The 63,198-nt window shown below is 56.6% G+C and overlaps 4 protein-coding genes across 4 annotated transcripts; 3 read left to right on the top strand and 1 right to left on the bottom strand.

Moving 5' to 3' along the window:
- The first annotated feature begins 6,406 nt into the window (after positions 1 to 6,406).
- Positions 6,407 to 23,885, top strand: RNF19B (ring finger protein 19B). The gene is made up of 9 exons (XM_054395300.1): positions 6,407 to 6,987; positions 13,214 to 13,419; positions 16,793 to 16,937; positions 18,092 to 18,254; positions 19,415 to 19,529; positions 20,043 to 20,183; positions 20,894 to 21,101; positions 22,726 to 22,857; positions 23,344 to 23,885. The coding sequence occupies exons 1-9, from the start codon at positions 6,407 to 6,409 to the stop codon at positions 23,834 to 23,836; spliced, it is 2,184 nt and encodes a 727-aa protein (XP_054251275.1). The 3' UTR covers positions 23,837 to 23,885.
- A 2,210-nt stretch (positions 23,886 to 26,095) lies between these two features.
- TMEM54 (transmembrane protein 54) lies at positions 26,096 to 28,237 on the top strand. The gene is made up of 6 exons (XM_054395466.1): positions 26,096 to 26,108; positions 26,719 to 26,912; positions 27,392 to 27,451; positions 27,614 to 27,802; positions 27,874 to 28,008; positions 28,145 to 28,237. The coding sequence occupies exons 1-6, from the start codon at positions 26,096 to 26,098 to the stop codon at positions 28,235 to 28,237; spliced, it is 684 nt and encodes a 227-aa protein (XP_054251441.1).
- A 772-nt stretch (positions 28,238 to 29,009) lies between these two features.
- On the bottom strand, positions 29,010 to 32,136 carry HPCA (hippocalcin). Its single transcript, XM_054395152.1, has 3 exons — positions 31,759 to 32,136; positions 30,461 to 30,566; positions 29,010 to 29,107 (listed from the first exon to the last, which is right to left on the bottom strand). The coding sequence occupies exons 1-3, from the start codon at positions 32,134 to 32,136 to the stop codon at positions 29,010 to 29,012; spliced, it is 582 nt and encodes a 193-aa protein (XP_054251127.1).
- A 10,863-nt stretch (positions 32,137 to 42,999) lies between these two features.
- FNDC5 (fibronectin type III domain containing 5) lies at positions 43,000 to 60,807 on the top strand. The gene is made up of 6 exons (XM_054395436.1): positions 43,000 to 43,078; positions 52,674 to 52,789; positions 53,096 to 53,294; positions 55,430 to 55,522; positions 59,539 to 59,672; positions 60,766 to 60,807. Exons 1-6 carry the CDS (start codon positions 43,000 to 43,002, stop codon positions 60,805 to 60,807), a joined length of 663 nt encoding a protein of 220 aa, XP_054251411.1.
- The last annotated feature ends 2,391 nt before the right edge of the window (positions 60,808 to 63,198 follow it).

Genomic DNA, 63,198 nt, shown 5'->3' with positions numbered 1-63,198 from the left:
AAGCTGAGGCAGAAGCCTCAGGTCTTTTCAATGCCTTCTCTGTGACACACTGTTCTCCTTTCCTGGAAACCAGGCCAGTGCCTCACTCTGTTCTCCTTGCAGAAATCAAACCCTGTGCCAGTGCTCTTCTAGCTTCTCTGCGTCTGCTTTCTGGAGGGCAGAACAAATCTCCCTCAGTCTTCCACAAATAGATCTCTTGAAGATTTTGCCTCATTCCTTGATGGCCAGGTTTGCTCACACCCTGCAAGATGCTGAGCACCCCAGAATCCCATTGCCACCGAGGGAATGAGGAGAGAGGAGAGCCTCCAGAGCCAGTTCCTGCCCTGTCATGCCATCTCCATGCCTCTTGCTGATGGCACTTGGCTCTCCCTGGCCACCACCATCCTGGCACAGTGTGCCCTGGACAGGCAGCTGCCCACTGCTGTCAGAGGTGTTTGTCACCTCTACTTTCTTCTAGCCACAAGCAGCTGTCCCAGACACTGGGGTTTTCTCCAGTGACTAATTTGCCTGTGTCTATGCCAACACCAAACACACAATTGTCTGTTTAACAGCTCAGGTGAAGAGGGAGCCCTGGCTGCTTCCTCATGTTGTAAAGGCTCAGCCCAGCACTTTTCCTGATGGCAGCACCCTGCTGCTCTAAACCTTCTCAGTTACAAATCCCCTGGCATTAAGGATAGCAGGTCACCAGTAAAAGTGAATTGAGAGCGGGGATCATTGTTAACTTCTCTCCCCAAAGCTGTAGAGGACAGCAGGTGGAGAAAATTCAGAACAGCCTGTGCTTTTATTACAAAAGGAAATGCTGCTTTTGTGGAGGGGCAAAGACTGGCAGGTTGCTATTCTAAGTAGTTGCTTAACTCTCCCTACCTTTACGTCACTGCTGAAGTCCATGGCAGATCTCTCTGCATCTCCTTTCACCGCACGTGTGGCAGTAATCAGGCCAAGGCTGTGGCCCTCCTGGCTGGCCGAGCCCTGGAGGAGACAGGATGGTGAGCTCCATGGGCACACATGAGCCTCCAAGTTAGCTTCCCCCTCAAAATCTCCCCACCTCCCACCCCTTTTCTTCAGCTGCTGACAAGATTTGCCATGTGTGTAGGCGGCTCCCAGGCTTACAAGATGATTCCCTGCTTCCCCCACTTCCATCCACAAGCACGTTCAGGATCTCAAGGAGGGGGAGCAGAGCATTCCTCTGTTTTCAGAGGATGCTTTCAGAGAGCTCCATGTGGGAACTCTCTCCCAGGATTTCACATGGCAGCATCTTCCTTGGAAAGCCACAGCAGGGAGTGGAAGATGGCTGTGCTGTGCTTTGTGGGTGTTAGGAGGAGGCAGGGTGGGATGGGGAGATGGAGATGTAACCACAGAGTAAAGCAGAACAAGCCTTGAATTTCTGATCACAGGGCTCCCTTCTCCTGCCTTTTGCTCTTCATTTAAGAGAATGTCAATCCTTGTTAAGTCCAGCAGAGGAAAAGGGAGTCAAGCAGAGCCATCTCTTCCTTCCCTGAGCACATCTCAGGGGGAGCAGGGGAAGCAAACAGAACACGAACTAACTAGATCAGCCCAGAAAGCGTGTGCAGATCTGCACACTGGGGAGAGCCCTCCCCAGCCACTGCTGTCCTCCCTGGAGAGACACAACCAGCCCTTAATGACATCTGCATCTGAGAAGTGATCAGAGTGCATGTCATTACAAACCAGGGTTTCCCCAAGGCCCTGGCAGAAAATGACCCCAATGAGCTTCAGTTCTTGACTACACAGCTGCTGTCTCCTGAATGCAAAGCCTCCCTCACCCACAGAGCTCAAAGCTCTCAGGGCTAAGCTTCACTGAATCTCTCTGACAGACCAAAATGCCATCCCAGCTCTGCACAGGGGAGCTGGAGCTGCTAGAGGAGGAGTTAAGGGAGGTCTACATGCTCCTGGCCATGACTTTTCAAGGCAGGAAGCTGGGATGGGACCCCACACACTGCATCTCTGGGAAGTTTAAAACAACCTTTATGCTGCTTGTGTCTGTCTGTCCCTCTCACCTTCATCTGGATGCTGTGTCTACAGCAACCTCTCAGGTTTTCAGCCTGTACTTGGCTGTGCCCCTGTGGTGGGTCCTCAGGAGACAGACCCTTGAAGCTATCATCTGCATTTTGGCACTGGTGAATCCTGGTGCATCTGGATCCCTTTAACAGCCCTGACTGCCCCATCAGAGCAGGACCAAAGGTCTCAACCTGCCCAGCAAGACCAGAGCTGAGTCATTCCAGAGTGCCCCTGGCCTGCAGCAAGGAAAAATTCCTGGTGTAAAGCTGTTCCCCTGCTCCCCCCATTTCATGGTGGCTGTGGCTATTTCAGAAAGCAGCAGCATGAGCTGGATTTGCTCTAAACTCCATCTGCTCTGCAATGCCTCCTGTGACCCATGAATAACTACTGGCCCAGCCCTGCCTGGGTAAGGAGGGAGAAACCCCCAGGAAACCTGTGTACTTCTGGAGAAAACAGCCTGTTCCAGGGAGGGGTTCACACCTCAGTGCCAGAATAACCTGGAGCTTTCAGGCAAATCGAATCTGTGTGCGTCCTGTAATAGCTCTTTCAACACCCTCCTGCATCCTGGAGAGCAGTGGGCAGTTATTTACCATATTTGTGCTAGCTGGGTAACCAGGAAAGGGCAGGGAAGGTCAAAGAGGACATGGTAGGACCCAGAGTTTCTATTTTATCAGCTGCAAACCAAAGCCACCACGCCTGCCAGCACCCCACCACAGCAATATTCCTGGCCACAGCACGCCCCAGTCCCTCCATGCAAATGCTCCTAGTCTGAGAGCTGAGTTTCGCAATCCCTTTCCCGGCAGCCAGCCTCTGCTTTCACTCTCTGAATTACCAAGGGGAGTTTTTATTACATCACCAGAGGCTCTTCCTCCTTCAAGGCTGTCACTTTGCTGTGCAGGGGGATTTTGGGGTGTGGGTGGCCAAGGTGTTTCTCTGGAAAGTGACCTTGTGCCTCCCAGGCACAGTCTGACCTCCTCAGCCGCTCTGTCCAGGCTGGGGACAGCACTGGGCAGTGTGGGGTGGCTCCAGCTGGTGCCATGCCCCACACCACTGCTGGAAGCCTTGCTGGGAGGTACACAGCACTTTCAGGCAGCTTGCAAAGTTGCCTCTGCCAAATCCTGCTCTGATTTAAGCAGTGGGGTTGGAAGTCAGCAGCCTTCCAGCTTTCTGCCAGCGTAAGCAAAAGCAAATTTGCCTCTGGGAGCTGGGATTTGTGGAGCAGCTCACTGAAGCATTTGAATTCCCCCCCCCTTTCATATCTTTTTTCCCCCTGTTTTTCTTTATTGTTTATCTTTTCAAATATCCCCTCAAATAAACAGTCAGACTGGTGACAGTTTCCCTGCAGCCCTAGGGAGGGGCTGAGTAAATCTCATTCCCAAACCAATGACTTTTCAAGAAACCTCTTTCCTCCCCTTCCTGGCAGCTCACTTCCGTGCCCTCTCCTTCCCAGCTCCAGGTCCTGACTGGTTTGCTGGTTTGGGTTTTTTTTTTTTTTTTTCCAGTTTGAATCAAAACAAACTACTGGATTCAAACTGAACGTGCTGAGCAGGAGCCTGTGCTCCTGGCAAGGGCTATGGAAACTCACCACAGAGAAACACCTCGGCCATGGAGAACTTGTTTTCAAGTAGCTGGTATGTCTGGACCACAGTGGGGGCAGGACAGTTAGAAGTCTGTGTTTCCACACTCCATCAAAGCACTGAATTCCCTCAAACACAGAACCATAGAATCGCTCAGCCATTCTTCATGAGACTTCTTGTCTAGACCCTTTACCAGTCTTGTTGCCCTTCTGGCTTGTTCTCTAGACCCTTCACCACCTTTGTTGCCCTTCTGGCTTGTTCTCTAGACCCTTCACCACCTTTGTTGCCCTTCTGACTTTGTTTTCTAGACCCTTCACCAGCCTTGTTGCCCTTCTGGCTTGTTCTCTAGACCCTTCACCACCTTTGTTGCCCTACTGCCAAGACTGTGCAGATCAGGAGCAGGGCAGATAGCTCTGAAAAATGGCTCTGAAGTCATCGTGAGCCCCCTCAGATTTACTCTGGCCTCCTCCAACCCTGTTTGTATCATGATTCCTCATCTAAGGGAATGAAGAGTCATTTCTGCCCCATCAGCAGGTTGTGAGCTAATGCCTTTCCCAGGGACTCCAGATGGTTTTGCTCTCTGCCTCTCTGTTTGTGTCGGCACTACTGGTAATTCAGGCCTGTCTCACATTAGCTTTGGAGCTGAAACCTTCCCACAATTAGTTACAGTCTGTGCTCTTGTGCTGCAAAGGACACAGGGCTGAGCTGTCAGAGAGCTGTCTGGGGGAGCCATCCCACTCATGAGTCCTGTTCAGGTTGCTGTTTCAGTCAGGAGTGTGTTTTTTTTTGAGTGAAATCATCAGCCCAAGATGGTCCTCTGCTACAGATGGGGAGCGACAGCCATTTGAAGGTGCCACATACCTGGCTCATCACAGACAGGAACAGCTCATTTCAGTGCAATCTTGCTTTACACCAGTACAACATCTCTCCTTTCCTTCTCTGGGCTTCCTTTCCCTCCAGTGAAACAGGGAGAGGATCTTTTCACTCACACCACAAGTGGCAGAGGAATGCTAAGCATCTTCACACCTGCCCATGACCTGCTAGGGACCAGGGCTCAGCAACTCAAACTGTCCACAGACCCCCTGGTATCATCCCTGCCTCTCCTGGAGTAGAATTATTTGGCTTCCTTGCTAAATTAGCTTGCTAATGACAGGGTTCTTGATCCCAAGAGGGAACTTAACACTCTGAGGCCAATTCTAAGCATGATCCAAAACTTCCAGCTGGGCCAAAGCCATGTGTATTGTGGAGCACAGCAGAGGTGAGGGAGAGCTGACAAATATCTGAGGAAGATAAGCTCTAGGGAAGGACTTGAGTGCAGCAGGCAGCTTGGGACAAGCACTAAGTGATGGGGCAAGCAGGCACAGAATTAATGAAGGTAACAGGAGAGCTGAAGGGTGTTAGGAGAGGAGGAAGCTTCATTTGTGTGCTCTTATGCAGGTGATTTACTCCCTCTGTACCTTCATGCACCAGTCCATCAAACAGGGAAGTGTCATCATTATTTCAGCTGCACAGACAGGCACGGGGGCTTTGCCTACAGCAAGTCAGGCAGTGAAACCCAGGTGCTTCCGACTGTCAGCCTGGGTTTGCTTTGCTAAACCTTGTTCTCCATCCCAGAGGCACTGAACGGGGCCCTCAGCAGCCAGGAAGGAGCCTGCTAATAACTATGCTAATGGATTTTGCTGAGAGAAATGAGTTCAGGAATGGTGATAGCTGGGAGACAGTGATGAAGCCACACTTGTCACATGAATAACTACAGTCTGTCCAGTCAGGAGCTGACAGTCTTCAGGGAAAGCAGCCCCTTCTGTGCTGATTTAACATGCACTTCACAGACCCAGCAGATCTTTCTGCTTCGTCTCCCCTGCATAATAAGCAGCAGTGTCCTTCCCCTTAGCTTATCTGCCTCTGAAGGGGAGATGAGGCTGGCAGACTCCTGTGGGCATGGGGGAACCCGGGAAGGAAATGGAGGCTTTTAAATTTCTGCATGACTGCACCAAGAAATGTGGGTTATAGTTTCAGTGCCTGTGTGTGAAAGAGGCTAAAGCCTGCACCCGGGGTGAGTAAATCACACCACTCCTCACAGGTATTGCAAAGGAGAGCCAGGGACAAGATGGGGGTGAATGAATTTAGAGGGGCTTCCCATGCTTACAGATCCCCTTCTTCAACAAGAGACACATTAAAAACCAAACTGCCCCAGGCAACAGCCGTCCACCCTGCCCAGGAGAGCACCAGGGTCCTTCACAACTCACCATCAGTGCCAGGCATGGGTCTGGGTGAGGCCTCTGGCAGCGCTGAGGGTGGGAAGCTGAGGGTGGGAAGCTGAGGGTGGGAAGCTGAGGAGAACTGAGGCCCTGAGGGGGATCCGAGGCCCTGAGGGGGTTCCGAGGCACTGGGGGGATCCAGACTGTGGAGCGAGGCTGCAGCACGGCCGCGCTGCCTCACACCCCTGAGATGCTTCAGAGCCCCTTTTGGGCCCTGCTGCTGCGGGACGGGGTCGGCGCCAGCACGACCTCAGTGAACCCCTCCGGCTTCAGGCCTTGCCCTGGGGGCGCTGCCCGCAACCAAAATGGCGGCGCTGGCGACCACTGACGGGCGGGGCGGGGCGGGTGCGCAGTGGGCGGGCGGCGCGGGCGGGGCGGGCGCGGTGCTGCACTCACTCGGCTCCGGGGCCGCTGTCGTTGTAGCCTAGTGGAGATAGCGTCCAGAGCCCAGGAGCCCCTCGGAACGACCCTCGCACAGTACTGCTCTGCCGCCCGGCCCCTTGCCGCGGCTGGACATCTTTGAGTGGTAACCGTTGCCTCACCAGCCCGGTAGCCATGGGTTCGGAACGGGACTCCGAGTCGCCGCGTTCCTCCTCCATCCACTCGGCCACCGCCAAGTGCCCGAAGCCCGGTCGCCGCCGCCGCCTCTCCTTCCAGAGCGTCTTCTCCGCCGCTGCCGCCTCCGCCGCGGGCGGCCGCCGCCGTGCTAAGGCAGAGCCACCTCCCGCAGCTCCGCTGCTGCCTCCCGCCGCTCCACCGGCCCCGCCGCCTCCGCCGCCGCCTCCTCCTCCGCCTCCTCCTCCCGAAGAAGCGCCGGTGGTCCCGGAGGCTGGCGGCGAAGAGGAGCTGGAATGCCCTCTGTGCCTGGTGCGGCAGCCGGCCGAGAACGCCCCGCGGTTGCTGTCGTGCCCTCACCGGTCGTGCGGGGCCTGCCTGCGGCAGTACCTCCGCATCGAGATCACCGAGTCCCGCGTCAACATCTGCTGCCCCGAGTGCAGCGAGCGCCTCAACCCCGCCGACATCCGCCGCCTCCTCCGCGACTCCCCGCACCTCGTCGCCAAGTACGAGGAGTTCATGCTCCGCCGCTGCCTCGCCGCCGACCCCGACTGCCGCTGGTGCCCGGCCCCCGACTGTGGGTGAGTACCGGGGGGGACACGGGGTGCCGCTGGGGTGCTGCTCTGTGGACAGTGTTGGGGAGGGCTCTCTGTCGCCGTAGCGTTCTGCCCCCTCCACCCTCAGGAAGTTGGGACTCACTGTCCCTCTAAGGTGCTGCCCTCTCTATCCCGGGACAGCCTGAGGAAGGGGGGACTTGCTGTCCCCCTGCGGTGATGCCTCATCCATCCATCCTGGGATGGCTCAGGGAAGGAAGACGCCCAACCTAGTGGGGTGCTACTCATCCCCATCAAGTCCTGGGACCACTGGGTAAGGTGGGACCCACTGTGCCCGTAGAGTGTCACTCGTCCCCAGCAGGACAGCTGAGGATGGCATCCCAGGTGGGATGCCCTAGACCAACCATCCCAGTAGGATTCTCCTTATCCCCAACAGGTCCTGGGGATGGGATCCCATCCACTACCCTGCTGGGGTGCTGTCTGTCCCCACCTGGGTCCCAGGACAGTGCAGGGAAGGGTGGCTCACCTGCAGTGGAGTGCTGCTGAGAGACACTCCTGGTCCTGCTGAGCCCTATGAAAAGCCCTCACTGCAGGTGTTCCTTCACCTGCTTGTCAGCAGTCTCTTCAGGACAGCTGATGACCAAAATGACAGCCCACCTATGCCAACCAACTACCTCACTAGAGCACCAGGATTTGACCTTGGAGAATACAAATGACAGGACCTGAAGGGGGGTTTTAGCTGATCCATTGTTTCCCCAGTTTCGAAGAAAGCTTCATTTTCTGCACAAATGGGAAGCATGGAGTTTCCCACCCGTGTGTGTCACTGTGAGCCCTGGGGACAGTGCAAGGGGACACCCTACAGCTTCCATGGAGGGGAAGAAGGAACTGTAAAGGATCACTTTTTCCCAGTGAGGATGTGAATGCGTGGCACAGGGGAGTGATGTTGACTCACTCTCCATTCCTTAAGTGAGGAAATGTCTGTCTGGCCAAAGTCAGCCCAGCCAAGCTTGATGACTTTGTAGTTATCTGCGCTTTGCTTTCATTTTCTCTTCTCTTTTCCTTCAAACGACCTCTCTTGGGTTTCTGTTTGAGCATAAGCCAAAGCTGCCGGGAAAAGGGCTTTGTTCAGGGAACGGAGGGAAGTGCTGTGAAGTTTAAGCTTAGAGCTGGGCTTGGATGGCAGTTCTGGGGAGCGAGAACATGAAAGGAAAGTCTGACCTGGTAGTGAGAACAGAAAGCGTGGTGGGAGGGTTGTGAAGATTTAATCAGAGTGTGTAATAACCTTCCTATGCAAATGGGGGAACCTGGCTCAGGGTACCCACCTCTGAGCATTGCTGGGGAAGGGCTGGTCTCTTTAGATGGCAACCTTCATAATGAACAGCAGCTTTGTTCCTTTCTGAAGCAAAATTGCCTGCTGGATCTGGATATTTCAGTAGGGTAGGGAGGTAGAGCAGGTTGCACTGCCCGCAGGATACAATGCCAGAGGGAATGCCCCTGCTGTTAACCAGCTAGAGAAAATCCGGTTCCTGCTGACTGAATCTCAGCTCTTTGGCTGCTGTGATCCTTATCTGTGCCCAGGATAAGGTGTCAATGCAACCTACGTCACCCAGGCTTGTCTGGTTGGAAGGAGCCAGCCCTGGCACGGCCCGGAGGGCGTTGCCTCTTTGACAGCAACCCAGCCTGAGCCTGATGCGACCGTTGGTTTGGGCAGGCTGGTGTCACACGCAGCACTTTGTGCAAGCTAAAGCCTCCTCCCAGTTCAGCCAGTTTGTAGGGTGAGGTCAGGTGGGCATGGAAGGTTAGATCAACGGTTGGACTCCATGATCTTAGAGGTCTTTTTCCAACCAAACAATCATCTGATCCTCTGTCAGATGCAAGAAGTGAGAGTGGGGCTGTCAGAGACCAGGCAGCTCGGGTGGCCTGGTGCTGCTGGTGTGTCTGTAGCAGTGGAACAAAGGCTGTTGGAAGCAGCCCTCCGGCAGAGTGGGGAATTAATCACCCTGTTCATTCTTCCCAGCCAGCTCCCGCTTCTGTAAAGTCAGGCCATGAATTATTTACAATGGGCTTCCCCTCCGTAGTAGTGCTGGTGTACACAGCCTGAGCAGGGCTGGGGACATGGCTGTGCTCAGTGCTGGGTGCCACCCACCACCCAGGTGACAGCATGGAAACACAGAGTTGTTTTGCTTGGAAGAAACCTCTAAGGTCATCGAGTCTAGCCTTCAACTTAAGATCACCATTGCCATTAAACCATGGCCTGAAGTGCCATGGCCACATGTTTCTTGGCCACCTCCAGGGAGCCTGTCTGTGTGGCTGGGAAAGCCCTGGTCCCCCTGGATTAGGCTGTGGGTGGAGTTTAAGGAGGTGAGGTAGCTGCAAGCGATGGACATCCATGTCTTGAATGGTTCAGTCAGTTCGTAATGTGCAGTCACATGCTAATAAAGTCATAGAATGGTTTGGTTTGGAAGGGACCTTTAAAGCTCGTCTTGTTCAAATAGTCATAGAATGGCTCAGGTTGGAAGGGACCTCAGAGATCATCTACTCCAACCTCCCAGCCATGGGCAGGGACAGCTCTGAACTAGATTCAGCTGCTCAAGGCCCCATCCAACCTGGCCTTGAACACCCCCAGGGAGGAGACATCCACAACCTCTCTGGACAGCCTATTCCAGAGTCTCACCACCCTCATACTGAAGAACTTCTTCCTCATCTCCAGTCTAACCCTGCTCTCCCTCAGCTTCAGACCATTCCACCTTGTGCTGTCTTTAGACACCCTCATGAAAAGTCCCTCTGCAGCCTTCCTGTAGGATCCCTTCAGCTATTGGAAGGCAGCTCTAAGGTCTCTCCTGGATCCTTCTCCTCTCCAGGCTGAACATCCCCAGCTCCCTCAGTCTGTCCTCATAGCAGAGGTGCTCCAACCATCTGCCTGAGATGTGACACAACCGAGGAAGGAAAAGAAAAACCAAGCCACCCAATATTAACAGGAAGCAGCCTTTGGAGGTGCTACAACCTGAAAGCATTACTTTTTTTTTTTTAATTAATTTTTTCCAAAAAGCAGGAAATTTTAAGGCCTTTCATTTATTACTTCTGTCATCAGAACACAACATCAAGAGGCTGCTGGGCTGTGGTGGCTAAAACCCCTTGGGTGTGTGGCACGCAGCATCCTGCACCTTCCACGCTCCTACCGCAGTCTTTCGTAAATGAAAGAGCTGCTGGGGAGGAGGAGGAGGAGGATCAACACAAGCCCAGTGCGTGTTGCCATGGAAACATTGGTCAATTGATGCGCCATCAGGCACAACACAAATCGTTTCCTATGTTTGCAGCTTTTTTTTTTTTTTTCCCCTCCTTTCCTTTTCTGGATGTTTTTTTCTTTTTCCTTTCCTCCTCACTACAATCGGCGGCAGAGCTGCGGAGTGGTTTTGTCACACGCAAGCGTTGGGGAGAATAACAGAGCCTTTAAAGGAGCAGGAGCTGTGTAGGTTGAGCTTGGTGAATGAGGCTGGAGGCAACTGGTGAGGCTCTTGACACCCACAGAGCTGCAGGAGGAGGGATGGAGGAAGCTCACGGCCATCTAAAAGGGTGGGCTGGAAGTGGGGCTCTGTGATTCCTGGGGTGTTGGGGAGACCCTCGCTGTTGTTACTGAGTGGGGAAAGAGTGACATAGAATCACAGGATGGTTTGGGGTGGAAGGGAGATCATCTCCTCCAACCTCCCCACCATGGGCAGGGACATCTTTCCACTAGCCTCTGTTGCTCAAGGCCATCATCCAGCCTGGCCTTGAAGACCCCCCCAGGAAGAAGACATCCACAGCCTTCCTGGGCAGCCCATTGCAGAGTCTCACCACCCTTGTACTGAAGAACTTCTTCCTAAGTTTTGCTTTTTCTCTGCTGGGGTTGAGCCTGGAAGCAGCTGTTTAATGCAGCAGTGTGTCCAAGCTCAGGTGAAGAGGGGACGCATGTTGGTCATCCAGCTGGGCAGATGGAGCTGCTGCTTTTTTTTTTCCAGAGGTATGTCTTTGGTGGTGTGGTGGTGGCAGGGTGAGGATGCTTAGTGGGATCTTCCCTAGACAAGGTGTGCAGGAGCCAACGTGGGTCAATTTCTCCCTCCCAAATACCCAGTCTGGTGAAGGGTCTGGAGAAGAGGGCTGGTGAGGAGTAGCTGAGGGAGCTGGGGTTGCTCAGCCTGGAGAAGAGGAGGCTGAGCAATGAGACCTCATTGCTCTCTACAACTCCCTGAAAGGAGGTTGGAGTGAGGTGGGGGTTGGTCTCTTCTCTCTAGTCTCAGGTGATAGAACAAGAGGAACTGGCCTGAAATTGTATCAAAGAAGGGTTAGGTTGGAGATTAGGAAAAATCTCTTTCCTGCAAGAGTGATCAGGGGCTGGAACAGGCTGCCCAAGGAGGTGGTGGAGTCACCATCCCTTGAGGGGTTCAAGAAACCTATGGCCATGGCACTTGGGAACATGGTTTAATGTCCATGGTGGTGTTGGGTTGATGGTTGGACTTGGAGACCTTTTCCAAGCCAAACAACTCTATGATTCTATCCCATCTGTCCTCCAAAACTGACCTCCCAGGCAGGAGCTTGCAGCTGTTGGTGCAGAAGGAGCCCCTGTGGTTGTGGGTCCTGGGCTGGGTGCAGAGCTGTTGTTTCTTTGGCCATTCTGTTGTACCCTGGCAGGATGAAGTTGCTCAAACTCCCACGGGGTATGAATCACTCTGGTATGACACACTCAGTGGTTCTCACGCTGCTGCCTCTCAGAAGAAGCCATACAACCAGAGCTACTCAAACTCTAAATATAAAACCTTAACTGGGAGTTACTCTCCTCTGACCGCTAACAAAAATACTGAAGATGAGCCACAAAAATACCCTTGGCCGTGCTGGTGTTGCAGAACTGAAAGACATTGCTGGAATCACTCAGTTCAGCCCCTGCCAGTGGAAAGAACCTCATCTGAGGTGGCTGTAAGTCAGCTTTCAGGGACTGCATCAGGTTGGAAGGGACCCTCAAAGGGCATCTTGTCCAACCCCCTGCACTCAGCAGGGACCCCTCCAACTAGAGCTGCCCAGGGCCACATCCAGTCTGATCTTGAATGTCTCCAGGGGCAGGACCTCAACCACATCTCAGAACCACATCTCCACGGCTTTGAAACCCCTCCAGGGATGGGGACTCTACCATGGGCAGCCTATGCCAGGCCTTGACAACCCTTTTTGGGGAAGAGAATTTTCTTAATGTCCAACTTAAGCCTCCCCTGGTGCAACTTGAGGCTGTTTCCTCTCATCCTACCACTTATTCCTTGGGAGAAGAGACCAATCCCCACCTAGCCGTAGCCTCCTTTCAAGGAGGTGTAGAGAGTGAGAAGGTCTCCCCTGAGCCTCCTTTTCTCCAGGTTAAACAACCCCAGTTCCCTCAGAGCTGCCAGCTGTTAGGAGAACACCCTGGGTGAGACAAATCTGGTCTGTGTGAACTGAACTGCCAGCGGTTACTGGGGAGGGAACTCACTTCTGCCTTCTACAAGCTGTCCCTGCAGGAGGAATCTGCTTCAGCTAACCCAGTTAGCACTGCTAATGGCAGGCCACAGGACTGGAGCAAGCAGGAATTTGGCTGGCGTGCAAGTGGCTGCATGGAGTGTGAGCAGAAATGAGATGGCAGAGGTGTGGGCTTAAGCCACTTTTTAAGAGCCATCAGTGAGGCTGGTGAGACACTGGAACAGGTTGCCCAGAGAGGCTGTGGATGTCTCCTCCCTAGAGGTGTTCAAGGCCAGATTGGATGAGACCTTGTGCAATTTGGGCTGGTGGGAGGTGTCCCTGCCCATGGCAGGAGGGTTAGAAGTGGGCTGGTGAGACACTGGAACAGGTTGCCCAGAGAGGCTGTGGATGTCTCCTCCCTAGAGGTGTTCAAGGCCAGATTGGATGAGACCTTGTGCAATTTGGGCTGGTGGGAGGTGTCCCTGCCCATGGCAGGAGGGTTAGAAGTGGGTGATCTTGAAGGTCCCTTCCAACCCAACCCATTCCATCGTTCTGTGAGTCTCCAATTGGGTAATGAATAGAACAAAGCATTGCTGCAGGCTCCAGGGCTAAAGGCACAGGTTGCTCAGCACAGCCTGCGAGCTCCCTGCCAGCTCATGGCCATGACACTTCCACCAGCAGGTGGCCACAGCTCTTCCCCCAGCGGCAGCATCCTCCTGTGCCACCCTGTGCAGGCTGAGCTGAGAGGCCCCCTGTGCCCCTGGCTTGCTAACTTTGCCTCTGTGTCTTCCTTCCGCAGCTACGCGGTGATTGCCTACGGCTGTGCCAGCTGCCCCAAGCTGACCTGCGAGAGGGACGGCTGCCAGACCGAGTTCTGCTACCACTGCAAGCAGATCTGGCACCCCAACCAGACCTGTGACATGGCTCGGCAGCAGCGGGCACAGACCCTGCGCGTCCGCACCAAGCACACGTCAGGCCTCAGCTACGGGCAGGAGTCTGGGCCAGGTACGGAGCCGCTCCTTCCGTGGGATAGGACAAGGACCAGCAGCTACAAGCTGGGACACAGGAGGTTCCACCTCAACAAGGAGGAGAAACTTGCTTGGTGTGAAGGTGCTGGAGCCCTGGAGCAGGCTGCCCAGAGAGGTTGTGGAGTCGTCTTGTCTGCAGAGCTTCCAACCCCACCTGGCTGTTGTGATCCTGGGCAAGCTGCTGCAGGTGCCCCGGCTCCAGCAGGGGGATTCACAGAGTGCATTGGGTTGGAAGGGATCCTCAAAGGTCATCTTCTCCAGCCCCCCTGCAGTCAACAGGGACACCTCCAACTACATCAGGCTGCTCAGGTCCACGTTGAGTCTGGCTTGGACTGGGTTTTCAAAACCCATTGGATGCATTCTTGTGTGACCTGCCCTGGATGATTCTGGACTGGATGATCTCCAGAGGTCCCTTCCAACCCCTGACATTCTGTGATTGGCTTTGGTTACTCAGTGCTGCTGTTCTGCTTGTGAAGCAATTAGCCCAGGTTGTGTAGGGGACACCTCTTATTTTGGTCTTTGTCTAGATCTGTCTCTGCTTAATGTCAAGGAGTCAAAATGAGGTCTTGCCTGCAAAAGCTGTCTTCAGGCCTTTTAATTCCTGTGTCTTGTTTCTGGTTCTTTTCACCTTCGAGGTCATTCTGTCCTTTATTCTTGGAGCCCTTCCATTGTTTTTAGCCTGGTTTCAGACCAGTTCATTATCTGCTTATTCAGCTTAAATGTTTTTAACTCCATCCCTCCACTGCCACCATCAAAGCAGGGAGATGTTGGTGCCCTGGAAGAGGGCATCACTGCTGAAGAGGCTCCAGCAGCCAGGTCTTGCTTCTCGCTGATCTAAACAGCCTCTTTCTGCTTGACCTTGACTTTGGAGATGTTATTTCCTTCCCTAATAGCCATGCAGCTTTGTATCCCCACAGCTGGGGGCTTGTTCATGATGTTTGTCATTTCAGCTCTAGGAATGAAATATAAATAGTGAGGATTTAAATTTCTCATTAGATTTGCTCTCCAAAAAACCCTCCATCTCCAGTGAGGGGTTAATTTGGATGGGATGAGACTGGCCATGACACTCAGACTCATTTCCCCTCCTCCTGTGCTTCAGAACCAATTCTAATGGGCTCCTGCAGATCAGTAGGTGACCACCTGCTCTGGGTCCTTCAGCATCACAGCAGCTCATCTGCCCTGGCCAGGCTTGTGGTTCTTTTCATCTTGGGTGTTCTTGCTTCTTGCTGATCTAAACCTTGAACCTTTTACTCTTGCAGCTTCAAATTTGCCTGCTGTGGTAGGGGGGGACAAAAAAAAAAAAAAAAAAAAGTAGCATTCATGCTGCTGCTAGGTGTTAGTAGTGTCAGGTACAGAAAAATTGCCAAGCCAGAAGCTCCTACACTGCCCTGGTAGGAGCTTCTGGGGCTGCTGAGTTAAGGTTTATTAAAAATAACTGCACTGGCTCTGGAAGTGGACACTGAGGCCATTTCATGGCTCTAACCCACCCAAACAAAACACCCTGGTTTTGCTTCTCTGTCTGGAGCTGAAATGTTAATATGCTTGCTTAGAATCCCTGGGTGGTTCTGAGGTGGCTTAGTGGTGTGTGGAGGTTCAACATACCCTGGTTAAAGGACCCTGACCAAGGGCAGCAAACCAGCAAGCAAAAAAAGTAGTTTCTGAGGTTGGTTTCTTTCTTTCTTTTTTTTTTTTTTTTTTTTTTTTTTTTTTTTTTTTTTTAAATCCTTTTAAAGGAGATTCCTGCCAGGAAGAGCTTAGCATTTAGCCACTGAAAGGGAGGTTCTGGAACTGGTGGTTTTCCCCCACCCTGTTCTTGCTGGATTCAATGTAGTGATTAATAAGGTGCAAGCTTGGTCTCAGCAGCTGGATTTCATATTGTGGAAGGTCGCAGAGGCTGCCAGCAAAACCCTGAACCACCCTGCAGCCATTGCATAACTGTGATCAGATGACACTTGAGTTAAGGAAGAGATGAAGGACCCTTAGCCTGCTCTGCCAGCAGCACCCTGGGCTCTGGAAGCCCTTGCACTGGGTTCCCAGGTGTGGCTGAAGACCCCCTTCCCCTTCTGGCTGCTTTTGAAGGCCAGGATTGGAGTCTCTCCTGATTATTCTGTCATTCTTGGCTCATGAATCACCTCAGTGGAGCAATTTAGTAATGGTTGGTTCTTAGGCTGTTGCCTTGGCTAGCATGGGGCAGGTATGACTGGTTTCCAGTGTCTAAGCATGTTCTGGAGTCCATCCCTGTCATGCTTTATCCCCCAAACCAGCACATCCTGTTCAGAGCTAGGATAAACTGTTAAAAGTTGCTGTTCTCAGTCACTGCTGCCCAAGCAAATGGCTTTGGAGAAGGCTCCAGGGAGACCTTCTGGTGGCCTTTCAGTACTTAAAGAAAAATGGGAACAGACTTTTGAGCAGGGCCTGTTGTGACGGGACAAGGGGTGATGGTTTGAACTGACAAAGAGAGGAGGAGGAAATTCTTCACCATGGGGGTGTTGAGACCCTGTCCCATGTTGCCCAGATCAGTGGGAGATACCCCATCCCAGGAACCATTCCAGGTCAGGTCATTTGGGGCTCTGAGGAACCTGCTTGAGTTTCAGATCATAGAATCATAGAATTGTCAGGGTTGGAAGGGACCTCAAGGCTCATCCAGTTCCAACCCCTTGCCATGGGCAGGGACACCTCACACTAGATCAGGTTGCTCACAGCCACATCCAGCCTGGCCTTAAAAGCTTCCAGGGATGAGGCTTCCACCACCTCCCTGCTGACTGTAGCGGGGTTGGATTAGATGACCTTGAAAGGTCCCTTCCACAGGATCCCAGGATGTTAGGGGTTGGAAAGGACCTCCAGGGATCATTGAGTCCAACCCCCCTGCCAGAGCACAGGGCCATAGAATCCAGCACAGGTCACACAGGAACACATCCAGATGGGGCTTGAAGGTCTCCAGAAAAGGAGACTCCACAACCTCTCTGGGCAGCCTGCTCCAGTGCTCTGTGAGCCTCACAGCGAAGAAGTTCCTCCTCCTGTTGAGTTGGAATCTCCTGTGCTGGAGTTTATATCCATTGCCCCTTGTCCTATCAACCCAAACCATTCAAGGATCCTGTGATCCATCTCATCAATATGGCCCTGCTCTGGCAGGAGGGTTGGACTCCAAGATCTCCAGAGGTCCCTTCCAACCCCTAACATCCTGTGACCCTCTGTGATCTTCTCACTCTGTGTCCTTACACAACCAGCCCCACGCTGTGATTAGCCCTCATAGAAACTAAGGGTTTCAACCCATCACGAGCCTCCCCGGCCCTGATTCTTCACACCCAGAGCAGAAAGTCCAACTGAATGCCCTTCCTTCCCCCCTGCAGCTGATGACATCAAGCCTTGCCCACGCTGCAGTGCCTACATCATCAAGATGAACGATGGCAGCTGTAACCACATGACCTGCGCCGTCTGCGGCTGCGAGTTCTGCTGGCTCTGCATGAAGGAGATCTCAGACCTGCATTACCTCAGGTGAGGAGGGGACCAGCCTGGCTGGGGGTAGCACAGGCTCCTCTGAGCCTGCTTTGTGGATTCATGGAATGGGTTGGGTTGGAAGGGACCTTGAAGGTCATCTGGTTCCAGCCTCCCTGCCGTGAGCAGGGACACCCTCACTGCATCACAGAACCGAGGCTGGAGAAGAGCTTTAAGGTCACCACTGAGTCCAAGCAGAACCCAGCTCACACGACCACTCAGCTATATCCTCCTGGACCACCACATCTACAGCTTCCTGAACACCTCCAGGGATGGGGACTCTACCACCTCCCTGGGCAGCCTGTTCCAATCCCTGACCACTCTTGCAGCAAAGAAATGTTTCCTAATCTCCAACCTAAGCCTGCCCTGGCATAATTTCAGACCATTTCCTCTCATTCTATCACCTGAGACTAGGCAGAAGAGACCAAGAGACAGCAGCAGGCCCATGGATAGGGCTGGGAAGGGGGAAGCTCCTCCTGGGGCACTGCAAAAGTATTAGAAGAAGGCAGAGCATGACTGCATTTGGCACCCAGTTCTCCCCTGAACCCCCTCAGTGAGCACTGCTTGGACCATTCCCTCCCTCCAGACCATGTTGGCTGGATTCTGCCCCCAGGTATCACTCACCTTCCATTATCCAACCTGGCCCTGAACACCTGGGTTTGAGGAGCTGACTTCATGGGGTAGCCTTTCATCTTCCTGCATCTCCAATCAGTCAGATTTTCTTTCTTCCTGACCCAAAGGGCTGAACTCTCTCCCCATGCTGTAGTAGGAAGATGTTCTTCACACCAAGAAAAGCTTCTTCTGAGGGCATTGCATTTGGGAGCTCTTAGCACACTGGATGTTAAACACAATCCCTGTAATGGGATAATCACCCTGAGGAGCAGATTAATCCTGGTGAGGAAAATAGAAGGGGGAAACCTTTTTTGTGTTGTCTATCTGGACAAGGCCTTGAGCAACCTGATTGAGTGGAAGCTGGCCCCTGCCTATGGTGAGGGGGCTTGGAACCAGATGATCTTGAAAGTCCTTTCCAACCCAAACCATTCTGTGACCTCCTTCCTAATTTTGGAGTGGGTTCATATTGAGTTGGGGATTTTCAGGAACACTTAGGAGTTGATGTGATGTTCATATAGCTTCTGTTTTTTCTTTCCCTTAAGCCCCTCTGGCTGCACATTCTGGGGCAAAAAGCCATGGAGTCGTAAAAAGAAGATCCTCTGGCAGCTGGGCACATTGATTGGTGCTCCTGTAGGCATTTCCCTCATTGCTGGCATTGCCATCCCTGCTATGGTCATTGGCATCCCAGTGTATGTTGGGAGGAAGGTGAGTGTGGAGGGTTCAAGGCTGGAGCCAAGGGATCTGGGGCTTTGGGGGCTTTCTCTCCACTGAGGGCATCTGAGCAAAAAACTTGTGGCTGATAGGCAGGGTGGATCTCCTCACAGACCCAAGAGTCAGTTGTCTCTTCCAAACCTTGGCTGATTATCTTTTGAGCTTTGTGTGGGGAAAGGGAAGGTGGTGGCTGATAGCTCTTCTGCCTGAAGTCCTCTCAGATGCCTTTTGCATTGCTCTTGTGCCTTTCCCTTGAACCAAGAGCACCTAAGGAGGAGCCTGGTGCCTTCCTAACACACTCTGTGGTGATGAGCCCTGTGGCACTGTGGGCACTTTGGTTGGCATACATCACTTGTGTGTTTTGATGCTGACCTGCTGCCCCAAGCTGTGTGATGCTGTTGTGTGCCTGTGCTGATAAAGAGGTGCTGAGAGGGAAGAAATGAGACCTCAGCACTGTGGTGTAGGTGCTGCTGCTTCTTAAACACAGACCCACCTGCTAGGTCTTATCTGTGAGGAGATCTCTGGTCAAGCTGAGGCTCTTCAAGGGCTTGTGCAGCTGACATAGAATCACAGAATTGTTAGGGTTGGAAGGGACCTCAAGGCTCATCCAGTTCCAACCCCCCTGCCATGGGCAGGGACACCTCACACCACATCAGGTTGCTCACAGCCACATCCAGCCTAACCTTAAAAACCTCCAGGGATGAGGCTTCCACCACTTCCCTGAGCAACCTGTTCCAGTGTCTCACCACCCTCATGGTGTAAAACTTCCTAACATCCAATCTGAATCTCCCCACTTCTAGTTTTACTCCACTCCCCCCAGTCCTATCACTCCCTGACATCCTAAAAAGTCCCTCCTCAGCTTTCTTGTAGCCCCTTCAGATACTGGAAGGCCACAAGAAGGTCTCCTGGGAGCCTTCTCCTCTCCAGACTGAACAGCCCCAACTCTCTCAGTCTGTCTCCATAGCAGAGCAGCTCCAGCCCTCTGCTCATCCTGGTGGCCCTTCTCTGGACACCTTCCAGCACCTCCAGGTCCTTCTTGTAATAGGGGCACGAGAAGTGGACATGGCTGTGAAATCACAAGCTTGTGAATGTCTTCTGCTGGTGCTTGCTCAGGGCCAAGCTCTCTTCTCACCTGGTGCTTCTCCTTCCATCAGATCCACAGCAGGTATGAGGGCAAGAAAACCTCGAAGCACAAGAGGAACTTGGCCATCACTGGTGGGGTCACCTTGTCAGTTATTGCCTCTCCAGTCATCGCTGCTGTCAGTGTTGGTAAGTGTCCCTTCCCCTTCTGGTGGGCCAATAGTCACTGAGACAGGTGGGTGGCTCAGCCCTGTGAGATGAGGGTGGGCACAGGGCACTTTGCAGGCTGCTGCTGTGAGCTCTCCTGGGCACACCCCTGGGTTTCACCACCCCAGCTGCACGTCCTCCTGTGCTTGAGCTGGCCTGGAGCCAGCACAGGGCTTGTCTGGAGCAGCAGCTGCCTGTGCCACAGCCCATAGTGGAGTCCCTGGACACACAGAGCTGTCTCTTACCCACAGAGTGGGTTGGTGGCTGGTATCCTGGGGGTTCAGCTGGGGCTCTCTGTGCTCTTGGAGTTCCCTCATCCTGCACAGCAGCAGTGCAGACAAAGGGTCCTCCTCTGTCTGTCTGCAAAGCTGTGAACTAGGACTTTTACAAGCAGCATAAACACCACTGAAAGAGTCACTGCCTATCAAAAGAGTCCTCTCTGCCCACCACAGCTCAGCCTTAAGCTCCTCTTAACTCAGCACATCCTGCTCCCAGGTATTGGAGTCCCCATCATGCTGGCTTACGTCTACGGCGTGGTGCCCATCTCGCTGTGCCGGGGAGGGGGCTGTGGAGTCAGCACTGCCAATGGAAAGGGAGTGAAAATCGAGTTTGATGAAGATGATGGACCAATCACAGGTAATGGGGTACCTGGTGAAGCAAGAGCCTGGCAGTGCCTCTTGTAATGAAGTGGTGGAGGGCCTTAAAATCTCCCAAGTCTGGATAAGGATCTGTTGATTGATGCCTAAAGGGTAGGGACAACTACTGGAGAGAGCCCAGGGGGGGTTCCAAAGGGGCTGAGGGGCCTGGAACAACTCTGTGAGGAAAGGCTGAGAGCCCTGAGGTTGTTTAGCCTGGAGAAGAACAGCCCCAGAGGGGATCTGATCAATGCTCAGCAAGAGCTAAAGGGTGGATTGGTGCCCAGTGACAGGACAAGGGACAATGGGCACAAACTGGAAGCTGGGAGGTTCCATCTGACCAGCAGGAGACAGTTCTTTGGTGTGAGGGTGCTGGAGCCCTGGAGCAGGCTGCCCAGAGAGGTTGTGGAGTCTCCTTCTCTGAAGAGTTTCCAAACCCCAGCTGGCCACTGCGATCCTGGGCAAGCTGCTGTGGGTGCCCCTGCCCCTTCCAACCCCCACCATGTGGAATTCTGGGATTCTGTGAACATCTCTCCCTGGGTTTGGCTAGAAGCAGTTATTTCCTTCAGTCTTTTGCTTGTGACCAGCTCTCAAAGCAGCATCTCAGCTCCTCCTTGCCCTGCATGAGCCACATTCTGCCAGCTGCCTCACCCCCAGCCCTGCCAACGCTTCCCTTGCTGATTCCCATTCCTGTGCTCTTCTTCCCTGTAGTGGCTGATGCCTGGCGAGCCCTGAAGAACCCCAGCATTGGTGAGAGCAGCATTGAGGGCCTGACCAGTGTGCTGAGCACCAGTGGCAGCCCCACTGATGGGCTCAGTGTCATGCAGGGCAACTACAGCGAGACTGCCAGCTTTGCTGCCCTCTCGGGGGGCACCCTGAGTGGGGGAGTCCTCTCAGGAGGCAAGGGGAAGTACAGCAGGTAGGTGAACTGCTGGGCACAGCAAGCAAAAGGGTTGTGTTGGGTGAGCAGGTTTCTTTTCAAGGAGCTCTCCAGGACAGCTCTTCTTTCCCCAGAGAGGTTGTGGAGTCTCCTTCTCTGGAGACTTTCAAGGCCTGTCTGGATGTGTTCCTCTGTGACCTTGAGCTAGATTGTATGGTCCTGCTCTGGCAGGGGGGTTGGACTCAATGATCTCTTTGGGTCCCTTCCCAACCCCTGACTCTCCCTGATTCTCCCTATTAACCAGCAATAGGACAATGGGAAATGGCCTCAGGTTGCACCAGGAGAGGTTTGGGTTGGATAGCAGAAGAAACTTCTTCACTGGAAAGGTTCTCAAAGACTGGTACAGGCTGCCCAGGGAGGTGGTTGAGTGCTCATCCCTGGAGAGGTTTAAAAGACACAGAGATGAGGTGCTGAGGGGTTTAGCACCAGCCTTGGTAGAGCTAGAAGATGGTTGGACTCGATGATCTTAAAAGTCTTTTCCAGCCAAATCCATTCCCTGATTCTGCAGTTCTATGACTGTGAGTGATCCTTCTTTGACTTGGGAGTTGTGGCCTAGTAGGTTTGCACCTCGGTGTATTGTAGCATAACCACTCCCAGCAGATCAGGTTGCTTCTGGAGCCAGTGCTAGGCTGGCTTTGCAAGGAGGACAAAAGATAAGACTGTGTCCCTGCTGAGCTCCTTGAAGCTGCAGAGCTGATGCTTCAAGTTAATTTGGAGCAGCACAGAGATGCCTGCATGGCCTCCTTAAAGACCTCTGCTATGAGGACAGGCTGAGGGAGTTGGGATTGTTCAGCCTGGAGAAGAGAAGGCTCCAGGGAGACCTTAGAGCTGTCTTCCAGTACCTGAAGGGGCTACAAGCAGGCTGCAGAGGGACTGTTTGCAAAGGCCTGCAGTGACAGGACCAGGGGCAATGGTTTGAAATGAGATTTAGATTGGATGTTAGGAACAAGTTCTGCGTCATGATGGTGCTGGAACACTGCAACAGGTTGCCCAGGGAGGTAGCAGAGGCTCCATCCCTGGAGATCTTCAAGGTGAGGCTTGACAAGGCTGTGAGCACCCTGCTCTAGTGGAGGATGTCTGTGCTGACTGCAGGGGGGTTGGACTGGATGACCTTTGGAGGTCCCTTCCAACCCAAACCATTTGATGATCTTCCAGTCCTCTTACCCCATCCTAGAGGCTTTGCTGCCTCCTCTCCTGTGGTGTGTGGCCAGCAGGGGCACTGCTTTCCAAGCCAGGAGGGTTGCATCACAGTTTTCCTCTAAACTTGCCCATGAGTCAGGGTGGTGGATAATTAGAGCCACGTGCTGATGCAGCAGCCAGGACACAAGGATGGCTGTGTGCTGGATCTGTGGAGATCAGTTCTTTGTAGGAATAAGAGTGAGTCATAGACAGCAACACAACTTCACCTTCGTCATGGAAAACAGAATGGGTAAATGGAGCCCAAAATGAGACTACATCAGAGGAGCCCTTGGGATTAAACCCTGTCACCCTGAGCTGCACCAGCACAGGGGCCTGCTGCCTTTCCCCTAACAAACCAGGACTAGTTGATGGCCCTTAGGGACCGTTCTAAAACGTTTCTGAGGAATCCTTTTCTTTCCTGCAGGCTGGAAGTGCAGGCAGATGTCCAGAAGGAGATTTTCCCTAAGGACTCTGTCAGCCTGGGGGCTATCAGTGACAACGCCAGCACTCGAGCCATGGCTGGTTCCATCATCAGCTCCTACAACCCCCAGGACAGGTAGGAGGGCATGTGGTGGTGCAAAGAGTGGTGGTGGTGAGTGTCCTGGAAAAAAATCTCTTGCTCTGTGAGGTGCTGCTGTGGGTGGTGGGATGACTGCAGTCACAGCAGCCCTGCTCTTCTGTAGCTGGCAAGTGGATTGATCCTTTTACTTGCACAGAAGGACAACTGGGAGCAGTTTCCATGTATCATTTAGAGGCTGAGAAGGGGATCTGCAGCCCAGGACCCTCGAGGTCTGATCCAGGCTGCTCACAGGGATTCTGGTGCTTTCCCAGTTCAATTCCTCCTCAGCTTGGGGCTGATCCTGGCTGCAGTTGGGAGGACTCACGGAGTCCAGCAGCGAGTGCTGGCCATTCCCAGGTGCTCCGCAGCATCTCCCTCATGTTTAGGAAAGATGATCCTCCTGCCACAGTGATGCAGCACCCAGTGCTGACCCAGCCCAACCCAGGAAGTCCCCCAGTAACCCAGGGGTGCTTGTTTCTGCAGGGAGTGCAATAACATGGAGATCCAGGTGGACATCGAAGCCAAACCGAGTCACTACCAGCTGGCCAGCGGCAGCAGCACAGAGGACTCCCTGCACGTCCACACCCAGATGGCAGAGAACGAGGAGGAGGAAGAGGATGAGGACGAGGAGGAGGAAGAAGAGGAAGAGGAGGATGGTGAGCAGGAGCAGACGTGCCAACACCAAAGCTGTGAGCAACAGGACTGCCTTGCCAGCAAAACCTGGGACATCACCTTGGCCCAGCCCGAGAGCATCCGGAGCGACCTGGAGAGCTCGGACAGCCAGTCAGACGATGTGCCGGACATTACCTCGGACGAGTGCGACTCCCCCCACCCTCAGACTGCAGCAGCCTGCCCGCACACCCCCACAGCTAGAGGTGCTGAGAGCCCAAGTGCCCCCCTGAGCCACTGTGCCCAAGCTGAGGGCTGCAGGTTGGATGAAATGGTCAAACTGGAGTGCATCGAAGCCAGAGTATGAAGCGACCTCCTGCTGAAGAGCACACTCGCTGTCACTGCATTTTTTTTTGGGGGAGGGGGGCAGGCTTGTGTCCCTCTTGGCTTCTGTTTGCCCTCCTCCAGCTGGCTCCCCCCCCTACCAAGCCTTGCCTTGGGGAGTTGCTGTTTCTTACGTGACAAAAACAAAAAAAAAAAAGAAGGAAAAAAAAAAGGGAAAAAAAAAAAAAAGGGAAAGACAAAAAAGAAAGAAAGGAAAAATAAAGGGCAAGAAAAAAAAGAAAAAGGGGAAAAAAAGAAAGGAAAAATAAAGGGCAAGAAAAAAAAGAAAAAGGGGAAAAAAAGAAAGGAAAAATAAAGGGCAAGAAAAAGGGGGAAAAAAGAAAGGGAAAAAAAGGGAAAAAATGAAAGGGAAAGAAGGGAAAGACAAAAAAGAAAAAGGAAAAAAAAAAGAAAAAAAGGGAAAGACAGAAAGAGAAAATAAAAAAGAAAACCAAACCACACAAAATCTCCTTCTTCCCCCCCACCCCGTCTCTTTTTGTTTTTAATTTATTGGTCCCAGCTCTGTGAGGTGTGTAAGAGTGTAAATATGTATGTGTGTCTGTCTGTCTGCCACCATCCTAAGGGACTCTTTGAATAAAGACTCTGGTTGTCATTCCACTTGCATCCAGCACCTCCTTTCCACAGGTGAAAGCCAGAGAGCTGTTGAGGTTGGAAGAGACCTTTGGAGATCCTCAAGGCCAACCACTCGCCTGCAGCTCGCAGCCCAGGTCCCTCAGCACCACCTCCATGCATCTTGTAAATACCTCCAGGGATGGGAACTCCACCACCTCCCTGGGCAGCCTGGGACAGTGCCTGACAACCTTTTCTGTGAAGAAATTTTTCCTAGTTTCCAACCTGAACCTTCCCCTAGCACAACAGAGAGCATTTCCTCTTCTCCTTTCACTTGGCTGCGTGTGAGAAGAGACCAAACCCCACCTGGCTGCAGCCTCCTCTGAGGCTGTAGAGGGCAATGAGGTCTCCCCTTCAGCCTCCTCTTCTGCAGATTGAACCACCAGGGGTCCCTCAGCTGTTCCTCGCAAGGCTTGTGTGCTGCTTTTGCCCAATCCTTTGTGAGCTCTGCCCTAGCCCAAGGCATGAGGGAAATGGAGACATCTCTTCTGCCTCTAGCAAAGGGGGTGTGACAGCCTTCTTTTGTCTGCAGAGACCACGGGGACAGTGCATGCTGGCTGCAGGGGCCAGACCTCTCTGTCCTGGAGCTGTGGCAGGGAGAGCCTGCAGCAGGGCTGTGTGCTGGTTAGAAGGAGGGAAGCTCAGTCCAGTTCCCAGCACTGCTGCATGTGAAGAACCTGAGGAAGATGAGGGCTGGGCTGGTGGCTCAGGCAGGATCTTACCATTATGGTGAGAAGCCAGGAGCCAGTCCTGGAAGCCAGGGCTGCCTCGGTGTCCCTGGAGTTAAATTGTGGTTGCCTCGTGCCTGCAATGAGCTCTGCAGAGAGTGTTGCTGGGTGAGGATCCCCTGTGAGCAAGGGAGGGCTCACCAAAGCACCCCTGGGGTGAGAAAAACTGGGCTGCTCTTCCCACAGCCACCTCAGCAAGCTCTTGTCCTCAACCTCTCTCACTCAGTCTCTTGCCCATCAGTAACCTTCCAGGGTGATTGCCACCGAAGTGGCTCCTCTGAGTCACCCCCTGTGCAGTCAGCACCAGCCCTGACCCCTCTGCTTTCCTCTCTCCCTGCAGGTTGATCCCCAGTGCTTGATGGTTCTCATCTGTGGTCCAGCAGCATCCCACCCCGAGGGGCTGCCCCTTCCCAACCCCTCAGCCTGTGGCTGTGGACCTGTCTGGCCAGCCTTCAGCCTTCTGCTGTGGCTTAAGGGTGGACTGAGCTGAGTGTGGTGGGGAGATGAGGATGGATGGGGAAGGGGCTGAGGCTGCAGGGTGGCGTGTATTGGCACGGGATGGTGTGGTGGCATGGCCCAGCATGCCAGAGCATGGCCGCAGGATCAGCAGCAAGAGGAGCACAGGGGTGGGGACAGGGTTGTGCTTCCCCTTGGTGGAGGCAGGTGAAGGTGGAGCTATCCTTTGTTCATCCTGGGGAGCTGGTCCGACAGGAACTGGAGTGGCACTGGGGTGCAGCAGGCAAGAGGCTGCAGTGGCCTGGTCCTTGCCCTGCTCCTGCCTGGCCATGTGGGGGCCCTGATGGATCCTGGGGCTGAGGGCAGGGCAGGCTCTGGGGTCAGGGGACATCGAGGGGCTCTGATGGCCTGATCCTGCCCTAGTGAAGATGTGCCAAGTGGGTGAGTCCAGGTCTGGTGTGGTGATCGAGATGGGGGGCGAGGGAGGAGGGGTGCCCCAGCCCTGCCTGTGCCTCCAGCACTGCCCTCCTGCCGGGAAACTGAGGCAGGCAGGGAGGAGAACCGAGGGGCTGGGCTGGGGTCAGGGCTGAGCACGTGGATGCATGAGGAGGGAAGTCCTGGTGTGGGTTCCCCTGGGGAAGTGTCCCCACGGCTGCTGCAGCCACCCCTCACAGTGCCTGTGCCGAGAGCCAGCACTGGAGCCCTGCTCATGGGCAGCTCTCTCCCCAGAACCTCCTCAGTGTTCGGGGGAGCCCTGGCCCTTCCCAGCCCCCTCAGGGCTGCCAGGTCCCATGGCCACCGGCCCCACGCCACCACCCCGGTGCCAGGAGAGCCAGCTGGAGCGGAGGTTTGCATACCGGGGCTGCCGGTGGCTGCCACCACATCAGCTCCTGCCTCATCCCCCTGCCGGCATGGGGCACGTCCTCTGGGGCTGTCCCCCGATGCTCACGCCTGTGCTGAGCGAGATGCAAAGGCAGGAGGGGCAGCTTGGGGGCAGCCACCCCACACCAGCCAGCCTCCTTGCCCGGTTCTCCTCACCCTTCCTTTTCAGGCCACCTCGATCCCAGCAGCCACCAAAGGGTCCTGATGAAAACTGGCCTCATCCTCCTCATTATTGGGCACCTCAACTTCATTACTGGTGCCCTGGTCCATGGCATTGTCCTCCGCTTCGTGGTCAACCCCCAGGATGCCACCTCCCTGCTGTATGCCGTCGCCAACACCGCCTCTGTCATCTCTGCACTGCTGGTACCATGGGGTAGGGGTACTGGGGGGCATGGGGACCATCTGGGGTGGGTGCAGGGGGATGCAGGGTGGGCAGGACAGGGGATGCAGGATGGATGTGGTGTGGATGAAGAGGAGGATGCAGGATGGATGTGGGGTGGATGCAGGAGGATGCAGGATGGATGTGGTGTGGATGCAGGACGATGCAGGACGATGCAGGATGGATGTGGAGTGGGTTTAGAGTGGGTTGCAGGAGGACACGGGGTGAACACTGCTCTGTCTCCCCTTCCCTGCTCCAAATTAGCCTTTCCAGCACAAAGCCAGGTGGTGTTAAATGCTCAAGGACCTGTAGGTGGGGGGATGCTGGGGGTGAAGCACTGACCCCTATGATGCCAAACTGGCTTGGAGAGCGTTCAGGGACAATGCCAGCAGGGAGAGGGCACCTGATGTCCCTGGGGTGGGCAAGCACCACGTGTCACTGACCTGCCCACTCTTCCTCACAGACCATCTCCTGTGGCATAGCTGTTCTCATGCTGTCTCGCTACCTCGCCCCCACTGCCCTGGTAAGCACCTCCTGCCCAGCACCCAGCAGGATGTGGCCATCCCATGGAGCATGCAGAGCCACCACAGCTCCTCTCTTGGGGACCGTCCCCTGGGAGGGAGCCTGGCTGGGTGGCTGTGCATGGTCCTGTCTCTCACGCTGCCTCTTCTCTCCCTTCCTGCAGAAGTGGTTGGTTTTCACCCTGAGCACCAGCAGCTGCCTGGGCTGCCTGTCCTGCCTGCTGGGCATGGCCATCTCCATCGGGCTGACGCTGGGCAGCCAGGGCCGGGCACTGCTGGCCCCCTGCTCCCTCACCAACGCCGCCCTCACCCCGGTCTCCCGCGAGTGCCCCTTCGATCCCACCCGAGTCTATGTGAGTGCCCAGTGGGCTGTGGGCTGGGGAGGGGTGAAGCATCGAGGACCTGATGCCCCATGTCCCCGCAGAGCTCCACGCTGTCCCTCTGGGCTGTCTCCCTCCTGCTTGACTCCGTGGAGATCATCTTCAGCATCCGCTGCCTCCTGCTCACCAGCGACCTCCTCCAGCTTGGCTGCTGCTGCCGCGGGGCACACCGCAGGAAGGTGACTCCTGGTCCCTGGGCTCAGCAGGGCTGGGATGGACTGGTTGGGCTTGGGGGCTCTGGGGTGGCCTCAGGTTTATTAACCCAAATCCCTCACCCCTCCTTGTCTCATTCTCATCATCCTCTCTGGCTTGCAGGTCTCCTTGCAGGCAGCCCCTGCGGACAGTCCTGACCTCGGGCAGTGCCTGGGCTTGCTGAGGCTGAACAGTGTGGAAAGTGCCCAGCTCTGAGCAGGACCTGAGGGATGACCCTGTGGGTGTCCCCCAGCCGGTCCTGCCCCATGACAGCCCTGTGACAGGACCCAGCTGTCCCCCAGCCCAGCTCTGAGGCAGACACATCCCCTGGATGCCACCAGCCAGAAGATGTGAACCCATCCCCATGGTCTTGGGTCACCTGGGGCTGCAGAGGGGAAGGTGACAAGGCTGAGTCTGGACACTGTGGGGAGCAACCTTCCCCTTGGCGTTGATGGTCCTTTTCCCACCACTGGCTGCACAGACACAAACTTTATTCTGCAGGTATTAAAAGACCAGAAGCATGTCCCCTCCCTGTGGCCCCTGGCCGTGGGGAAGGGGCTGGCCTGGCCCCATGACCCTGGCAGTGTGTTCATGCATGGAGGGTGCTGGGAGGCCCCAGAGCCACTGGGGCTTTGTCCCCTGGGCCGTGTCCCTGCACCCATGGGACCCATGGGAGCACCCATGGTTTCACCCTTTCCCACTGGGCTGGGTTGTCCCCTCGCTCCCAGTCCCACCAGGGACTGTCCTTGCTCGGGGCAGACTCTGCCTCCATCCTTCCCCCATCTGAACCAGTGCAGGAGCCCCCCTGGTGCTGGGGACCATCCCCTTCCCCCCCAACCTCAGCCAAGCTCTGGCTCTCTCCCCAGAGGGGCCATGGGGGCACGGTGGTGGGGACCACAGGGGCTGGGCAAGGGACAGTGGTAGTGGTCAGGGGGTGGCACAGGACTGTGGGGGGCTGCAGCAGGGGGGCTGTGGGGGTCGGCAGGGCTCAGAGCTGTGCGGCACCGCTGGGGTCACACTGCAGCAGGCGCACGATGGAAGGGTCACTCTTGGCACCTATGATGAACTCCTCCAGAGAGAGCTTCCCTGCAAGGGGGGAACACAGCTCAGTGTGGGGGAACACAGCTCAGTCTGGGGGACACAGCTCAGTCTAGGGGAACACAGCTCAGTCTGGGGGACACAGCTCAGTCTAGGGGAACACAGCTCAGCCTGGGGAACACAGCTCAGTGTAGGGGACACAGCTCAGTCTGAGGGACACAGCTCAGTCTGAGGGACACAGCTCAGCCTGGGGGACACAGCTCAGTCTGGGGGACACAGCTCAGCCTGGGGGACACAGCTCAGTGTAGGGGACACAGCTCAGTCTAGGGGAACACAGCTCAGTCTAGGGGACACAGCTCAGTCTAGGGGACACAGCTCAGTGTAGGGGAACACAGCTCAGTCTGGGGGACACAGCTCAGTGTGGGGGACACAGCTCAGTGTAGGGGAACACAGCTCAGTCTGGGGGAACACAGCTCAGTCTAGGGGAACACAGCTCAGTCTGGGGGACACAGCTCAGTCTGGGGGACACAGCTCAGCATGGGGGACACAGCTCAGTCTAGGGGACACAGCTCAGTCTGGGGGACACAGCTCAGCCTGGGGGAACACAGCTCAGTCTGGGGGACACAGCTCAGTCTGGGGGACACAGCTCAGCCTGGGGGAACACAGCTCAGTCTAGGGGACACAGCTCAGCATGGGGGACACAGCTCAGTCTAGGGGACACAGCTCAGTCTGGGGGACACAGCTCAGCATGGGGGAACACAGCTCAGTGTAGGGGACACAGCTCAGCATGGGGGACACAGCTCAGTCTGGGGGACACAGCTCAGTCTGGGGAACACAGCTCAGCCTGGGGGACACAGCTCAGTCTAGGGGACACAGCTCAGTCTGGGGGAACACAGCTCAGTCTAGGGGACACAGCTCAGTCTGGGGGACACAGCTCAGTCTGGGGGAACACAGCTCAGTCTGGGGGACACAGCTCAGCATGGGGGACACAGCTCAGTCTGGGGGACACAGCTCAGTCTAGGGGAACACAGCTCAGCATGGGGGAACACAGCTCAGTCTGGGGGACACAGCTCAGTCTAGGGGACACAACTCAATCTAGGGTACCCAGCTCAGTCTAGGGGACACAACTCAGCCTGGGGACCACCTCCCCGTCCTGGCTGCACACACAGCACCAGAGACCTCCCAGTACCCACCCTGGACACCCACCCAGCAGGGATGAGCACCTTTGGGGGCTGATCCCTGGGCTATGGGAACACCCTGAGACCCTCCAGCTGCTGGGACCCCCCCTGGTCACCCTGGGAGCTGTGAGCCATTTAATCATGGTGCATGCAGCTCCTTCTAAGACCCCCGGATTTAGCCATGAGACCTTTCCCTTAATCCCCTCCAGCTCCTCTCATTTACCATCGTTATTGGTATCCATCTGTCGGAAGATTTTCTCCGTCCTTTTCTCCGGAGTCGATTCATCTTCAGGCATGTTCATCACAGAGGAGACCATTTTGTAGATGGCCTGAGGCAGAGAGCTGGAGATGAGGCTGGGAGCCTGCCCATCACCCGTCCGAGGGGAGGGACAGAGCTCACTGCCCTGGGAATGGGGCTGGTGTTTAACACCCTCCCTGTGTGATCCGTCCCGGCACAGCCCTGGGGGCAAGCAGGAGCCCCGAGGAAATCTGGCCACAGGAGGCAGTCGGAACTGCTCCTGCACAGAGGAGGTGCCCACCGAGATGCCACCACAACGGCCTTGAGAGTCACCTTCCAATGGTGTTGCTGCTGGGCTGGGGTTTGGGCAAGGAGAACATCTCCTCGTTGGTCTGTTGATTTCACATCCCACTGCCTCCTGGTGCTCAGGGATGGCTGTGTGCACCCAGCCCTCCTCAGGAGCACTGGCACCTGGGATGGGGTGACACAGGGGTGTCCCCAGGACCAGGGGATGCCCTGGGGCAGACTGATGCCTGCAGCTGCAGATCTCAGCCAGTGGATCTCTGCAGGCTCCATCCCAGGCACCATCAAACCTTGTGCCAGGGCTAGCACAGGGTGCATGTCCCCAGGCTGGTGCATCCCAGGAGGGGACAGCCACTGTTACACCAGTGTGACACCACAGAATCACAGAATGTTAGGGGTTGGAAGGGACCTCGAAAGATCATCCACAGAATCAACCAGGGTGGGAGAGGCCTCCAAGATCACCAAGTCCAACCTATCACCCAACCCTATCTAATCAACTAGACCATGGCACTGAGTGCCTCATCCAGTCTCTTCTTAAACACCTCCAGGGACATCAGCCCCACCACCTCCCTGGGCTGCCCACTCCAATGGGCAATCTCTCTTTCTGTGAAGAACTTCTTTCTAAGATCAAGCCTAAACTTCTGCCTGTGTCCTCTTGTTCTGCTGCTGGTTGCCTGGGAGAAGAGACCAACCTCCACCTGGCTACAACCTCCCTTCAGGTAGTTGTAGAGAGCAATAAGGTCTGAGCCTCCTAACCTAATCCTGAGCCTCCTAACCTAACCCTGAACCTCCTCTTCTCCAGGCTGAACACCCCCAAGCTCCCTCAGCTGCTCCTCATAGGGCTTGTCCTCCAGATCCCTCGCCCCTTCTGCCAGAGCAGGATCACCTGGAGCAGACCTCACCGGAACCCATCCAGGCGGGCTCAGAATGTCTCCAGAGGGGGGCGAGAAGGTGCAGGAAGGAGGAGGGACCCCTAATACCTGCACGATCTCCAGCATCTCCTCCCGGCTGATGTAGCCGTTGCCGTCCAGGTCGTACATGCTGAACGCCCACATGAGCTTCTGCTCCAGCTTGCCGCGGGAGGTGACGCTGAGGGCGATGATGAACTCCCTGAAGTCGATGGTGCCGTCGCCGTTGGTGTCGAAGGTACGGAAGACGTGCTCGGCGAACTTGGAGGCGTCCCCGTAGGGGAAGAAGTTGGCGTAGATCTTCTTGAACTCCTCCACGTTGAGGATGCCGGAGGGGCAGTCCTTCAGGAAGCCCTTGTACCAACCCTGCAGCTCCAGGTCGGAGAATTCGGTGTTTTCCCGCAGGTCCTGGAGCATCTCCGGCCGCAGTTTGCTGTTCTGCTTCCCCATGCCGCTGGGATTGCGCCGGCTGCCCCCCGGGGGGGATGAGCGCTGCTGTGGGACAGGTTCTGGTTCCCTCTGTGCTACAGGAGGGGAGAGGGATGGGACAGAGCTCCCTGGCAACCCCCGGACAGACGGGTGGGTGCCGATGTTGTCCCCTCCATCCCCAGTGTCCCCTCTGAGCTTTGGTGACCACTCAGCCTTGGGCAGTGCCAGCCCCGGGCAGTGCCAGCCCCTTCGTGTTTGCGTAATAAGCCCTTAGAGCTCATCTGTATAATGTCTGGGTGGCATAGAGCTGGCATCGGGAGGGCAGAGCAGCCTGGAGGAGGGGAACGGGCTGGATTGGGTCCCCCAGCAGCCTGCTGGGGGGGGGGGGGCTCTAGGTCCAGCCCAGCTTTGGGGCTGGCAGGATCTGGGTCAGCTCCCTTGGAGGGAGGGTTATTTTCAGCTCCTCCGCTGCCACCGTTAATATTTGATGCCTCTGGCTGGCACTGGAAGCCCCAGGAAGGGCCGGGGGCTGCAGATCTCTCCTCAGGGCCCTCACCTCGCTTCAAGGTGCCCACGCTCCCAGGTGAACCCTCCTGCCAGGGTCACCCCTGAGGAGTGCAAAGCACCTAGGAGGGGGTCAGGTTGGGTCCCCAGCATCTGGCCACACACCCCAACTCCCCACAGCCAGGGGCTCTGGGAGGATCACGACCCACTGCCCCCACCCCAGGCTGTGTTGTGACTCCTGTGTGGGGAGGTGAAGGGCTCAGGGGGCTTCATTCTGTGTCTGGAGCACCCATCGTCTTGCCCAAAGTGGGGAGGGGTCCCAGCACCCCCGAGCCCCGGTCCTGTGGGATCACAGGGCAAATGGGATGCCCCAGGAGCAGCAGTCCAGGAGTGCTAGACCCCCCAGCTATGGGGGGCTGGGACCCCACAGTGTCTCTTCATCACCCCCCCCCCCCCCCGCCAGCTCTGCTCCCACTCCAGCAGCCAGGATGAGGATCTGCCTGTCCCCACCCCACGCAGGGGTCCCAGCCAAGCCCCCCCGAGCTGACACAACCCCCCAAGTCCCGCTGTCCGGGGGGGCTGTGCCCCCTCCTCACTCCCCGAGGCAGGTCGCAGTTCTGGAATGGGAGCTTCTGTGTGGGGCTCAGCACCCCGAAAGGGGTTTACAAGTGTCCTCCCCCAAGCGGGCATATCCAGAAGGGTCGTTGGGCACCCCCACGGTGCTCAGGGTAGGGGGGAGCTACAGGGGATTCCCCCCAAACCGGACACCCCCCGGAGAGAGGGGGCTGCTGGGGACACACCCAAGGAAAGGCTCCCCCGGGGGAGATCGGATTACCCCGAGCGGGGGTGGTGGAACGGGAGGGGGGCACCGGGCACCCCTGGCAAGATGCGGCGGGGCTGGGGGGGGCTCTGCAGCCGCCGGCGGAAAAGGACGTGCCCGGGGGCTGACTCCGTGCCCGTGCCCTGCTCTCTCCGGTCCCTCCGTGCCCCCCGCTCCCCGTGCCCCCCACCCGGGGTCCTCCTGTCCCCTTCCACCTCCTACCTGCCCGAGGACGAGCTGTCGCCGCCGCCGTTCACCAGCGCAGCCCGGGAGCGCCCGCCGGTAGTGCCCGCCGCAGCGCCGGCTGGCGGGGGGGCACCTGCACCGGGGGGCACCGGGTGGGGCACCGCGGGCACCGGCAGTAGCTGCCCCCAATCTCCCCGCGATTCCCCACCCACCACGGGGTCCCACACAGTGCCCCCCGGGACGCTGCCCCACGCAGCTTCTGTTCCGCTCCCCGGAGGAGAGCCCAAGTGCACTGGAAAGGGCTGGGGTGGCACGGGGAGCACTGGGAGGTCTTGGGGCACTGGAAGCACTGGCATTACTGGGAGGTCTTGAGGCACCAGGGGCACTGGGAAGTCTGGGGGCACCTGGAGGACTGGGAGGTCTTGGGACACTGGGAATGCTGGGGGCACCGGGCACACGCTGACATTGCTGCCTGAGCACACAGACATGGAAGCTGGGGGTCTCTAGCTGCCCACAGCCCCAAGCAGACCCCCAGTGCTGCAGTGTGCCCCTGGTCAGGTCTTTGAGGACTCCATTATCATTGCCACTTCTCCCTCCTGTGGGGTGACCCTGCCCCAGGCTGCCATGAGAGGGGTGAGACTGGGAAGCACAAGGGGGGTGTGAACACACATACCCCAGCCTGTGCACACACCAAACTGGGGACCACTCCCTCCATGTGGCCACCCCTGCCACCACACCTCCCTGTCCCCACTCTGTCCCTTTGGGAAGAGGGCATGGGCCAGGGTGGTCCCTGCAGGGACAGAGTGGGCCAGGGGCTCACCTATCCTTTGGACATCCCTGGCTTCTGGGCACAGGCTCAGCCATCACCTTTCTGTTGGCCCAAGAAGGTGCCAAGGAGGTGTTTTGGGTGAGAAGGGGACATTTGGTTTTGGGGCTAGAAGGGGACATTTTTGGGTTGAGTGTCCTCAGCATGCAGCCAGAGCCTGGCCTGTGGCATCACAGCATCCTTGGTCCTTTCAGGGGCTGGAGCAAAGCAGCTTTCAGCAGCTGCTCTGAGCACCAGGAAAAGGCTCTGGTGGAGACAGATGCTCCTTGGAAGGAGGTTTCTTTCCCAGCAGGTTTCCCAGAGTTCCTGCAGCAGCTCCATCCATTTGCCAAGCCCAGGATTGTTGAGCAACACCATGGGGAGCAGATGGCAGGGGCAGATGGGAGGAAGAGGCACTCTCCTCCAAATTACACAAATAAACGTGCATAAAGTGATTAAACTCATCACAGGCTGGGGGGAGGGGGGGCAGGGGGGGCAGGGAAAGGGCTGGGATGGCTGCTGCAGAACGAGGAGCTGTGGGGAAGAACCACATGAGAGAGACAGGATGGGGCTAATGCACCCCAAAAAGCTGAGACCAGTGAGGCTGAGGGGTTGCAGGTGCCCACCGAGGCTCACCTGGCACCTCCAGGCCTAAAATGCCAACCTGAAGCTGGGCAGGGCGCAGGGACCGGCCCTGGTCAAGCCATCAAGGCTCATGGGCATGTTGTGAGACACCTGTGGGATGGGTGACACTTGGCCCAAAGGCTGCCAGAGCAGGGAGGGGACCCAGCCCATGATGCTGTGCTGTGAGGCCCTCCTTGGTCCATGAGAGGCAGCAGCTGCTGACACCAAAGGCTTTGCTGCTCTCCTGCTGGGATTTCCTCCCCCACTTTTTAACAGCCTCATGGTGTTGCCATCTCCCTGCCTGTGGCTGGAGGACCCTGGAGGACCAGAAACCCTCAGAGGTTCCTTCCTGCCCTTCACCAGCACCTTTTGGTGCTGAACCTCCCCCCCCACCTTGGTGCTGTCATCTCCTCATCAATTCCTTCTCATCCTCCACACTGCAGCAGCCATCTCCATGCCCCAGCCCTGCTGAGGGACCAATGGCTCCATGGGGTTGGGATCCCTTCATGGGGCTGGAACCCCTCCATGGAGCTGGGATCCCTTTGTGGGGTTGGGAACCCTCCATGGAGCTGGGATCCCTCCATGGGGTTGGGAACCCTCCATGGAGCTGGGATCCCTCCATGGGGCGAGGAACCCTCCATGGAGCTGGGATCCCTCCATGGGGCTGGGAACCCTCCATGGAGCTGGGAACCCTCCACAAGGTCCGGACAGGGGTCTCATGCAGGAGCAGTCTCAAGCTCCAGGGGTTCTTTGGGAATGGGACTGGCCTGGAAGCAAGGGAAGTGGTGGTGAGAGTTGCTGCCATGGTGTCTCCCCCCTCTGCCCCCCATCCCACATGGGAGAGGGATGTGGGATGGGGACTGGAAGTGGGATGTGCAGAAAGGGGAGGAAGAAGCAGAATTTGGTGCCATGGGGAGGGCTGGAGCTGGGCACCCCCTGTGCTTGGGTGACTGCTGCATGTGGGGGCTGGGGAGAAGAGTTGGGCCCCCTAAGGTTCGTGGGGGAGGGAGGGGGCTGCCAGTTCCACTCTGATAATCTTCATATCTATTTTAATCCCCCTGGGCAGGGGTGGCAATGGGCACCACTGACGCAGGCTGATTTGAAAGCATCCGTCTCTGCCTCAACCCTGGCCCTTAACCCACCTAATCCCTGTGCTGGAGTGGATTGCAGGAGGGGGAGAGAGGATAATGCAGGGCACAGGGGGCACTGGCAGGGTCCTACTCTGCCATCAAACACTAACTGATTACCAGGGTCCCTGGGCTTGGGGACAAATGACCCCCAGAACATCTCTCACCTCCCCCACCCCAAAGCTCTGTGGTTTTCTGGCTCTCAGCCCCCTCCATCATCTCTTCTCCTTGCAGCAGGGTCAAGCACCACAGCTCATGCTCCCACCCACCAGTCTGGGGGCTCAAGCATGTCATGGGGATCAGGACAATCTCCTGGGGGTGCCAGGACCCCAGAACAGCCAGGAAAAGGAGCAGGGTGGGCTCAAGGATGGCTTCCACTGTCTCCAGCCTTGAGGCCAAGGTGAGGATTGTGCCAGGAAGAGGCTGAGGTGGGAACCTTCACAATGCCTTCCCCACCAGCGAGGAGAGATGTAGGGTGTTTGGCATACCCTGGCTAGCAGATTCCTCCTCCTTCTCCTCCTCTTCCTTCTCCTTCTTCTCCTCCTCTTCATCCTCCTTCCGCACCTTCTCCTCCTCCTTCTCCTCCCTCTTCTGCTTCTCCTCCTCCCTCTTCTCCTTCTCCTCCTCCTCCTTCTCCTCCTCCTCCTTCTCCTCCTCCTCCTTCTCCTCCTCCTCCTCCTCTCTCTCCTTCTTCTTCTCCTCCTTCCCCTTCTTCTTCTTCTCCTCCTTCCCCTCCTCCTTCTTCTCCTCCTTCCCCTCCTCCTCGCAGGAATTTCTGCAGGAATTTCCTGCGTTGTCATAGCAGCCGTGAGGCTTTGCTGAAGCAGGGCAGGGTGGGAAGGGGCTGAAGGGGAGACCCCTTCCCAGGGCGGGGACGGACATCGCCGTGTCCCTGCGGGTAGTGTGTGTTGGTGTCAGCTCTGGCACGGCCCTGGCTGCCGTCCCCAAGCTGGTGATGCTCAGGGCTTGGTGGGGCTAGGCAGTGCTCAGGGTGCCAGGGCTCAGCACACCACGATGGGACATTCAGTGACTTTAGTAGTGTGGGCACTGGCATCACCCCCTCAAAGCTTTGCCAGTCCCAAACCCTTGTCCGGGTAGCACAGGAGGAGCCCAGGAATGGTCAGGATGCCATAGGAGGAACCCAGGCATGGCCAGAGTGACACAGGAGGAGCCCAGGCACGGCTGGGGTGGCTGTGGGTACCTAGGGACTGTGCCCAAAGGAGGGTTAGTGCCTGGCAGACAAATGGGCACTGTCCCACAGCCTGCTGGGGTACTGGGAGGAGCTGGGAGGGTGAAGCACAAGAGGCTGTACCAGCAAATCCAACCAGGGTCTCCACAGTACCCTGCAGCCTCCTGCCAAGGGGCCCACACTGAGCCCAGAGCTTGTCCCCGGTGGGGAGGACACAGGGGGGGGAAGTGAGCAGGGCCACAGTGGGGCCCAGGGCAGGGCAGGGGCTTCAGGAGTAGCTGAGGATTAAAATCAAATGCCCAGATAATGAGGATCTCTGGGAAAAAGCCCGTTTGGATCATTTAAACCTCTAATAGGCTTCCTGGAATACAAAGCCCTTTGTGATGCCCCGGCTCATCTGGATCAGGAGCTGCTCGCTGGCTAACCCTTCCCTCCGCAGCGCAGGGGTGCAGGGATGTTTCGTAACAGGGTGGCTCCAGCCCCTGTCCCCATGTCCCCATCTTGCCATGACCCCGTGTGGCCATATCCCCACATCCTCACATCCCCACTTCCTTAAGTCCCTATACCCCCATGGCCCCACATCTCCATATTTCCGTGTCCTCGAGTTCCTATGTCCCCATATTCTCATGTCTCCACATCCCCAGGTCCCCATGTCCTTATGTCTCCACATCCCTATGTCCCTATATCCCCACATCCCCATGTCCCCATGTCCCTATGTCTCCACATCCCTATGTCCCTATATCCCCACATCCCCATGTCCCCATGTCCCTATGTCTCCACATCCCTATGTCCCTATATCCCCACATCCCCATGTCTCCATGTCCCTATGTCTCCACATCCCTATGTCCCTATATCCCCACATCCCCATGTCCCTATGTCTCCACATCCCTATGTCCCTATATCCCCACATCCCCATGTCCCCATGTCCCTATGTCTCCACATCCCTATGTCCCTATATCCCCACATCCCCATGTCCCTATGTCTCCACATCCCTATGTCCCTATATCCCCACATCCCCATGTCCCCATGTCCCTATGTCTCCACATCCCTATGCCCCCACATCCCCATATCCCCACATCCCCATGACCCCATATCCCTATGTCCCTATATCCCCACATTCCCATGTCATCATTTCTCCACATCCCCATGTCCCCATATCCCTATATCCCCATGTCCATATATCCCCATGTGCCTATATCCCCATGTCCCCACATCCCTATATCCCCACATCCCCATATCCCCACATTCCCATATCCCCACATTCCCATATCCCCATGTCCCCACATCCCCATGTCCCCACATCCCCATATCTCTACATCCCTTTGTCCCCACATCCCCATGTCCCTATGTCCCCATATCCCTATATCCCCACATCCCCACGTGCCCGTGGTGCCCACACTGCTACCCTGAGCACATGCAGCTCGGCTTTGCCCAACAGGCAGCCAAGGCTGGGGGCTCCTGGGGCACATGTGCTGGTCCCCAGGGCACACACAGGTGTTGGCACCTGGGCCCTGTGTGTTCAGCAGGCCCCTGGGTCATGTCTGGGGGCGGTTTGGGCACAAGAGGATCCTCAGCTATAAGCAGGGGTGGCTGTGGAAGAGTTGAGGGCATCTTGGTGCCCACTTCTCTCTGCCACCTTCCTGGCAGGTAAGTGCAGAACCCCGAGGGTCTTCCCTGACATGGATGCAGTTTGTCACCATCCCAGGTCACCACCACCGTCTGTCCAGAGGGTCACAGGGTTCCCCAGACCGTGACAGGGATGCCCCATGGCCGGGGGCTGCCCCAGCCTGTCCTGCCCGGGGGGCTGGGCCTTCACATGCCCAGGGCTGGCTAGGGAGCTGCTCCTTGTCCCTGCTGTGTCGCACGGCGGTGACACTGCTGCCCCAGGCAGGTCACAGCTCCACTGAGGTGGGCACGGGTGAGGCTGGCACTGGAGAGAGCTTCCCAGAGGGGTCCGGACCCGGCTTTGTCCCTTGTCCTCTCTGCATTCCCCAAGGACTGGAGGGATTCATCTCCGACGCCACTGCCATCAGTGCCGCCAGTGCCACCTGTGCCACCACACATGAGCCCCGGGCTCCCTCTCGTGGCATCTCTCCCGTCTCATGGGGTAACCGAGGAGCCACCGGGACCGAGGAGCCACCGGAGGAGTGGCACCGACTAGGGGGCTCGGAGCCCTGGGGACTGGAGAGATGGGGCGGGAGGGAAGGGGAAGGGGAGAGTGTCCCGGCGCTGTGCGGGGAGTCGGCAGGTGGCAGCAGCGACCTTCGGCAGCGCCGGTCCGCGAGTGGCACCGGGCACGGACCTGCATCGCTGCACCTTGCCAGCCCACCCCTGCGTTCACACAGCACCCACTGCACCCCCTGCACACTGCCAGCTTGGTACCCAGCACCCCTGCTCCCAGACAGCACCCACTGCACCCCCTGCACACTGCCAGCTTGGTACCCAGCACCCCCGCTCCCAGACAGCACCCACTGCACCCCCTGCACACTGCCAGCTTGGTGCCCAGCATCCCTGCACCTCCTGTACCCAGGCAGCCTGACACCCAGCACTGCAGATCTGGGGGCAGTGATCTCTTGGGGAGCAGCAGTATCAGGGTCCCTCAGATCTGCCAGCATCCCTCTGTCCCACCCCAGGGCTGGGCACACCTCACCTTGGGGACCACAGAAGAATCCTCACACCACATCCATCTCCCTCACAAGCTGCACAAGAGGCATCCCAGGTCAAAAAGGGTCCCTTGCAATGGCCTTGCCCCCATGGCATTGATTTGGAGATGGTTTTCCATGTCATGGGGACATGGTCCTGGTCTTCATCTCCTCCCAGAGCCCAACACAGAATGTTTAGGGTGAGGTGGAAGGGACCAGGGGCTGGGTGCAAGGAGAGGGACAGCTGGTGGCCTCCCAGGTGTCCATCTGGTGATGCAGAGGGAAGCAGAGCAAGCCTGGGTGTGTAATTAGAGCTGGGACTTAATTGGCAAACTGGGGATGCTCAGTGGGAGTTGTGTGACTTGAATAGTCATGTGCTGGTGTGGACTGGGGGGTGGAGGAGGCTCCACACCACACAGGGAGCCCAGAGGGGAACTGGGGGGGCAGGACACCCAGAAGGAGTTTGTCTGGTGGAAGGAAAGCAGAGGGGACAGGGAAGGAGCAAGCACAGTGTGGCCCACCCTGTGCACCTGGGACAGGTGGGATCCCCCAGAAGGGACCTCAGTGCAGTGTCACTGTCCCTAGGAATCAGACATCCTGGGGTTGGAAAAGAGCAAAATTTTGGCCTTTGTGTGGGAAGGAGAGAAAGAAACCCCAGAGAATTAGTGTTAGATGTGTTCAGCCTCTGGAAAAACACCAGAGCACAACAAAAACCCTCTTGTGGGGTGCCTGGGAAGGCAGTGGGGTGACAGGGATCAGTCCTCTCACATCTGCCACAAAAAACCTGGGGCACAGCACTGGCCACCACACATCCTGGGGCCCAGTCTTGGCTCTCTGATGGGATCCAGCCCAGGCAGCACCTTCGTGGGTCTGGTTGAGCTGCAGGGAGTTATGATTTGATTTGTGACAACCACTCCACTTCATAGCTGCTGGGGGATTTGGGGCTCCCATTACAGAGGCAGCACATCCCCAGCTTTGTATTTCTGCTGGCAGCTGCTGCTGCTTCCTCTGTGCCTGCCTCAGAGCCAGGGGCTCTGGTCCTGCTCTGGGTGTGCAGCCCATGGAGGGAACCCCAGCAGGAGCCCAGAGCCTGGCAGGTTCCACTGCTCAGCCTCATCCTCCGGTGAAGGAAGGTCCAGAGAAAGCAGAAGCCCAACCTGTGGCCACCCCTGCATGGCTGTGCCCAAATCCCAGCTCCACCAGCTGGGATGACCCAGCCCAGCCATGTTGCAGATGAACTTGGAGTGGGCACCAAGCTCATCACTGGCTGCTCAGGAGAGGGGCTGAGCCCTCCACCCCCAGCACCATCCTGGGGCTCCTGCTCCTCCCCTGAACCTTCTCCAGAGCTGGAGTGATGAAATTTTAATCTGCTGCCAGGCAGGAGATGAAGAGGAGGCACCGCAGGAGCTCCCCTGGGAAGCAGCTGGCTGCAACCGGGCACCCTGGCACTGCCATGGGCTGGGCACGGGCATGGCCCTGGCACCACCACAGTGCTGATGCCACACAGGGAATTGTCCTTGTCTCAGGCTGAGGAAAGGGAGGGGTGGAATGGTGCAGGGCTGGGGTTTGGCAGTACAGGGCTGTCTGCTGGCTCTGGTGGAGGGGTTTGGAGTCTCTCTTGGATGATTCTCTTCCCTGGGAAGGGTCTTTGGTTCCTGGGAAGACACTGAGAGCTCCGGGGGGGATCTTCTGTCTGTGAGGGAACCACTCAGCTGTGACCCACAAGCACAGCCATGGTCTGTGCATGGCCAGGGTGTCCCAAGAACCACTGCAGGGGGCCTGGAAAGGGAAGGTGGCAGAGGCTGCCAGTGCTGAGCCCCTCACACCAATTCCCTCCCCACTTTGTCCAGCACGGCTCTGATGGTGCAGGGCAAAGAGAAGCTCCCAGTCCATAATCCAAACCACAGGGATCAGGCTGGGTGTAAGCAAGAGGACCCCAGTGGTGCTGCTGGGAGCCCACAGGCCTCTCCACTCCCCCTGGCAGGAGAAGCAAACAAATATCCAGGTCAGACAGACAGCAAGGGATTCTGACCAGACCCACAGCCTGGCTGGGTGCTCCTAGCCAGACCCCTCCATGCACACTGGGACCTGCAGTCCCTGCCCATTGGCACCCCGGGGCCACCACAACGGGACCCTGGCAGGGGCAGGACCCCCATTTCTGGTGGGGTTGGCAGAGGTTTCAGTGGTCAGAGCAAGGTCCTCTCATCTAGCACCACACGGGTTGGCAGCTGGTCGCTGAACCGGGGAAACAGCTTCTGCCCCCTCCAGCCGGGCACCACAGCCCGGAGTGCTGCCAGCTCCACTACTGGGGGCACGGCCAGTGCCAGCAGCTCAGCAGCTCCTCTCATCCCCATCACCTCCCGGTTTAGAGCTCGGGGGCTCTCGGGGGCTGAGCGAAACCCCGCGGTAAAATGTCACGGGGGATTGGTCACGGGTGGGAGTTCATCTCTTTCCCCTGCTGTCCCGGGGGGGCGGAAGGGGGGGATCGGTGGGGAGCAGCATTCCCCCGCCCACCCGGGAGGGCTGGACCGGCGATGTGCCGGGAGGGGCGGGACGGGAAAACCGAGGTAGGTAACGGAGCCGGGCTGGGCTGGGGGGCCCGAGCCACCCCCGTCCTGCCGCCCCCGGGACCGGGGGAGGGACCGGAGCGGGGCTGCCCGGCTCTGCAGCGGGCGGAGCCGGGGCTCGGCGGGGCTGCGCCTGCCCCCGCCTCCCGCTCGAACCCAGCCGTACCGTACCGAACCGAGCCGTACCGGGCGCTCCCGGTCTGTGCTGAGCCCAGTTGAGCCGTGCGGAGCCGTGTCGAGGCCAGCCACACCGGGCGGCTCCGGGCGGTACCGGGCGGTACCGGGGCCAGTACCGGGCCCCGGCGCTCTCCGCGGTGCTGAACGGAGCCGCCGCGCCCGCAGGACGCGCCGCCGGCGGGGGCCCGGCTCGGCCCGGCCCGGCCCGGCCCGGAGCGGCTCGGCCCGGCGCGGCGGCGGGGGATGGAGCCCTTCCTCGGTTGTACCGGTGCCGCGCTCCTGCTCTGCTTCAGCTACGCCGGTCTGCGCCCGGTGGAGGCAGGTAAGGGCCGCCGGGCCCCGGGGAGAGGCTGCCCCGGGGTGCTGGAGGGGGGGATTCTGCGTGGGGAGTCCCCTGGTCATCACGGGTGGGAGTAAAGGGGGAAGCGAGGACCGGGCAGGGGATGGGGTCTGGGGGCATCGCCGGTCGGGACTTGGGTTGGGAACTTCGGACACGCAGCCCGGGGGCACCAGTTTGGGGAAGCATTGAGGTCTGGTCCCAGAGGCAGTCCCTCGGGAAGGAGGCTCGTAGCGACCTGCGGGGGGGGGAACGGGGGTCTGGGGACAGCACACTGAGACCCTCGCCCAGCACCGGGCACGAGGAAGGCAAAGGCTCTGCTGCCCCTGTGCCGCAGCCTCTGCTCATGTCAGACTGGAACAGAGGTGGCAAAACCACTTTGGCTCTGCCAACGCCATGGCACATGAGCTTTGGCTATCCCCCTCCCTGACTCGTGCTCACCCCCTGGCTGACCAGAGCCCAGCCAGGCACTGCCAGAATTGGGGAGCTCCACTGTCCCGAGGAACCCCAAGCCCTGGGGCACAGAGCAGCCCCTGCCCCTTCGAGCTGAGCAGCATCTCTGAAGCAGGGCGGGGGGGATCCTTTGGCAGGGTGAGCCAGCTCCCCATGAGCCAGCTCACGTTTTGGAGGGACCAGGACATGCTCAGGTCCACTCAGCTGAGCCAAACCTTCACCTGAGCGCCCTGCGCATGGGTGCCACATCTTGGTGCGGGTGGCTGCCCTCCAGGAGCCATCCCAGCAGGCAGCACCAGCCTGAGCCAGACGCTCGGTGCAGTCGGCCCAGGGCTTGTCTCCAGCCCTGACTGGCTGCAAGACGTCGGTGGAACAGCTGCTTTGATCTGCAAAACGCTGATTGCCAGGATATCTCACATTCCAGGAGGCTGGGGGGTGACTTTTAAGGATGTAGAGATCCAGGGAGTGGGAAATTCCTGAGCCCGAGGAGTTACTGGAGTTACATTTGCCCTGGTCCTGCCTGCGCCGGGGCTGCAGCCACCCCCCGAATGCTTTCAGCTCCATCACGTGTCCGCGGCCGGCCGTCGGCACCTCTGAAGTTGCTGTTTCCACAACTGCCAGACCCTGGGGAGATTAATGAAACATTCCCAAGAGGAGGGAGCCGAGGGGGGAACACCACAGCACAGCGGAGGCAGCTGCAGTTCCAGCAGCCCTCCTGATTTTTGGTAAACTAGGCCACTTCCCTGCTCCTCCTTATCCTTGAATCACCTCAGCCAGCCAGGAGAGTAAACATGGAGTTGTGTCCCTGCCCAGCACTGCTCCTGTCTTACCAGGCAGTCTTTGTGTGCTGGAAGGTGCCTGTGCCACGTTAAGAGCCTGGCATCTTGGTAAACACAGAGAGCAGCCCTGCCCTGTGGTCACAGCGTGTGGTGGGGAGGCAGGAGGCTTGGTCCTGGGCTCTGAGGAAGCTTCATGACCTTGGTGCTGTGCCACACAGCCCTCTGCCTCCTCTGGCCCTGCTCCCTTTTGCCAAGGGCTGTGCTGAGCTCCCCCTGCACCCTGGTGAGGCAGCAAAGTTGTGATGCTCTGGTGTTTCAGAGAGGAAAAAGGGGAATGAGGGCACAGAATGATCTTCCCAAGGTCAAACTGAAGGAGCAGCAGATTCACCACCAGCTCTGTGGCCCCAGCTCTACCTGACCATGTGGCCAGGAGGCCACCAAGGTGTGCAAGCCAGGAGTCACTGGAAAAGAGCATGAAGAGAAAATCATCCCCAGCAGGGTCAGGCAGGGATGGAGGCTCAGTGGTTCCTCCTCTCTGGACCCTGAGCTCATGGGAGGGGGTTTAAAGTAATGCTTAAAGTCAAAGCTGCTGTCCCCAGGCTGGTGCCAGCTCCCCCTGTGCTGCTGCAGTGGCTGAGGGTGGTGACTGAGCAGCACCCAGGGCAGGCCCTGCTCTGGCAGGAGGGTTTGGTCAGTCAGGACCATTTTTTTTTTTTTTTGGCAAGGTGATGCCAAGGTGAGCAGGAAGGGGAAGCAGGACTGGGAGGCTGAGGCAGCTGAGAAATAACCTCTACATCCACACTCTGGTAGCCCCCAGCATCCCACCAGTGCCATGTGGGCAAAGCCATTGACTCACCTACTGCTGCCTGCTCAAGAGGGTCCCTGGGACAGCATTGGAGGTGGCTGGCAGCTCAGAAAGGCAATTTCATTTTGCTCCAACCCCTGCTCTGGCACTGGGCTGCTCCATCCTGCCCAGCCTGCGTGGCCTGAGCTGCCAGCAGCCCCCTCCTCATTAGGCAGAGCTAATGAAGCAGGAGGTGAGCAGTGCTGGGCTCGTTGTCTGCTGTTAAGGGCTGTAGGAGCAGCAGGATGGTGCTGAGTAACTGTGATGAAAGACCCCAAAATAGGCCACGGTCCCTGCACCTTGTTAGGGCAAACAGCATCCCTGTGAGGTGTCTGCTTGTAGAGCAACTCAAGTCAGGTTTATTTCTGTGAGATGAAGGGGGAAGGGGACACAGTGTGCAGGAGGAGGTAGAACTTCACCCTCCAGCACTGATCTGGGCCCATCCAGCTCTCAGCCTTCACAGGACCTGGACTGGCCTCCAATCCACAGAGCCCTTTAACAGCTCCTCCACCTCTGCTGCCCAAAAAGGGGCCAGACCCACTTGGCTGGAGTCTGGTCACCGCTCAGCTTCAAAGAATGTTCTCAGCCCCTGAGCCACACTGCCAACCAGGCTGCTCTGCCTCTGCTGAGGTGGATCTCCATCCTCACATCCTCCCCAGGCAGCCCCAGCAGCTGCAGGCTGGGGAAGGAGAGCAACACAGAGGTGACAGCCAGACTGCAGATGCTGTTCCTCAGCCCACATCTTGCTGGGCAGTGTCACCTCCTTCTCTGAGCCAGGGGAGCTGAGCTCAGCCACGGTCTGGCAGGATCCAACCCTGCACTGGGCTTGGCAGGGACGAGAAAGCAGTGAAGGGTCTGGCAGCTGTTTGGAGCCATCAGAGGGACCTGCTGCAGCCCCTTCCTGCCTCACAGAGGCCATGGAGATTCCTGGGCAGCTGGTGGATGGCGTAAGCACTTTATTGATTTCTGCATCCAGTGTGGGAGAGATTTAATTGAAATATGGAGGTTTCTAACCTCAGTGTCAGCCTCTCAGCAGGGATGGAGCTGTGCAAAGCAGATGAAGTTGTGCCATCCTCTTCCAAAGGCTGTTTCCTGCTGGGAACAATGGGGATCCCTCCCAGATGGGGACACATTGACCATGGACACCATGGCAGGGTCCAAAAGCAGCTCTCATGGAGTGATGCCCTGAACTTGGTCTCATTCTCTGGGTTTTTATTGTTAAATAAACCCTTCCTGCTTTATAGAGCACCCAGAGGCCAAATGAAGGCCCTGACTCCAGTATAAGTCAGTGAGAAGCAGAAATGTGTAGAGCAGCAAAGCATAAAAATCTTTATGTGTGCACTAAAAACCAGAGTGCTGGACATGGAGCAAAGCTGGGCTGGGATCAGGCAGCAGATTCCCAGGAGAGGGCTGGATACTGGTGTCCAGGGCTTCAGGGCTTCCTCACTCCTCTGCTCCTGACAGATTTCACTCTCATTTCTCTGGTATGACAGAGGGGTGGGCTGAGGAGGGCTAGAAAAGCCCACGGCACACATCTGCCCCTGGACATGAGGATCCTGGGTAAAACATGGCCAGGATTGGGGCACTGAGGCCTTGAGCAGCTTGGGCTAGTGGGAGCTGTCCCTGCCCATGGCAGGGGGTTGGAACTGGATGATCTTGAAGGTCCCTTCCAAACCATTCTATGATTCCATGACCCTGCTCGTGGTTGGGTTGCAACCCAGGTCATGGCTTGGTGAGACCCAGGTGAATCCTGCCCAGCTTTGGTACTGAGTCTCCAGGGCTTGGCAGCTGGGGATGTTTTCCAAAGCAGAAATAACCTTTCCTTCTGCCCCACAGAATTCCCAGGGGCTGGGCTGGAGAGAGTGAGCATCTCTATGCTGCCTGACAAAGCTCCATCCTCCATCCTTGACAGCATTTCCATCCTTGACAGCATCTCCATCCCCACGTTCAGGCACCCACCCCCTGGGGACTCAGCGATAGGGCCGAGAGTGGGGGGCTGGGGGTGGGGAGGAGGAGGAGGAGGCTCTCCTATTAATATCCCTTTTGTACAGGGGAGTGGGCGGTCAGCAGGAAGTAATTGCCTCTTTCTCAGCCTGAGGAACCACCAGTTGGTCTTTGTGCTCTTTTGAATGGCCGAGAGCCGAGCACACAGCCCTGCTCGGCGGGATGGGACGGGGCCGGCAGCGCCGAGCCCTGCTCCCTCCTCCCACTCCCCTGCGGGCTCCCTTCATTAGAGCACTCTCAGGGGGGGGCAGTGACGTGCCAGCCCTTCCTCCACACCCCAGAAAGCTGCCAAGCAATTATAGCCACTGAAGGGAGCCATGCTGGCAGAGCAAAGAAAGGCTCCAGCAGGCAGCGAGAGGCAGCTCTTTGTGTCCCCACGCTCGGGGAGTGGGCAGCAGTGCTCCATGGAGGACATCACACAGGACCTTACGTGGGGGTGCTCCTTCCCCTTGCAGGTCACGTCCTCCCGGCTCCTGCACCCTCGTGGAGGGATGCAGGGCAGGAATAAAGAGCTGCTAGGCTTTAAGGCTGCCGTTGGCTGCTTCCCGCGGGAGAGGGCAGGAAGCTCGCAGGTGGATGGTGCTGAAGGAGCTGCTTCGGAGCCTGGGCAGGAGCTCTGCTTGCTGGACCATGTCCTGGGGCTTCTAAAGCATCTGAGCCCTTCACAGCAGGAAAGGAGCTGCTTGTGGGAGAGGAGCTAACTGAACTGGAAAGTGTAGGCGCTGCAGCATAGCCTTAGCCATGTAGGAAGCAACTGGATTTCACCCCAGGCACTTCCAAGTGGTTTGGGTTGCCAGGGCAGCTGAATTCAGAAGGAGAAGGTTTGGGGCTAGGCTGAGTCCCTTGGCTGGCTCTGACCCCCCAGCCCCACTGTAGGAGCTGATGGCAGAAGGTGCAAATCCAGAGTGGCTTCCAAAGGGAGACACAACCATAAGGAGAAAGACCTTAGCAGAGCAACCAGGAGCTCTGAGCAGCTCCCACTGATGTCTCTGTGGCCAAGGCACATCCCTGATCCCTGAAGTGTCTCAGACACCTCCTCTGTCACCTCACCAACCTCACAGGTGACAGCAGCAGTGGGATGGAGACAAACCTGTGCCTCTCTCTTCTCCCACCCCACCCTATCCACCCCCCAGCTCTGATGGGGAAGCCACCAGAAGGAGCAGGAGGGTGGTTTCCTCTCCCTTGTGCCAGCAGCTGCTGTGTTGACAATGACAAGCCAGGGAGGAACCAGCTCAAAGCTGTGAAGTGTGGGCTGAGTTGTTGATGTTGTGGGTTTTTTCCTCTCTCTCCCTCAAATAAAAGTCCATTAATAATCAGCAAAGCATTTAATGAGCAGCTAGAAGGAGTTCTCAGCGTTAAGAGGGGATTAAGAGTAATCTTCGTTGCTCTTGCTCCTCACTCTGCCCAGGCAGCTCTGACTGGCTCTGCCAGAAAGGTCCAAGGTGGGCTGGAGTGTGGTGGGGCTGGGACACACAGCCCTGGGGGCTGCAGGATTAGGACTCAGCTGAGGAAGGCTCTCTGTGGGCAGGAAAGAAGCCAAGGGCTCAGCAGGTTCAGATTTCAAGCAGCCATTCACATGTAAAAATCCTGGTTTCAGCTCATCAGAGCCTCCCCTGCACCAGGGGGCTGCAGCTTCTGCTGCCATGAGACTGAGAGCATCTCTTGAGCCAAGCACAGAGCTCTGGCCAGGCAGATCCTCTGCCAGGTTGTGATGTGGGATCTGCTCAGCCAGAAACCTCATGTGGGTCCTGCAGAGCCCAGCCAGGGGATGTGCTGTGTCTGGAGGAAATGTCTATGAGAAAGGTTTGCTGCACAGCATGTTCCCTGCTCTCACCTGCTCTCACCATCCCACCCTTTCCCCCTCTCCCAGAGGTGAAAAAACAGTTGAGGGCCAGGTCCAGAGAGTGGTGGATAAAGTGGTGGATAATGGAATTAGATCCAGGTGGTTGAATCCCCATCCCTGGAGGTGGTTCAGAGAGGCAGAGATGTGGTGCTGAGGGCCAGGGTTTAGCCCCAGCCTTGGTAGAGTTAGAGACTGGTTGGACTCAGTGATCTTAAAGGGTTTGCCAAGCTTGATTCTGCCAGCAGCCTCCCTGGCTGCCACAAGCACAGAAGTAGAGTTTCCAGGAGCTGTGTGTGACTCCAAAAGGAAGCCAACACTGGGACCTGGCACTTCAAGGCCCTCCTAGAGATGCTGACCCCCTGGAGCCAGCCAGGAAACAGAAACTGCCATCTTCCACAGCTTACCTCAGCCAGGCTGGCACCACAAAGAGCCACAACTGGCCCAGGGAGCCCAAAGTGCTGTGGAATACCTTGGATTTTAGAAATGCTCCTCACAAAACATCCCAGTGGATTAAAATTGTGCTTCCAAAGCATCCACTCCAAGCTGGGAGCAGGAAACTAATTTTCCTGGCTTTGTGTTTCTGGATCTCCAAGCTTAATCCTCTTCTCCTATCCCTTTGATAGGGGTTGGACACCACTGAGGAACATGCAGCTGCCTCTAAGCTGTGGTAGAGAAAGGCTCTGCTGCCCCAGATTTCACTCTGGGCTCTGCTGACTTTGTCCACTCCACCTCTCTCTCAGGTGCCACTAGGAAGGCTGTTTGCTGGAGGGCTCTGGACCATCCCCACCAGCTGATCTCTCCCCTGCCAACACTCCCAGTCCTGCTTTGCAGGCTCCAAGCCCTGGGCTGCAGCTTTGCTGAGTGCTTCCCTTTTGCTTTGTAGCCCTCCACCCTCTTTCCCCACTCCCCAGAGAGTCTGGGTTTTGTTAGTATTTTTGCTCTTGCCCAGCTCTGCCAGGTCTTCCCAACTCCCCCATGGAGGAACCTCAGCCACTTTTTCTGCTCTCCCTCTCTCAAGGTCACAGCTTTCAAAGGGGACTTTCAAAGTGTGGTGTGCTCCACATTCCCTTTGCCCAGCCTGAAGCTTTTTCCTGGCCCTCTGCTCCCTGGTCCTGTAGGGTGAATTCATCTCTTTTCCAAAGGCCTAAGCTGGATAAATCAGTGGTAGATCCTTAAAAAAAAAATAAAAAATCAAGTATGGAGATCCTAAAAATACCCAAGCAAGACACCCAGCCCTGCCAGGACTGAGCTGTGCAGCTGTACCCTGAGAAGGGCGAAGTGCCTGGCTGCAGCTGGGGACTGTTTTGTCTCCCATCCCTCAGCCCTGTCCTGTCCTCCCTGTGTTCTAGCAGATTCATCAGGCATGACTCACAGACCTTCCCTGATGCATTCCCATCTGCTGACTGCCCCTTCCTAAAATTAGCCCCCACTCTGCCTTGCCACACAGCTCCAGTGGTGGGGGGGAAGGTGAGGAGCTGCAGAGCCATGGCCCTTCCCTGTGCCAGAGCAGGCAGCTGAGTCCTGAAGGTGATGGTGTCCAGGCTGAGGAGGATGATCTCCTCTGCTCAGTTTGTCCTTGGCCCTGCAGTGGAGAGTGAGGATGAGAAATGTTTCTGCTCTCTGGGAGCTGGAGATCACTGCTCCATCCCACAAAGGCCAGCCCTGGAGAGATGAGGTCAACACCAACCTGGTCACCTTCTCCAGGGAGGAATGACACCTCCCACTGGGACATCCTGGAGCCCAGCACTGCTTGAACCTCATCACCTTCTCCAGGGAGGAATGACACCTCCCACTGGGACATCCTGGAGCCCAGCACTGCTTGAACCTCATCACCTTCTCCAGGGAGGAATGACACCTCCCACTGGGACATCCTGGAGCCCAGCACTGCTTGAACCTCATCACCTTCTCCAGGGAGGAATGACACCTCCCACTGGGACATCCTGGAGCCCAGCACTGCTTGCTGCTGCTCCTCCTTCTAAAGTCCCAAATCCCTCAGAACTTAGCCATGCAGCTTTTGGCTCTCTGAAGGGCTCCACCAGAATCAGTTTGGGTCCCAACAGCTTGTCCAGACCTCCTGTTCCTCCAGGTCCCACTGGTGGGTTTGGGTCTCCCACCTGTTAGAAGGGGAAGCTCTGGGTGCTGTTTGAGAAGGAGAGAAAGGATTAAGGTCACCACTCTGCTCAGCACTGACCTTCAGCTGGGGAATTCCATGCTCCTGTTATTTTCTGCATTCCCAGGGGGAACATTCACTGGGAGTGAGGTCAGTTGTTAGGAGACACTGACACTACAGGCAGAATATTTTCAGCCACATCCAGGCAGCTGGGAGTGACTGCAACCCCAACGAGTGTCACTGGAGACCTGCACACATGCATCCTGCTGAGCTCAGCCCCAGCCCCAGCCCTAGACCCAGCCCCAGCCCCAGCCCATGGCCAGTGTCATGCAGTGGTTACAAAGGCACCAAAGTTGTGTTCTGTCAGGAAAAAACAAACGACTCCTCCTCACCCTGCTGACCTCCAGGGGGTAGCCCAAGCCCTAAGAGTCTCCTTTAGCATTTACTGCCTATGGCTTCAGCGTACAAGCTGCAGATTGTGAATTCAGTTTGAGCAGAGGAGAGGCCACAGGAGGTCCGACCTGCTGCAGGGAGCACTGGGAGGACTGTGCCAAGCCCACGAGGTGAAACCTTTCCCACTGGGATGCCAGGAAGGGCTTTGCACTGTGCAGCTTCCATTGGGAAGCAGCTTCCAGTGAGGGTGTGCAGGAGAGCAGCTCCATCAGAGCCCAGCACTCATTGGCAAGGCTGCATGGATCCATCCTGCAGCTGGAAACTCAGCTGGGCTCTGGAGCTGGGAATAATCCCAGGGCTTGGGACTGCTGCTTTCCTGGGCCTGCCCTTTTCACATGACGATGGTCCCTGGGTGCTGCTGCAGCCTCTTCTGCCCTGGTAGCTGTAAGGGGATGGTTGCTGGATGCCCTCTGACCATCTGAGGGCCCAGCCCATCAGCCACAGAAAGGGTGTGAAAGATTTTGTGTCAAACTAGCAGGGGAAAGCCAAAGAAACATTCCCCATGTGTCAAACCTCGGGAGTGCTCCTCGAACCCTTCTGCTTTCATCCTTCCCAGGCAGATTTTGCATTTCCTCCCAGCTGTCACTGTCAGACCATGACAGGAAACAACAGAGAGAATGTGGCACATGGCTGGGAGGGCTGAGATGAATGAGCTGCTCAGGGGTCTGCTGGCTTGGCCCAAGCAGCTCTTCCCAAGGGTGACTTATTTCCCACAGGTCTAACCCAGCTCATGTTCCAGCAGAGATCTCCTCCAGCCTCACTGGTTCTTCACAGTGAGGGAGGTGAAATACTGCAGCAGGTTGCCCAGAGGTGTGGTTGAGGCTCCATCCCTGCAGACATTCAAAGCTGATGTGGCCCTGAGCCATCTGCTCTAGCTGGAGGTGTCCCTGCTGCCTGCAGAGGCAGAGAGACCTTTGAGGCTCCCTTCAACCCTGGGCGTTCTCCACGGGGAACCTGCACTTTCCAAGTCCCACATCCAGAACCACACACAGGGAGGACCTGGAGCAATGTCCTCTCCCACTCCTTCCCTCGCTCTCTCTCCTGCCCATGGCTGTGGTGTGCCCCTGTAAAGGCTCTGCTCTCCCTCCCTGCAGACAGCCCTTCGGCTCCAGTCAATGTCACAGTCAAACACCTGAAAGCCAACTCAGCTGTTGTCACTTGGGACGTGCTGGAGGACGAAGTTGTCATTGGATTTGCCATTTCCCAACAGGTATGGTGCCTCCAGTCACCTGCTCTTGGTCATGATCACCTTCACCCCAGCTCCTCTCAGTTTCCAAGCCCTCTGGCTGTGGTCTCAGCTCCTCCCTCCTCGCCCTGTCCCTCGCGGTCCGGGAGGGGACTTGGCTCCCTGCCCCCCTCGCAGCGGTGCCTCCTGTGCTGCCAGCTGCAGAGAGGGAAAGAGTTCAGTGGCCTCCACCTCCAGGGTGGACAGGGCAGAAAGCAATGGCCTTAGGTGACAGCAGGGCTCCTGGGGGGGCCTCTCCCCCACTCTGTGCTCTCCTCTCTCGGCTTCCAGAAGAAGGACGTGCGGATGCTGCGCTTCATCCAGGAGGTGAACACCACCACCCGCTCCTGTGCCCTCTGGGACCTAGAGGAGGACACTGAGTACATTGTGCATGTCCAGTCCATCAGCATCCAAGGCCAGAGCCCTGCCAGTGAGCCAGTCCTCTTCAAGACCCCCAGGGAAGCTGAGAAACTAGCCTCTAAAAATAAAGGCAAGTGTGGGTGAGTTCCTCTGTGGCCCCTGGGGACACCCAGGCAGCGGCAGGGTCCTGCAGAGAGGACAGCAGCAGTGCAAGGAGAGGAGCTGGGTGAAAGGCAGGTAGGGCTGAGTGGTCTCTCACAGCCTCCTGTGGACAGGTGGGGATGCCCTGGGTGTGCCCAGCAGACAAGGCTGATGAGTGCACAGAGCCATGGGGAGATGCTGCCCAAGGCAGGCTGGTTGTGCATTTCTCCTCTTTCAGGTGAGGTTTAACAGGCAAAAAGTGAGGAGGAGGAGGAGGAGGAAAAGGAAGAGAAGGTTTCCAGCCTGGGAGTTGTGTGTCCAGCAGCTGTGCAAGTGGAGAATAATGTCAGGGGAAATCCTTGAGCACCCTGTGAGCTCAGCAACACCTGGCTGGTCCTGGGCACACCAGCACTGTGCTCACAGGGCACTCGGGAGGGCATTCCCTGAGCCTCCTGTGCTTGGATTCCAGGACAGCAGGGGGGGAAAAACTACCCAGAGGCTCCCACTTGGCTTACATTGCAAATAACTCTGCCAAACCACAGAGGGATGAGGTTGGAAGGAACCTCTTGAGATGACCTAGCCCAAACCCCTGCTCAAGCAGGGTCAGCTAGAGCAGGTTGTCCCAGGATTGTGTCCAGTTGGGTTTGGAATATCTCCATGGAGCAAACCAGGCACTTCCTCACTAGCAAATCCTTCACTGCTTCCTCTGAAGCCAAACCAGGCTGATGAAGGTTTTCTGACAGCAAGAATCTGCTACCAAAAGTCCCTGGGAGCCTGGGAGGTGTGGGGTATGGAGGGTCACTGCCTGCCTGCTGAGGAGCTGGCCTGGTGCTGGGCCTTGTGGCTGTGGTTCCTGGGATGTTCTGAGTTCTTGGCTCTGTCAGCTAAACTGATTTGGTGTCTGGAAGCACTGAGCTGCTGTTCAGCTGAAAGCAGGAAGAGGAGCACTGCTCCCCTCCCCAGGGGCCTGCACTGTGATCTCCTTAGTGCTTTGAAGCCAAGGAGCCAAGCTGTGCCCTGCAAAAGGGCTCAACTCCTCCCCAAATCCCAGGGCTCCACCGACAAATATCTCAGCAGGCTCCACACTCTGGAGCTGGGAGAAGAACTGCTGCAGCATGCAGAGCTTTGTGACAGGAGCAGACAGCACCAAGGGAGCCCAGAGCCTGAGCAGAGAGGGGCCAGGGAACCTGCACTGAGCACATGGAGCTCAGTCTGAGCAGAGTCACCATGGGGCCAGGGAACCTGCACTGAGCACATGGAGCTCAGTCTGAGCAGAGAGAGTCACCATGGGGCCAGGGAACCTGCACTGAGCACATGGAGCTCAGTCTGAGCAGAGAGAGTCACCATGGGGCCAGGGAACCTGCACTGAGCACATGGAGCTCAGTCTGAGCAGAGTCACCATGGGGCCAGGGAACCTGCACTGAGCACATGGAGCTCAGTCTGAGCAGAGAGAGTCACCATGGGGCCAGGGAACCTGCACTGAGCACATGGAGCTCAGTCTGAGCAGAGTCACCATGGGGCCAGGGAACCTGCACTGAGCACATGGAGCTCAGAGCCTGAGCAGAGTCACCATGGGGCCAGGGAACCTGCACTGAGCACATGGAGCTCCTCTGGGGAAGCTGCCCCTCGACCCCACCTCACTGCTCCTCCCTCACCCCATCTCCTGGGGGTTGTTTGGGGCAGCTGCTGCAGGGCAGTTCAGAGAGCTCTCTGATGCTACCTGAGAGGAGGTTGGAGGCAGGTGGGAGTTGGTGTCTTTAATATCAGGTGATAGAAGGAGAGGCAATGGCCTGAAGTGGTGCCAGGGGAGGTTTAGGTTGGAGATCAGGAACAATTTTTCTTTGCTGCAAGAGTGGTCAGGGGTTGGAAGAGACTGCCCAGGGAGGTGGTGGAGTCCCCATCCCTGGGGGGGTTCAAGAAACCTGTGGCACTTGGGGCTGTGGTTTGGGGGCAGTGGTGGGGTTGGGTTGATGGCTGGACTGGATCATCTTGGAGAGCTTTTTCCATCCCAAAGCAGTCTGTGACTCTAGGATGGGTGAGGACTGGGTGGCTCTGCTTGGAGCCAAGTGGTGCAGGGTGAGCTGGGCAGTTGGGCTTTCATGCTCTCTCTTTGCCCCTGTGCAGATGAGGTGACAATGAAGGAGATGGAGAAGAAAAACCAACAGCTGAGGGCAGGGGAAGTCCTCATCATCGTGGTGGTGCTGTTCATGTGGGCAGGTCAGTGCTGGCTGCCTGGCCAAGGCTGCAGACATCCCTGGGGCCTGCTGCCTTGCTTGGTTTGTGTGCTGAATGGTGCAAGAGCTGCAAGGGAAGCCTTCCTCCCCCAGGAGCACTGCACGTTATGCTGCATGTACTCCACAGCTGCCTGAGAGGAGGAGGGAGCCAGGTGGGGGTTGGGCTCTTCTCCCAGGGAACAAGGGACAGGACAAAGGGAAATGGCTTCAAGTTGTGCCAAGGGAGGTTTAGGTTGGATGTGAGGAACAATTCCTGCCCCAAAAGGGTTGTCAAGCCCTGCACCAGGTTGCCATGCTCCAAATACTTAGTTCAGGTTTGGGCCTCTCACTTCAAGGACATTGAGGTGATGGAGAGGGTCCAGAGAAGGACAGTGAAGCTGGGGAAGGGTCTGGAGAACAGGGCTGGGGAGGAGCAGCTGAGGGAGCTGGGGGTGTTTGGTCTGGAGAAAAGGCTGAGGGGAGAGCTTCTGGCTCTCTACAGCTCCCTGAAAGGAGGCTGGAGCCAGGTGGGGGTTGGGCTCTGCTCCCAAGGAACAAGTGATAGGACAAGAGGGAATGGCCTCAAGTTGCAGCAGGGGAGGTTTAGGTTGGACATCAGAAGAAAATTCTTCCCTGGAAGGGTTCTCAAAGCCTGGCCCAGGCTGCTCAGGGAGGTGTTTGAATCCCCATCCTTGGAGGGGTTTCAGAGAGGCAGAGATGTGGTGCTGAGGGCCATGGCTTTGCCCCAGATTTGGTAGAGTTAGGGAATGGTTGGACTCAATGACCTGAAAGGGCTTTGCCAACCAGAGCTGCTCTTCTAAGGTTCTATCCTAAAGGGTTCTTTGGAGCCACACTCTTGGCAATCTTTTGAAATCCCACCTAGTCCTCCTTGCACCTTGCAGCCTCTGATCCTTTTCATCTGAGCAGAGCCTCTGCTGTAAGATGGCTTTGACCACCCTGCTCTAGTGGGAGGTGTCCCTGCCCACAGCAGGGGGTTGGAACTGGATGAGCTTTAAGGTCCCTTCCAACCCAACCCATTCTGGAATCTCTCATCCCAGTCAAACCACCTTGAACCCACCACAACCACACTGAGTGGCTGAGGGCTTGGACAACTCCTTTCACTGCTGAGCCTCACACTGTCCTCAAAAGCTGCTGGTGGGCTGCAACCTGTGCTGCTGCAAACTGCAACAGCCCTCAGCTGGCAGGAGTGACACCAGGTCACTCCAGCAGAAGATTGTGGCCCATCTAGACCAGACTGTGCTGAGGTGAGACACCTCCAGGCAGAGATGGGAGAGGGAAACCAATCACTGCTCTGAGATCTGACACAGCAGAGGGGGGCTGGGAGGATTAACTGTGTCCTGTGCAGCTCTGCGAGGCTCCTCACAACCTGAATCCAGGTGACACAACCTGAATCCAGGTGACACAGCATCAGAGCCACGTGGAAGAGTTTCTCTGCCCTGGAAAGTCCTGAGTTTCCCATCTGTTATTTGCATTTCCAGGGGGAGCAGGCAGCAAATTATTGCTGCAGATGAGAATCAAAACGCAAACTGAAAACTAAATGAAAAGCTTCCCAAGGCTCTTTCCAGCATTTTCTGTCAAGTTTCAGTGGTGCACATTCACATTTCCATGCCCTGCCTGTAAACACAATCCTGGGTAAGAACTGCATGAAGGAGTGAACAGCTGATTCACCTCCTGCTGGAGTTTAATCTCCAACTCAGAACAAAGACTTTGCTAATACCACAACTTCCCTTCTAGACAGATGACTTACATTTGAAAAGGAAAAAGTGGGTGGGGGAAAGGAGGGGAAACAAAAACCCTCTCTGCAAAACCCTCTCCCTAGCTCTTCACCTGACCTGAACCCAGGAGGATGTGTCAGCAAATGCAACCTGGAACCAGTCTGTGCCCAGAGCTCTGAGCCAGGAGGAGCCTCAAGTTCTTGTGTTGCCTTTCTGATACTGTTGAGAGCATTTTGCTGCCCCAGAGCTCTGAACCAGGAGGAGCCTCAAGTTCTTGTGTTGCCTGATGCTGTTCAGAGCATTTCTCTGCCCTAGAGCTCTGACCCAAGAGGAGCCTCAAGCTCTTGTACTGCCTTTCTGATACTGTTGAGAGCATTTTGCTGCCCCAGAACTCTGAACCAGGAGGAGCCTCAAGTTCTTGTGTTGCCTGATGCTGTTCAGAGCATTTCTCTGCCCTAGAGCTCTGAGCCAGGAGGAGCCTCAAGCTCTTGTACTGCCTTTCTGATACTGTTGAGAGCATTTTGCTGCCCCAGAACTCTGAACCAGGAGGAGCCTCAAGTTCTTGTGTTGCCTTTCTGATACTGTTGAGAGCATTTTGCTGCCCCAGAACTCTGAACCAGGAGGAGCCTCAAGTTCTTGTGCTGCCTGATGCTGTTCAGAGCATTTCTCTGCCCCAGAGCTCTGACCCAAGAGGAGCCTCAAGTTCTTGTGCTGCCTTTCTGAGCATTTTGCTTCCCCATGCCTCAGGTTCATCATCAGGCAGCAGAGGAGGTGTGAGTGTGGCAGATGTGAAGCAGCTCTCCTAGGGTCAGCCATTTGTTCAGATATGCAGGAAAGGATTTGGCCTCCTGTCTTTAGCAGTAGCACCCAGGGGCAGCTGCCACACCACCACCTCTCTCTATCCAGCAGTTGGTGATGCTCTGGTGGAAGTTCCACACGTGTTTGGCTGCTAGGGGAGCTGGAATTTCTTTCAGGCAGGCAGAAGGAGCATCTGCCTGCCTCTACTTAAACCTCCATCTTTGCAATCTGCAGGCAGGGAAGTAATTTGGTCACAAAGTCACACACAAAAGCTTCCTTGAAAGACATTTGCAGTCTTCCTACGTGCCATGGCTGCCCCTGCTTTTTTCTCCTCCTGTGCCTGCCTGTGTGGGAGGAAATTTCCACTGGCAGCCTCTGCTGCCGTCACTGTTGCATATTTGCAGATGTTGTCCTGCTGCTGCTCAGAGGACCCTGGCTCCTAGCACACATGGGCAGGTATGGGACCTGCCTTTCCTCTGCCAGCTCCAGCTCTTCCCCTTCACCCCACAGGAGGAAGAGCATTTTCACTCAGCAGCAATTTCTGCATCCAAAGCAGTGTGACCAGCAGGACAGGGAGGGGATTCTGCCCCTCTGCCCTGCTCTGCTGAGACCCCACCTGCAGCACTGCCTCCTGTTCTGGTGCCCCCAGCAGAAGAGGGACATGGAGCTGCTGGAGTGGGTCCAGAGGAGGCCACCAAGATGATCAGAGGGCTGGAGAAGCTGCCCTATGGGGACAGCCTGGGAGAGCTGGGGCTGTTCAGCCTGGAGAAGGCTCCAGGGAGACCTCAGGGCAGCCTTCCAGGAGCTGAAGGGACTCCAGGAGAGCTGGGGAGGGACTTTTGACAAGGACTGGGAGTGACAGGAGGAGAGGGAATGGATTGAAGCTGGAGCAGGGGAGATTGAGACTGGAGATGAGGAAGAAATTCTTTGCAGTGAGGGTGCTGAGACACTGGCACAGGTTGCCCAGGGAGGCTGTGGATGTTCCCTCCCTGGAGGTGTTCAAGGCCAGGCTGGATGAGGCCTTGAGCAACCTGGGCTGGTGGAAGGTATCCTGCCCATGGCAGGGGGGCTGGAACTGGCTGAGCTTTAAGGTCCATTCCAACCCATTCCATGAATCCATGACTTCCAGCAGCTCCTGTGGCTGCAAAGCAAAGATCCCATTCAACCACTGGGAGAGGGGGGGGGAGGCTACCCTAACGTAGGGCTTAAAACACTTGTGCCAATTAATGAGAGAGAAGTTGGCATGTAATTAACCTTCTGTCTTTTTGGCCAGCCAGCTTAGGATGGGAGCAGGCACCGAGAGGCAGGGAGCCAGAGGGCTGAGTAGCTGTGGCAGAAAATGATCTTAGGAGGAATGCTGCAAGCTGCAGAGATTCCCTCTCAGAAGGGCACAAAGCTGGCAAGCAGAGGGAACCTCTGATCTCTGCAGGCTCCAGGAGGGGGCTGAGCTCCTTTGTGTGATCACTAAAGGCTTTTTTCCTGTCAGGGGTGATCGCCCTGTTCTGCAGGCAGTACGACATCATCAAAGACAATGAACCCAACAACAGCAAGGAGAAAGCCAAGAGCGCCTCGGAGAACAGCACCCCCGAGCACCAGAGCGGAGGCCTCCTCCGCAGCAAGGTGAGCTGCCGGGCACAGGGAACAGGGCAGGCACTCAGCACCCAGCCGGCGATCAGCCCTCAATAACCCCCAGCCTCTGCTGAACAGCCTCAGCCCTGCCTCCTCCCTGCGGCTGGGGTGCTGAAAGGAGAGGAGGTGAGACTCCGGCACTGGCTGCCCAGGCAGGCTGTGGATGCTTCCTCCCTGCAGGCGTTCAAGGTCAGGCTGGATGAGGCCCTGAGCAACCTGGGCTGGTGGGAGGTGTCCCTGCCCCCTGAGAGCCCCCAAAACTGAGCAGCTGGCCCTCAGCCCAGGGCACCAGCACTCTGCACTCAGACCCGATGTGGTTTTTCCTCTCTCCAGCAATTTATTTCTTCCCTTCCTTCCCCCCTCTCTCCCTTCCTTCCTTCCTCCCTCCCTCTTTCCATTCTTCTTCTTTCCCGCCCTCCCCTCCCTTCCTCCTTCCCTTCCTTCGTCCTTTCCTGCCTCCCTCTTTCCCTCCCTTCCTCCTTCCCTCCTTTCCTCCCTCCCTCTTTCCCTCCCTTCCATCCCTTTCTCCTTCCCTCTTTCCCTCCCTTCCATCCCTTTCTCCTTCCCTCCTTCCCTCCCTTCCATCCCTTTCTCCTTCCCTCCTTCCCTCCCTTCCATCCCTTTCTCCTTCCCTCCTTTCCTCCTCTCCTCCTTCCCCCCCTTTCCCTCCCTTTCTCCTTCCCTCCCTTCCTCCCTCCCTCTCTTTCCCACCCTTCCCTCCCTCTTTCCCACCCTTCCCTCCCTTTCTCCTTCCCTCCTTTCCTCCTCTTCTTCCCCCCTTCCCTCCCTCCTCCTTCTTTCCCACCCTTCCCTCCCTTCCTCCTTCCCTTCCTTCCTTTCTTCCCTTTCTCCTTCCCTTCCTTCCTCCTTCCCTTCCTTCCTCCTCTCCTCCCTTTCTTCTTCCCTCCCTTCCTCCTCTCCTCCCTTTCTCCTTCCCTCCCTTCCTCCTCTCCTCCCCTCCCTTCCTCTTTTTCTCCCTCCCTTCCTCTTTTTCTCCCTCCCTTCCTCTTTTTCTCCCTTCCCTTCCTCTTTTTCTCCCTCCCTCCCTCTTTCCCTCCCTTCCTCCTTCTTTTTTCCCTTCCAGTATCCAAAAAACAAGCCCTCAGTGAACATCATCGAGGCATGACAGCTGATGGATGGACTCCATTCCTCACTCTCCCTCTCTGCCTCCAAGCCTTGATGATGAGGGAGGTGAAATATTTGCTGGAGCCATTTGGAAAGAGACTTAGTGCTTGTCACTTGCTGGCATCCACCTCCTCCTCTGTGCTCTGCAAAACATCTGGCCAGAAAGAAAAAAAAAAAAAAACCAACAACAAACAAACCCCCCCCCCCCCAAACCCTGCAAGACTCCCCTGAAACCCAAACCAACCAAAGGAGGATGGAAAAGCAGCAGTGAGGTGACTGCTGCTGGTGATCCCAGCCTGGCCTCATGAATCACCTGGGCTGGAGCAACTTCTCACCTCCTCCTCCTCCTCCTCACCCTCACACTCCATCTTCTGGAACTGTTTTGGAGGTGTAGGAGGTTTTGTTGTGTCTTTATTGCATCTCACTGTCACCACACCCTGACAGTTATTAATGTGGCATCAGTCACTGTCACTCCTCTCCCTCCCAGCAAAGCAAAGGAGGGAAGCTCAGCACAGGCACCACCAGCAAGCAGCTGCAGGCTGCTCCCAGCTTGCTCTGTTCCATCCATGTGTGTCGTGTAACAAGGCTTGCAGGTGGCTTTTTACACCACCACAACCACCCAACCAAGACAAAGAGGCAGCCCCCAGCTTCCATTCCCACTCTGAGAACTTCCCTGGTCGTTCTCCAGCTGGCCTGCAGCACATCCTCACTGTTGCTCTCTCTCCTGTCTCACACTTGGTGCTCTTCACCTCAGCTCATCAGGGGCACACCAGCCACTGAGGCACAGACCCACGTGAGGAGGACACCAGAAGTTGTTATTTAGCTTCCAGGATCATCCCAACTGTTTTCTTCATGCTAGTTTCACAGCTGGGCCTGAGTCCACCACCATGTGTGATTAAAAAGGTCCAGCAAAATGTAGCCAGGCAGCAAAAAAAAAAAAAAAAAAAAAAAAAAAAAAGAGGAAAAAAACATAAGAGGAAAAAAAAAAAACCTTCCTGATACTGGTTGCTATGCAAGGTCTCCAGTGGCAAGAGCTACTTAGTGGGAAGGTTCTTGCCCAAGAGACCTTTCCTTGAGGGCTGAAGTTCTTCAATTGATTCCTTAGGTAGGGTTCCTGGGGGAAGGTCTGGTTCAGGTCCTGTCTGCACTGGTTTTGTGATGCTGGACTAGCAGGAATCTGCTGGAGGCACTCCTCCAGCAGCAGGACAGACAGGAGCTGGGGTTCTCCTCTCTTCCTGAGGGGCTGATGTCTCCAGGCTGCCAGCATCCTCCCTGGCATTGCTGGTGCTCTGGAAGCTGGCAGATGCCCAGTCCAGCAGGTGGAGAAGGTTTACTCTTTGGAGCCTGCCATGGGGGAAGGTCTGCATTTAGTTAACTGCTCCACAAGACCACTCCATATGCACTAGGGGATGAGGCAAGATCCTACCTGTTCCATCACAGACCAAGAGAGGTTGGCCTGAGGAGGGTTTGAGTCTTGTTACAACCAACCAGGAGGGCCTGGATTCAAAGTCCCTGCAAAGAAAACAGGCTGGTAGTAAGAGAGAGCTCAGCCACTTCTCCTCTCCCACTGTCACCAGCCCTCCCCCACAGCTGATGTGGGAGAAAGGCACCAGGAGGGCTGCTTGCAGGTGTGGTGGTGAAGAAGCACCCAGCACCCTTGTGCTGGCTGCAGAAGGCAGGCCAACCTCAGAGGTTTCTTCAGTGGATCCCTTGCCAAAACACACTCCTCCATCACCAAGAGGGAGAGGTCAGCACCCCCGGTACAGACAGAGCAATAAACATTTTATAATGTACAATAAAAGACTGAAGGCATTGACTGTGTCCTTGGGAGCTTGAATTCAGCAGGGCTGCATCCTCCCCTGCCTGCAGCAGCACACAGATGGCAACACAGGGCAGACTTGGCATGCCCCAGGGACTACTGCAGGAGAGGCTTCCTCAAAGTGTGGCTGCAGAGCATCCCAGAATGGCTCAGGTCAGAAGGGACCTCAGAGATCATCTACTCCAACCCCCCTGCCACAGGCAGGGACAGCTCTCAGCTAGACTTGGCTGCTGAAGGCCTCATCCAGCCTGGCCCTGAACACCTCCAGGGAGGACTCTCTCTGGGCAGTCTCTTCCAGAGTCTCACCACCCTCCTACTGAAGAACTTCTTCCTCAGCTCCAGTCTAACCCTGCTCAGCCTCAGCTTCAAACCATTCCCCCTTGGCCTGTCTCTAGACACCCTGATGAAAAGTCTCTCTGCAGCCTTCCTGTAGGATCCCTTCAGGTACTGGCAGGCAGCTCTAAGGTCCCCTTGGGGGTCTTCTCTCCTCCAAGCTGAACAAGCCCAGCTCCCTCAGCCTGTCCTCATAGCAGAGGATAGAAACCAGGAAGGTTCAGCAGAACTCTCTGGCTG

This window comes from Indicator indicator, chromosome 33 (assembly GCF_027791375.1).
Source record: "Indicator indicator isolate 239-I01 chromosome 33, UM_Iind_1.1, whole genome shotgun sequence".
In the NCBI taxonomy this organism is placed as follows: Eukaryota; Metazoa; Chordata; class Aves; order Piciformes; family Indicatoridae; genus Indicator; species Indicator indicator.
Note: the sequence above shows the minus strand (reverse complement) of the source record. Positions and strands in the feature narration are given on the sequence as shown.

Coding starts and splice junctions, on each gene's coding strand:
- RNF19B (XM_054395300.1), top strand. CDS start 6,407: ATGGGTTCGGAACGGGACTCCGAGTCGCCGCGTTCCTCCTCCATCCAC. Junction 6,988..13,213: donor TGCCCGGCCCCCGACTGTGG/GTGAGTACCGGG, acceptor TTCCTTCCGCAG/CTACGCGGTGATTGCCTACG. Junction 13,420..16,792: donor CGGGCAGGAGTCTGGGCCAG/GTACGGAGCCGC, acceptor TCCCCCCTGCAG/CTGATGACATCAAGCCTTGC.
- TMEM54 (XM_054395466.1), top strand. Junction 26,913..27,391: donor CTGTCATCTCTGCACTGCTG/GTACCATGGGGT, acceptor TCTTCCTCACAG/ACCATCTCCTGTGGCATAGC. Junction 27,803..27,873: donor TCGATCCCACCCGAGTCTAT/GTGAGTGCCCAG, acceptor ATGTCCCCGCAG/AGCTCCACGCTGTCCCTCTG.
- HPCA (XM_054395152.1), bottom strand. CDS start 32,136: ATGGGGAAGCAGAACAGCAAACTGCGGCCGGAGATGCTCCAGGACCTG. Junction 30,567..31,758: donor AGATGCTGGAGATCGTGCAG/GTATTAGGGGTC, acceptor TCTCTGCCTCAG/GCCATCTACAAAATGGTCTC. Junction 29,108..30,460: donor GATGGATACCAATAACGATG/GTAAATGAGAGG, acceptor CCCCCCTTGCAG/GGAAGCTCTCTCTGGAGGAG.
- FNDC5 (XM_054395436.1), top strand. CDS start 43,000: ATGGAGCCCTTCCTCGGTTGTACCGGTGCCGCGCTCCTGCTCTGCTTC. Junction 55,523..59,538: donor GGTGCTGTTCATGTGGGCAG/GTCAGTGCTGGC, acceptor TTTTCCTGTCAG/GGGTGATCGCCCTGTTCTGC. Junction 59,673..60,765: donor GAGGCCTCCTCCGCAGCAAG/GTGAGCTGCCGG, acceptor TTTCCCTTCCAG/TATCCAAAAAACAAGCCCTC.